Source organism: Gossypium raimondii, chromosome 10 (assembly GCF_025698545.1).
Source record: "Gossypium raimondii isolate GPD5lz chromosome 10, ASM2569854v1, whole genome shotgun sequence".
NCBI classification, from domain to species: Eukaryota; Viridiplantae; Streptophyta; class Magnoliopsida; order Malvales; family Malvaceae; genus Gossypium; species Gossypium raimondii.
In genome coordinates, this window is record NC_068574.1 from 25,249,038 (window position 1) to 25,321,126 (window position 72,089).

Here is a 72,089-nt window from a genome sequence, read left to right on the forward strand (position 1 = left end):
AACAGACGCTATCGTGATAAGACAGCTAATTTAACAACTAATTCTGGTAAGCTTTTTATCTTTATTTTGTCTTTAATAAGCTTTTTTTAATTGAGAAACCGTTTTTTTTCTTTTTAAATGTAAAACTTTTTTAGTAAGCAGCAACATAACTAAATCACCATATGCTGATAATGAGAAGATTTATTGTTCCTATTCCCTTGGCTCCAATTTTTTTGGTTCAAAACTTGATGTCTAAGTGTATGCTTGAGTATTTGGCAATCAATCCTGTGAAATAGTTTCTAGTTAAGGTGGCATAGAAGCAGATAGTCCAGGCATAATCTGTTCTTACAATTTTTGCGAAATTGTTGTCTTTTGAAATATCTTTAAGATTAAGGAACTATACTAAATGCGGTCACAAAACTTATGGAGGACAGTTATAAGGGTTGGGGTTTAAGGGTTATGGGTTAGGGGTTAAGGGTTAAGGGTTTACGATTTACGGTTTACGGTTTATGTTTTACAATTTAGGATTTAGGGGATAGGGGTTAGGGGTTTAAGGTTTAAGGTTTACATTAATTAGTGTTTTTTTAATTTATATATTAAATAATTTCTTATATAATTGTAAAGAGATAATATTAATTTTAATATATTAAAATTATGATTATAGTTTAAATTATTTAAGAGCTTAATAGATAAACTTTATGTATATTAACTGGTTTAGGATTTAAGGTTTACTTGAGATTGTTAAATGATGAAAATTTATACAATCAATTAATGCTTTTATATTTAAAAATATTTAATCTAAACCATTTGATATATTTAAATATTAGATTTAACAAAAAATTGATAAATAAATAAAAAAAGTAAATGATTAATATGGATAGGTAACTATCTATTTTAGATATGACCAAATTATAACAAATAAAATGAAATATAAAAACTAAAATCATTCAACATCGAACATCTAGCATAATAGTTATATTTTAGTTAAGAAGAAATGTCTCTAATAATATGGAGATTAAATCGGAAAAGAATAATATAAAATCGTGATTAACATTTCAATCTTTAATAGAAATCGTGATTAACATTGGATAATTCTAACTTAATAATTAATTGCGTCATTTAATCATTTGTTTTCTTATTAAAATATATGATATTTATTTTGAAAGTACTTGGTTTTTTTTTATAAAAATCCAATTTATAAAAAATAGTAATAATAAAAGTTTTATAAAATCACTTAACTAAAAATTGTTAGCAGACAAAATAAAAGATTTTTAGCAGAGCAAAACAGCGTCATTTTGTTTAAGTGAAATGATTTTTTGTGGCGTTTTTATAAAAAAAACGCTGCAAAAGGTAAGCAATAGAATCATTTTATTTTAAAAATACTCAGTTTTATCCTCAAATTTTCCCAACCTCTAATTTTCCCCCCTAAAATTACAAACTTAAATTTACCGCTTCATTTTAAAGGGTTCCCATCGAACAGAAGAAACAAGAGAGCAAGAGAGAAGTAAAGGAAAAGAGGAGATTCCATCATCGCCGTCCGAAGAGGAGGCACGACCATGAGCAAGGTCAGAGTCAGAATAAGGAGACCTCGTAGGCGATTTTTGCGCTAACTGACGATCTTCAAACTAGTTTATCAAGCAAGTAAGACCACAAGTTTCTGTCTCTTGCTTTGAAATCAAAACCCTAGATTGTTGCTTTCTGCCTATTTTGTTATTTATTTTTTTCATTGTTTTTATGTTCTTTTATTTTTTTTTATCTTTAATTCTTTATTTTTATGTTCACGTTCCTGTAGCTGGAATATTATTGTAGCGATGAAAACATGAGTAAGTATATCACGTGTCCGATTAAGAAGAACAAAAAAGGTTTTAGGGTAAGTAATCACAGTTCTCACTTGATTTGAGGTTTTCTTTTGTTTATTTATTTGTTAGCATTAAGAATGTAACCGTGCTTATACCATCCTCTAACGCCTATAGGCTTGTAGCCTTGATTGGTTTTGCTGCGTGGAAATGATTAGTGACCTCTCCAATCACCAAAAAGATGGAACTATTACGCTAATTCTTAGTCTTGGATGGGGCTTAATGGGTAAATCCCCTTATGGTTGGATAAAAGGCTTGTAAGATTGAGGAGGTTAGCATGTTATGCTTGCATTATTCTTTGTTTCCAATTTGCTTTAGGCTTGTAAGATTGAGTTTTCCCTTTTTATTCTTTATTTTATGTTACTAATTATGCAGTTGGGACAAATTTAACAATGGTGCGTACCACGTTTGATGCCTTAGTTTACTTTGGAAGACTTATCTTTGATTTTGAAACATGCATTTTTTATTTCAGATATGTATCTGCTGAAAGATATTCTGAGGCCTTGGATCTGCTTGAGTTGGGTGCATGTCTCCATTTGAAGCATTGCCAGGTTTTCTTTTTCCTCCTTCAATTACATTGGCATGTCGACTTAAGTTATTATGCTATTATACCAAGTATTGGCATGTCGATTTAAGTTATTCTGGAACAGCCTCTCCAGTTATACTTCTTATTTGATAGATGAATGACAGCCTCTCAACATTTGCAATATGTGTGGGGGCTTAAGATTATACTGCTTACAGCCTCCGTTATCATTTGATTTTAATTCAGTATAATTTGGTTTCTTTAATTTTATAATATTGACGTGAATTTTTTTTTAAAAATGGTAGATATGTGAATTTATTATTCGTTGGGATTGATTGGAATTTTAGGTGTTCATTTGTAAAAGTTTCATAACTTGTTTGTTCTGTTGTCAGAAACTGAATATCACCCATGGTTTTGCTTGGAACTTTTACATTTTAAAATATCCATATGCTTTTAGCTACAGTTTTTGAATAAGCCTATACGGGTTCTAGCATTGGAGATGGAGTAGGAGACTCTGGGTCCAAAGAAAGCTGTATGATTGATGTTGCTGATCCTGTGTTTCTGGAACTTCTTAAGGATGAAAATGATGGCCTTGTTGTATGGTCTTCTATTGATAAAACTCCATTTACAATTAGATGAAAGCAATTACAAACATAGTATTACTAGAGGAAAGTATAGTTGTCTAACCATTACAGGCTTTTTTAATTAAGAATTTGTTTCTCAGTGCTCTTGTAGAGTGCTTTGCTTTTTAATTTTTAGATTGTTCATTTTCTCTATATCAAGTTTTCTGAATTTCTATTAATGCAAGTAAAAGCAGCACTTTGCATTTCTAAATTAAAGCTAGCTTACTTTAATATTGTACGCTCTTCCAATAGTACAATATCATATTTTTTGAGCTATGAATTGTGCATATAACTAGGCTAACCTGGTTTTTGTTTGTTTTGTAACTAACATCCCTTTTTTTCTGTAGTTTGAAATAAGTCGACACTTGACAGAAGATTGACAACATGTTTGGTTTGGTGTAATGGATTAGCCATTACACCCCTATTTCGTGGGCCCCACTTAATCCCCACTTAATCCCGTGTTTGGTTTGATGTATTGCCTATTATAGGCCTATTACGTTACGGATGTATTCCTCATTTTCTCTACTTCAACAACGATTTCTAATCCGTTCCAAAAGTAAGGATTAGCTAATCATCTCTGTTTTACCCTCCCCAGCCAAAATCCATCTCCACCCCACCCTCTCCCTCCCAACATCAATAGTAGTTTTCTTCGAACCAAATCTCCACCGTCTCAGATATCCTGTGAGTAATCTCAACAGCAGTTGCCAGTGAAAACTGCCCTTTCTTCAAAAACCCAGCCCTAAACCCTTCTTCTCTTTTAATACTCCATTCGAACAGGTTGCGGCGTCTCCCTCCTCTGAGGTATCGCTCTGTTTCTTTAACTTTAGCATTGAGCGACTCTTTTCAAGTCCAAAATAGTCTACTCAGCTTTGAATTTAGGCCTATTTTTGCACAGTTACGGTCTTTTTGGGGGTTCTTTGTTTTTTTTTGTTGGTTTGGTTAAATCATGTTCTGTTATTTGAATTTAAACAAAAAAAATAGAAAGACGAAGGTTTTTGTTAAGCCAATTGTGAAAAAGCAGTAGCAACAGCAACCGAATGCAGACCATATCACTGGGAATAAAATCTGGAAGAGTTCTATGTTTTCGAAGGGGAAGCTTTCTGCTCCTCTTAGGCAACTTCAAATGGTTTTGAGAAAATTGATGCTTCCTTATACTGCTCTCAAACTCAAGCCAATTGATGTTAATCTGAAACTCTTTTTCGGTCGACTCAATCCCTACAAGAAATTTCCTTCGTTATCTCTTCTGAAGGGTTCCTCTCTCTCTCTCTCTCTCTCTCTCTCTATTTATCTCAACAAATTTGATCTGAAAGAAAGAAAAAAGAAAACTATTTCCTTTCCATGAAATACATACAGATCTTCTCTCTACCAAACATTTTTTCTTTGCTAAGGGTTCTTGCTTTTCAAACCATTTTTTCGCCATTTTTCTTGTAATTGTTTTTCTTGCTAGAGTTCAGATTTTAGATTTTTTGGTTGTTGAGTCTTGGAGGCAGTTGTATTCAGTAATGGCTGGCTTGCTTTGATGCATTACTTCTGTATATCTTTGTAGAAAACGAATCTGTATCTATTATTAACACAAATTTGATTAGTTCATGCCAATGGATTTTTAAAGTTAAATTAGTTATTGGCGTTAGAAATTTACTCTTATGCCTGGAAGGAGATCTGGCTTACAGATCAACTACTGGAGTTAATTGTGGAAATTTGTTTGATTTGGTTTCTTATAAAATTGTTACCCTATTCTATTTATGTTGGAGTAGTTGAAATCTGAGGTTGCATTTGTCATTAACAAATAGAAATCCAAAAAGAGAGGAAATTGATATCATCCCCTCCACTTTTTCGTTGGAATTGCGTGCTTCAAATGTTCACTAATATGGTTAAAAATTCATGTTTTAAAAATTCTGTCTTCTTCTGAAAGTTTGTAGCAGTTTGTTGAATCATGCTTCTTGTTGATTTAACTTTGTAAATTCCGTGAACAAGTCTAAACCTTTACTGTTGATTTCAATGACATAGCTGCAGTTGTAACTCACGCTGGTTCTTGTGATCCAGGCATGCATGCTCTGTTAGCGGCTTGACTTGCAGTCTCGAAGGTGTAATTCACTGCTGATTCTTGTGATCCACTGCTTCATTTTTCTCTCGGTCTCAGCGTTTGGTTTGAGGTATGAATCTTGAACTTTTCATTTCTTTGTCTGTCTTTGCCTTGGATTGTGGCATGTTCATGTTGATATTTCTGAAGATCAAGTTTTTGGGCTATAGCATGATTAGAGAGGGTTATAAATCATCATTTTCATTGCATGGGAAGAATCGGTGTGCCCTTTACTTTTGATCTTGAAATATGAGAAAAGGATTATATGAGAGGGGCTAACACAGAAGTAAAGAGAAATTACATGGAAAAAAAATAGTAGGAACTTAAGGAGCAGTCCCTGTTCATGCATTTTATGTCAAAAGTGTGCTTTTCAACATCACGACATAGTTTTAGGATTTATATTTGATGTACTGACAGTCGAAAACTCCTTGACATATCGCAGAACAGCAGAGGCCATTGTGTGTAGTCTTCATCCGGATTCACCAACTGTATTATGTTTGATATGTGGTTTGAAACACTGAAAAATTGTACAGCTGGACAGTGAGATTTTGTTTGAAATTTTGACTGTTATACTTTGTTGTTTCATCTTGTTTTTTGACATTGAGTATAATAATTTTTCTGTTATACTTTGTTATTTCGGAAAATCCATAGCCGTTGTGATGTGTTGTTAGAAATAAATTGTTTGGAATCATTGCATCATGTTAAGGGGACTCTAATGATACAACAACTGAATTCGTATGTCATTCATGCCATTGGAGACTTGTTGCATTGTTATTGAGATATTGGTATTACACATATGCATTGAGAATGCGATAGGATGGCTAATTGCTTAACAAATGCTACAAAAGGAGTCCATCATTAGCTTTTACTCTTGTCCCGACCTCTTGATTTTGCTTTGAATGCATGCATGAGGATGTTATTGATTTATGTTTTCCTATATTGATTGCTATGTAATAGCTTTTACTCTCCTTAATAAAAAAAATAAAAATACATGGACTATATCTTGTGTTTTTCCTCAATAGCAATGTTTAGACCTTATTCAATTTGATTGGTGTTGGATTTAGATTTAAGATAAACATTAAAAACAATAAAAAAGTTGAATTCAAGTATTGATAGACACCAATAGATTATATTTTGATTTAATAAGTCCAACTGACTAATTCCAACAAATATAATAATAAGAAATTTGATATATTTAAGTAAGATTTTGGATTCGATTTAATATTACAAAAGCTTTATCAAGTAATAAAAGAATTAATTTTCTTTAAATAAGATTTTAAATTCTAATTAGTAGTTATATAGCATGGCATGTGTGTGAAAAATGGCGCATTTAGAAGATATGTATGTTTTTTAAAACAATAGGCTTAAATCACAATTATTTGTACATGTAAATACAATACTACATTACAATCTTTTCCAATCATAATTGCAAATACAATACTACTTTTTAATAATTATTTGTACATGTAAATGAGATAAAAGTTATATATATTTTACAAAATGAAATTTAAATTTAAAATGTTATAAAAGTTTTAAAACTTCAATTTCATTAGTAAACCAAATCCTCATTCTTTATTTTATTTGTTTTAAAATTAGGTCACCTTAATTAAACTAATCATCAATAAATAAACTAATCAATGTTCAAACTTTGAACATGCTTTATAATTTTAAATTATAATGAGTTTAGTTATAATCTAACAAATACCAACAATTAATTTTAGGTCAATTATACATATACCTTTAAATATCTTTTCTTTCATTATTGTTTGGGTGATTGATAAAGAAATGAAATTAAAGTTGCAACGATGTCATTTAATAGATACTTTTTTGCTTCGTGTGTTCTAAATTTGTGCTTTTTATTTTTATTTGATAATGTATAATTGCAACTTCAATTCTTTGATAGTGTGTTCTAATGTTAATATGTTACAGTAATGGCTCGTCTGCCTTTAATTGCACAAAGTGTGAGGCGTAAAAGAATTGGTATTGCATTGACAATATGGTTGGAAATATGTAGAATTACGATTTGGTTCTTATTTAGAATGGGTGCCAGCCTTAGCCTACATACTTATAGACCAAGGATTAGGTCCTATACCTTAGATTTTTATGCAAAAAGGGATTATGTGAAAAGGCTTGTATATGCTAGTGACGAGACCTGTATTGAACAAGTTAGGATGAATAGAACTGCCTTTTTAAAACTATGTGAGATGTTAGAATCGATAGGGGGATTGAAGCCATCAAGGTTCATGCTTGTTGATGAGCAAGTAGCAATGTTTTTACATATCATCTCCCATCACCTGAAAAATCGAGTTATCAAGCATCACTTTAGAAGGTCCGGGGAAACTGTTAGCAAAGCATTTCATAGTGTTTTAAATGCTGTCATACGCTTACAAGATGTGTTATTTAAAAAGCCGGAGCCAATTACAGCCGATTCTTCTGACACAAGGTGGAAATGGTTTAAGGTATTGGACTGAGTTTTATATATAACTTGTACAACATTTAGTTGCTTTAGATTTAAAATAGTATTCTAACTCAAGGTTTTATATCATGTGATATAGAATTGCTTAGGTGCTCTCGATGGAACCCACATCAAGATTAGGGTTCCAACAGTTGATAAACCTAGATATCGAACGCGAAAAGGTGACATAGCAACAAATATGCTAGGTGTTTGTACACCTGAGATGCAATTTGTTTATGTTCTTCCTGGTTGGGAAGGTTCAGTTGCCGATGGACGGGTTCTTCGAGATGCCATTAGTAGAAGACATGGACTAAAAGTTCCTCATGGTAAAGTGGATAGTTAGAGGACTTTGATATTGTTCATTCAGATCAAGCTTTTTGTGCTGAATTAATCATTTTAAAAAATAATAATTTTATAGGCTGTTATTATCTAGTTGATGCTAGATACACAAATTGTGAGGGATTTCTTGCACCTTTTAGAGGAAAACGATATCACTTGAACGAGTGGTGTCAGGGTTATCAGCCAAGTTCTCCGCAAGAGTTTTTTAATATGAAACATGCCTCAGCACGTAATGTTATTGAAAGATGCTTTGGGTTATTAAAACTTAGATGGGGAATACTTAGGAGTCCATCGTTCTATCCTGTAAGGGTGCACAATAGAATTATTATTGCATGTTGTTTGCTCCATAATTTTATTCGAACCCATATGAGTATTGATCCCATTGAAGCGGAGGTGGGAGAAGGATTACCTAGTAATGTGGTGGATGACGATGAACCGAATATCACAAATATTCATCCATCGGATGCTTGGGCTACTTGGAGGATGGAACTAGCCAACCAAATGTTCGATGAATGGCAAGCATCTAGAAATTAGTTAGGTTTAGGGACAAATTGAGTTTGACTTAATTTGTTGATGTTATTTTATGTATCTAGTTTATGAAACTTTGGTGGTGTTTGAATAAAATTATGTATTGTAGTAAACTTGTTGAATTATAATTTAATTTCTTTTCATTCAGCATGTGTTATAATTTTAAATTTAGTATTGAGCTTTTGATTCATGATATTGAACTAACGATATAATTTTATAAACTATTCACCTTTTCATTCATGATATTAAAAATAGTAAATAATGTTAATTTGTTTTTTTTCTTAAGATAATTATGCCAGGTGTTCCACAATCACATGCTTCTTCTCAAGCTTCTCAAGGAACCAAAAGAAAATGGGTTCCAGAAGAAGATGCATCCTTGGTTTCTTGCATGGTGGACTTGCACAATGTTGGAACATTTAATGCTGGTACCGGGCTCAAAGCCGGTTATTTGAACGAGTTGGAAAAAATGCTAGAAAAGGCTTTACCAAATGCAATGTTGAAGGCGAAACCAAATATTGAATCGAGGATTAGGTTACTAAAAAAGGAATGGTCAATCATCTACGACATGCTTAATGGCCAAAACAATAGCGATTTTGGTTGGGACGAGCATAGGCAGCTCGTTGTTGCTAAAGATGCAGTTTGGGACTCCTATTTAAAGGTAAAATGTATTTCAAGTCTTTATTTGTTTTTTTTTACCAAACTTATAACTAATATGATTTCCTCATTTTTTTTAGAGTCACAAAGAAGCCGCTCAATTCAGACATCGTACTTTCCCTTACTACAACCTGCTTACTGCCATATACGCAAGAGATCGAGCGACTGGGAAAGATGCTCAAACAGCTGCTGATGTTCTTGAAGAAATAAATGCTGAGGATGTACCTACTACAGATATGAATGAAGAGAGAAACACATTCTATGACTGCGAAGCTGACGTCTCTTTGGACGACATGGATGTTTTTGGTACGGAGCCGCGAGGAGATAGAGACCAAGGGGGTTCCTAATCTTCAAACAAGAGAAAGAAGAAATCTGCTGCCCGTGATAATTTGTATTCTTCATTTGATGAGGCTGCCACTTTATTGGCCGAAAACATCAAGGCCGTTGGCGATCAAATCAGTAGGAGTATTGCCTCCGAGGTGGTAGTTCAGCAAAAGTCAGAAGAATATCAAAAGATGGAAGAGAAAGCTTCAAATTTATATTCAACCTTATGGGAAATTGAAGGTTTAACCGACGATCAGCGGTATGAAGCTTTGAGTAAAATTCCAGATCATCCAACTCAAATGATCGTTTTCTTTAGTTTACCTTCTGCTTGCGATTGGAATAGGTCAAGATTTCTTTCTCACCATTAAAATCAATGTTCAAACTTTTGATGTTGTAAAACTATATAACATATGGATTATGATGTAGAATTTCATTTTCATCTAACCTTTTCTTAATATAAGTTAATTATGTTTATGCGAATATAATTCTCAAGTTATATTTTGATTTTAGTAAATTCATATAAGAACATTTTATTATTAAGAATTTTATGAAATTATATATCATTATTAAATTATATTTAATATTAATTATTTTAAATTGTATAAATTCATATAAGAAAATTTATTATCAAAATTTTATGAAATTATATATTATTATTAAATTATATGTAATAATAATTATTTTAAATTATACAAATTCATATAAGATAATTTATTAGTTATAATTATTTTAAATTTTATTAAGTCATATATTTTAATTAAAATATATTTAATATTAATTATTTCAAATTATCTTTTATAGTATCATATATTATGATTTGAGTAAATTCATATAAGAATATTAATAATTATTAAGAATTTTATTAAGTCATATATTTTAATTAAAATATATTTAATATTAATTATTTCAAATTATCTTTTATAGTATCATATATTATGATTTGAGTAAATTCATATAAGAATATTAATTATTAAGAATTTTATTAAATTATATATTTTAATTATAATATATTTATTAATAATTATGTTAATTTATATTTTATAGTATCATATATTATGATTTGAGTAAATTCATATAAGAATATTGATTATTAAGAATTTTATTAAATTATATATTTTAATTATAATATATTTAATAATAATTATGTTAATTTATATTTTATAGTATCATATATTATGATTTGAGTAAATTCATATAAGAATATTGATTATTAAGAATTTTATTAAATTATATATTTTAATTATAATATATTTAATAATAATTATGTTAATTTATATTTTATAGTATCATATATTATGATTTGAGTAAATTCATATAAGAATATTGATTATTAAGAATTTTATTAAATTATATATTTTAATTATAATATATTTAATAATAATTATGTTTAAATATGATTAAATTATTTATTATTGATATTAATAATCTTATTAAAATTTAAATAACAATAACAATAATCATTTACCAAAACAGATTTATGCTAAGGGTATTCTAGTCATTTTAGTTTTTTCCATTATGCTATTACACCTCTATTCCATTCAACCAAACACAAGAATACTATTACGCCTCTATTCCATTACATTCAACCAAACAATTGATTTGCTATTACACCTCTATTCCATTACACCTCTATTCCATTACGCCTCTATTCCAATACAGCGAACCAAACGTGCTGTGATTGTTTCAAGAACGCCATTGGACTTCTCCTGGGGTTGCTGCAGTACTACAGGCTGCAACAAATAGCCCTCAGTCTGATAGATTAAAGTAGATACTCAATATCACACCTCGGCTTCTTCATATGTATTTTACTGTTGCTTTGCGCGATGCAAATAACTGTATGTTCTATGTTTTCTTTTAATCCATTTGACATCATTTTAGTGCTTTTACAACTCTATCTGCAGGATGTAGCTTTAGTTTAAGTATCGATACTGATTGCTTGCATCTTAATTTGTGTTCTTGCCTCTCTTTTGTAGCATTAATTTGTGCATTAATTCCCATTCTGATGGCTAGAAATTCTACATTATTTCCTGACAAGAACTATATGTATGAGGTTTGTATACATTTTGGAAATATTAGTTCTGTTATTGTATTTCTTGTGGGGCTACTACCTTGCGGTTATGTACTACCCTCTAGATACATTCATTATCAGCCAGATTTATGATTGTTTTCTACTGACTCATTTATGATTGTTTTCTACTGACTCATTTATGATTGTTTTCTATTTTTATTGATTTATGTAATCAATCTCAATTATGCTTTTTGCAAATTAATACTATTGTTCCTTGTTAAAAAATTGACTAGTTTAGACAATCATTAGAAACAATGCCTATTTGTGACACATGGAAGAGCTATGATTGAGATTGTTTGTTAGTATGGTTCAACCTGCTACTAAAGCTGCACATAATTGTTTGTTATATATTTTTTTGAGCCTTAATGGCTATATATAATTTTTATTTTTAACATCTCTGTTGTTTACCAAGTTTGTTGGTTTATCTGATCATTTGGCTTTGCATCCTTTAGATATTGAAGGTGTTGTAGAGGATTCAATCTCTTCAAGCTGGAAAAGCCAAGGCTTAGCACTTCTTCAAGTGAAGTGTTATTTAATTTTCCATTCCATGGTCGTTTATCTTAGTCGGAACTTGAATTTGGTGTTATTGAAATAGGGTTTTGTAGCTACCTTGTGTACTAGCTTCTTTAACCATGATTGTTAATTATTACGTGTTTTGTAGCTTCTTTTATATTTGGCCGAGTTAATATAGATCAGATGAGCTGTGAGGTAGATTACTCATTTATTTAAACATAATATTTTAATTCTAAATTTAAATTCATTAATTTTTATATTTAGCTTTAAAGTTAAAATTTTAATAAATATTTTAATTTAATTAATTTTTTATCCTTAAAAGTATATAGTTTAAAGTTTAAATTTAAAAAAACATAATCTAATATTATTTATCATAGAAATAAATATTATTTAATTAAAATATATATTTTAAAAGTCATGTTTTTAGCGGCGTTTGTGAAAAAGCGCCGCTAAAAGTCATTCTTTATAGTGGTAGAAGTGTCGCTAAAAGTCATGATTTTAGCGACGTTTGTGGTAGAAGCGTCGCTAAAGGTCATGGTCTTTAGCAACGTTTGTGGTAGACTATTAATTTTAAATATAGAATTATAATTTTAAATATAAATTATTTGTAAACTTTAATTTCAATATAAAATCATATTTTTATGTCAAATTAACATACAAACATAAATTTTAGAAAATAAAAAAAATATAAGTAATAGAATAATTAACTCAAATGCAAAATATTATTCTCTCTTGTTGTTGCTGCTGCTGTTACCACAATGTTATATTGATATATTTTTGTATTAGCAAATGTTAAATTAAGGTTATAATAAAATATTAAAAATTTTATGGTAACCCATTACTAATATTATGATAAATAAAATATAAATTTTAAATACTTTTAAAAAATTAATAAGAATTGTTTGTAAATTTTAATTTGAATATGAAAAGTATATTTGTAATTTATAATTCATATAAACAATAGACAATTTTATACTTAAACTGGGTTTTGAAAAATAAAAATTTTAAATTTTTGGATTGGTTAAAAGTTTACTCTTTGATATTTCTTATAGCTAATCAAAAAGTTAATTTATTTGAGGAGAAATGCCAAATAAGCCCTTATTCAAACATGCATTATTTGTGATTATATCTATACTTATGATTGTCCTTATAAACTCTTTTGTTAATAGTAGGTTTCTGAAGAAGTCTGTGATGTGTTGTTTGTCAAGAGTCGACAAATCCCCTCAACAAGTTTGGTATTATTTCAAGTGGGATTTTTGCTTCTCAACTCTATTAAGAGCCCCAAGTGTCCAAACAAGGGGAGGGTTCATTGAGTGGGAGTGTTTCCTATGGTGCCTAAGAAGATGAACCGTGCACAATTGCACATGCTCAAACTCAAACCCCTAACTTATAGCTTATAGGACATTATTGGGGAGTATGATACCACTTGGGCTAGGCAACATACAAGACACACCTACTCTGTGAACCATTACCAATTTAAGCTCTTCGGCTTTAGGCAGAGTTGGGAGACAAAACCCCCATCGAGAACAACACTAGACTTGTTGAGAGGGGTTTGTCAATTCCATTGAGAGAAGTTTGTGAAATATTGTCTATCGTCGACAAACCCTTCAACAAGTCTAGTATTGTCTCTAATGGGATTTTGTCTCCCCGATTTGTCGAGAGTCCAAGTGCCTAAATAGGTGGCTAATTCATGGGGAACTAACTCAAGTGGTAGCATCCTCACTCGTTAATTGCCTATATGCTATAGGATATGAGTTTTTGTTAAACACTGCTCAATTGCACATGGTTCATCTTCTCAGGTATTCAACAAGGTGCTCACTTTGTGAATCTGCCGCTTGTTTAGGTACTTGAGCTCTTTATAAAGTTGGAAGATAAAACTCCAATTGTAGATAATATTAAATTTATTAAGAGATTTATCAACTCCTGACAAATGATATTTCCTAAATTTCTCATAACGAAATCTGTCATCTAATTATCCCTCAACATCTTTAAATAAAATATTTTATTTTATTCAAATTTGTCTCCACCATGAATAGTTATATAATTTCGAGGTGTTAAATTTGGTTGTGGTTGATAATTAAAGAACAAATTGAGTTGGATGAAGGATATTAATATTATTGCTTTGATAATAAGTCAAAGAAAAGAGATTTTATTATCACCTGAGATGTGGGAATTTATGTTAATTCTTAGACGTTATTATGAACCAACCAATGAGAAAAATGCGAAAGCAAATTATGGGACTAAATCTAGCAGGATTTCTGACTGTGACTAAACATTGCCAATGGAAACCTAATAATTTTCTATGCTTCTTCCACAAAAGATAGAGAATTTAATACAAGATTGTTTGATAAAAAAGAATTGTGAACTTTGAAGTTATTATTGGAAATTGAAAGTTTTATTATAGAGGAATTATAACATGTAATTATATATTTTCTAATTATAATGATAACGTGTTTAATTGATAAAGAGTAATAATTATATTTTAAAAATTAAAATTAAAAGGAAAGTTTGAAAGTAATTATCACTAATTATTTGGTATAATTCCTTTGATTCTCACCTACTGTTAAAAACTTGGGAGAGAATGTAATTGGGGTAGTCTAATAATACTGAATTTAGTAAAACCCATTTAATTATAATGGTTATCTAAGCATACCACAATATGTAATTACAAGTAATTATATCCAATTCGAATACCAAATGATTTTAGCCTAGTGGTAACATTCTCACCCCTAAGTGCCTTATAATGTTACAGAGCATGGCTCAAGTAGTTTGACTTCTCATGAACTAGATGAAACACTCACTTTGTAAATTTGTCGCTAGTCAAGAGATAAAACCTTTGCTAAAGACAATAATATATGTGTTCAGGGTTCGACCCATGGTCCAATCCTTAACAGAAAGCTTTTCAAATCCAAAATAAAGTTCTTCAGCAACGGATATGATGTGAATTACGCTTATCGTTATATTGGGATACTTTAAAATAACTGTAGAAATCTATAATTATTAGAATAATAACTATACCGCTTTCAAATTACAACTCTAATTTCATAAAAAAATTTGCTACACAAAATGTAATTACATCTTAAAAAAATAAAGAGAAAATATAAATATCTTTTTAAAATTATCATGACTAATTACACGCACAAAACTAAATTCAATAAAACTCATTAATTATAGTAGTTATCCAACACTACATATTTTATTATAAATAATTACACTTAAATTTAATAACAAAAAAAATTATGTTTGAAAATAGACTTCGTAAAAGAAAGTGTGACAAAGGGAGTATTTCATTTACTTATTTTATTAAAGACTATAATTATACAATTACATCTTCCTATTTAAAAATTAAACGAGAGTTATAGATAATTTTAAGCATAATATAAAAACTATATAAATTGTTCAAGAATTTAATTACTTAAATTTATAACAATAATGGCTGTAAAAACCATAACATTTAATTTAAATATAATCTCCATCTAACTATAGTTAGGTAAAATTAGTTGCACCATCAAATTGATAGATACTTTTGGTTTGGTTATTCACTTCCGCTTATTACAAAATAATGAATTTACATCTCGATATTAACTTCCACATTAAAATAAAATATCTACATTATTGAAAAGCTTTTTTTCAAATCAAAGGAAAATGTTATCCAGATTGATTTTTGGAGTTAGAGTTAAATGAAATAAATTCCTTTCAAAAATATGAAAATGTAAAAGCATGTTCAATAGTTTTATTGGAAAAAGAAATTCAATATTTATTTACAATATTATCCTTTTATGTCAATGTTCGATGTTTTCATATACTGAAAAAATTATAAATCCATATAACATTTATGTAAAATGCATTAAGTATCTAATTTGATTATTTTAAGAAAAATCAAGAATCTTTGTATCATATGGCTCGTGGTGTTTGATGACCACTCCAGCCATGGGATCTCAAAGCGTGAGAAATGGTCCAGAGGATTGGATAGAGTTATGTCTAAGGGAAGACAAAATCACAAGCTTCTTGTTTTATGGTCTCCTATAGACAAAAGTTTAAGATATGAAAATGATATGAATAAGCACAAAATAGCACATTTTATATATGTACATTATTTGTTTAGGATTTAGGATTTTGATGATATGACAATTAATACAAAAAAACAAACATAGAGAGTGCAATACAGACACATGAATTACCAGATTGTCTGATTTAGTTGGGGGGCATAGACAACCCCGTGTTTGATCCGCTTGAGGGATTGGATTTCCCCCTATCCTATTGACAACAAAACCAAACAAATAAATGATCTACAAGGCTTCAAAAAGAACATATTATTTAGGCCTTCACGTCCATTGTCTGTACACAACTTTGAGGGTCCACCATATCCATTATCACCACAACACACCCTTAAAGAAAACACCGCAAATTCGAATACCAGTTGAACAAGCCTTCTTTCCCTGTCTCTCCTTCAATGCTATTATCCTGGAATGTGGAAACCATATGGATAGGAAAAATATGTGCCATGATGCATATTTATGTGTTTGAATGTGAACACGTCACTCGCATTCGTGTTTCATTTCATTGCCAAGAGATAAGAAAAGAATACAAGTCATTCATTCAACTCTTATGTATGAAAGAATCTGGATTTGATTACAAAGAACAATAAGGGAACCAAGATAATGGTCCCACTACCTAGATGGGCAACAACTGGTAATAACCAGATGAACAGAAAAACTGCTAGAGTTTTGGAGCTATACGAGAGAAACTGTTAGTATACATACATGATTCTGCAGTTAAACGTGATCTAAATATTGCAACGATCATATCCGGAGAACCATGACGAGTTTTCTTCAAGCTTTGATAACTCATGATCTTCACCATTATAGAATGGTTCAAATACTTGTTGCCATTGCTGATCAGTATCATTGGCATCATTGAACTTACCTGCATCATGGTCGGCAATGTCAACATTATCAAAAGTATGTTGTATTACTTCTTTAGGTAGACATGATTCTGTAAATAAAACGTGAGAGAAACTATTACTAATAATACATACATGATTCTGCAGTTAAATGTGATCTAAATATTGCAACGATCGTATCCGGAGAACCATGACGAGTTTTCTTCAAGCTTTGATAACTCACCATCTTCACCATTGTAGAAGGGGTCAAATACTTGCCGCCATTGCTGATCAGAATCGGCATCATGGAACTCACCCGCATCATGCTTGGCAAGGTCAACATTATCAAAAGTATGTTGTGTTCCTTCTTTACGTAGACGTGATTCTGTAAGTAGCTCATTAAGAGAGCTGATCTCATGTTCGTGTTTTCGCTTTAATTTTTCAATCTGTCTGTGAGCCTTTTCAGTTTCTTGTTCTGATTCCATTGCCCGCTTCTGCAATTATTTTATAACAGAAGGATATAAGAACAATGCTAAAATTTTCAACAAGTCTGAAGCTCATGAAACCAAGGGAACAATTTAATCAAAATCCCAAATGAAGTAATATGTTCATCCAACAGCCTTACAATTTGAAGCAAACAATATCAAGCACAGATTCTTTTTACTGCAAAAAGACAGCAGAACTACGTTCTAGACTTTTGGCCATCTAAAGTCTTAAATCCCAGCCCTTCAGCAAAAAGAAAGAAATAGAATTTTATGACTCAGGAAGAGACATGTTCTAAACTTGAGGTAAAAAGATCTGATTCAATAGTTGTAGCAAGAAGTTAACTGAAATCACATTAATTTGGTGGGGGAGGGGGGGGTATAGTGTCCATCCACTCATCTTGTAACTTTTGTGATAATGAATCAATAATTGACTGAATGTTTCCTACTTAGGTACCAGACTGGACAGACACTTTAACTATCAGCTTTCATTTAGAGATGAAAACTTAATGTGTAACAACAATCTTAATATCGAATTTGATAAATGCTGTGCTCGTGAAGTATGTCTTTGTTTATGCCTATAGATCTGCCTGTTGTTTAGAAGAAACTTGAAACAAGTGTTCGAGAAAAAACAATTGCTGAATTACAGTGTATCAAGCAGAAAAGTTAAGAAGTGCATGAAAACAAATAATAACTTCACTTACTTGGGCAGCAGCCACAGCTTCTTCTGCTTCTTTAAGTCGTACAAGCAATTCACCTGCAGCCTGAACTGCTTCAGCAGTATCCCTTAATTGAGCCTGGAGTCCTCTATTCTCATCCCTAAGGTATCGCCTCTCCTTTTCCCTTTCCACTTTCAATGCAGAAATTTCAGCAGCAAGGGCATTTATGAACTTGGATTCAGCACCCTTGACCCCTGCCCTAGCAGCTGCCTTTTTAACATCATCTATTCCCTCTTGAATATTCCTATGCCTTGCAAGCAATTGCATGTGTTTTTCCTCAAGATCAGCATACTGTTCAAGCATTCTTGCATGTCCCGCCATAGCCATCTGCATTGCTTCCTTCAATTCTTCTGCACATTTCTTCTCCATATCTAGTTCCAGCTTCCTTTTGTCTGCCAGCAACTTACTAGCATCAAGTTCAGTCCTTAATTCCTCCGCAAGAGAAATCCATTTGCCTTCGGCCTCAGTCCACCGGATTCTCTCTTGTTCAAATTTCTCTTCAGCACTCTCCTCATTTGTCTCTGGTATTGCTCTAAGAGGTAGAGGGACATTGGACTCACATGAATATGTTAACTTCAGTAAAGAATTTCTTCTTCGAGCTGATGTAGAAGAAGGGTCGATATAATACTGTAACTGATTTCTTAAATCCTGAATTTCTTCTAACAACACTTCCCTCTCACCCAAATCATGAAAATTTCGAAAACGCTCCAGCTCATCCTGAGCTCTTTTCAGCTCAATCTTTGTTCTTAAAACCTCAGGATGATTCTCATATTTCTCCTTCAGAAGCTGTAGGCAATAGGTAAGAAATGGATATACATAAAAATGTTCAACTGAAAAAGAAAAATAAAAGAACAAAAATACACCTTGTGCTCATGGGTTAGGGAAACAAGCTCTTCTTCCATGAATTCCTCAGTAGGTAAAACACCATCCATAAGGCTCTCAAGGCGAAGAATTTTATCCTCCCTTGTCTGCCCTATAATAGCATTGCACTCTCGCTCATGTTTGTACTGTTGTACCTGTAAATAGTAGCCCATAATAAATTTAACATCAACAATTCACAACAATGATGATGGCTGCTGGTAAAATTACCAAGAAACCTACCAAACGGTTTAATTGCATTATTTCAGAAGCTTGCTTGGCACAGAACTCTTCAAGAGCCATTTCTCTCCTGATAGATCCAGCCAAAACCTTCTCCACTGCCTGTGCAATACAAAGGTAAAATAATGTCAGTGATGCAGAAGATATAAATCTCAAAAGCTAGGACTTGAGACTTCTTGCCTTCGGGACTTGCTTCTTGGTTTTTTCACCAGAATCGGACTCATCAACAGGAACTAATTGCAGGTTAGAGTTTTCAGTGTCCTCTTTGCCATCTAGGTTTGTTCTCTGTGTACAATTGCTACATAGAAATACTACTGGGTCTTCTTCTTGTGGAAAAGTTTGAACTCCAACATCAACTTTTCTAGCTGCAAGGATTGGCTTAGAATCAGCAGGTTTTAATGAAAAACGAAATGATGACCTCCTCAATGCCAAACTCTGTCGGTGACTATCAATAATCTCAAGACCACGGTGGAGGCTAGCTGCTAAATGTTCGGTTGGTGTGACCCGCATAGTCTCTGGTTTATCATCCCTAAGATCTTTCTGTGAAGCAGAGTACATTGATGATGTCCTCAGACTCTTCCTACTCTGATTCACTCTAGGTGAGACACTTGGTGTTGGAGACTTAAGAATTGCAGGAGAATCCCCATCGGTTGTTTCAACAGTTAGCTGGCATGGATCCTGTTTGACACTTTCATGAGCACTAAAAATGTTTGGCGTGTTTGTAGCAGTTTCAACACACTCAACAATCATAATTTCAGAGGTTTTAGGCTCTTCAGAGATTTCTTCCTCCATGTTCACATCAGTATCCTCAGCATCTTGCACTTTAAAAGTTTCAGATGAGTTAGGCACTAGATTACCAGCGCATCCATTTTCAGAGGTGGTATTTCCCGAAATTGATTCAATTATCTCTTGTTTGGTTAATTCATTTGAATGGAGATATATATCTGCTGGTTGCAGACCTATTTGGGCACATAAATCCTCAACAGCTTCCTCATCAATTTCCATCTCCTCATCACCATCTTCATCAACATGAGGTAATGTCCTTGGATGATGGAGGCTAAATTTTAACAAATTCAAGCTCCTACGGGCATTCCATCCAGTTGAGTAACTCCCATTTGGATCAGTTTGGTTGTTTCCATCAGATTTCATACGATGGAGTTCATCCTGCATGATTCCCTCCACATTTTATATATTTTCATATTTGATCACGTAACTGATAAGGGAAAAAGATTGATTATGAGAACATACTTTCAATTGTCGAATCACTTCTCGCAGAAAATTTACATCGTCCTGCATTACTTCATTAACAACTGCCTTGTTCTTGATTGCCTTTGCACGCTGAGCAAATCGTAGTGTGCTGAATGTTTCACTCTTACAGCTGCATTATGACTCATGTAAACTTCCCTTGCAGAAGAGAGGGGGGGGGGGAGTCTTAAATAAAATAAGAGCAGCTATCACATTACCTCTGTGCTGGAGAAATTGCACAGACCATGGCTAATTTTGCATTGCCACCAAGAGATTCCTGCAATAAAAATGTCAACTTGGAGTCTCTGTAGGGGATATGCCTTTGCTTTCCAGTTTGGGAAACTTCAGCGAGGATGTTTATCAAGTTCCTGAACTCCAAAATTAAATAAAATTATCAAAAATCTAGGAGTCTGGGCCTCTTGATCCATGAAAACATGCTTATGCAACAAAGAAGCAAGAAAACATGGCATAATTAGATCTGAATTGAGCAATTGTCCCCATACATCATATCACATAGACCTTTTATATATCAAAAACTGTAATCCACAAACTCAATTTTTTTCTACAGACTATCCTTTCAGTCAAATATATGCTAAAAATAGTTTTCTTTAAAATTTTGGACATACATTTTCTTACTATAACTTATTTTTATTCCATTTTTACATTTTGTGTAACAATGCCCTGTACTTTATTTGGCAACTATTTGAAATTAAAAGATTCAGAAAATGCCGATGCCTACTATTACACTGTAGTCAAAAGTTGAAAGATCCACCTTTTTGAACAATAAGGTAAGAGCTAGAAGTTGAATCTAGAGTTTCAATAAAAGATGATCTGAAAGAAGACATGCACATGAAAGAAATGATAGAAAAAGCATACCCAAGCTGTGAGAGGGAACGGTTAATATTTCCTGCCTCCTTTAAGCGTTCCCCTGCAGCACCAGTTAGTTTTTGTCTCTCTGAGCCTGCTAGATCAACAAGATTTATTCGGCTTGTTTTAAAGCTGCTTACACCATCGGCCACACTCTGCAACAAAAGAGAGTTCTTCAGAATCCTCAAGTATAATTGAGAGAGAAAACCCCATGAAAAATAGGAGATATTCTCCAATTGCTCTGCAGATGATTAGATCCTTGTAATTTTATTATTTACAAAATTAACAAATGCACAAATTAGAGATTGATGCCATGATTTGGTTCGACAAACTTGTAATCTAACAAGTATATTTGCTCAAACATAACAATAAAAAAAAATCGACAAATCATGTGAAATTCAACGCATTATTACCTTACATCGAGACTCAACAACACAAGTAAAGACACTATGTGAACGGGAACTTTCAGCATTGATACTAGTCGCACCTGTCCTTCTATTTGATAATCCCTGCATTGTTTTTGTAGTGAAGCTTGTGAATATAATTATTTGATTGAAATTTAACAGTCAAGTTTCAATTTGCTTTTACCAAATTGGAATAAACTGATCAAGATAATAAGTACATACAAGTGTTCCTTTCTATAAGAAAAAGCTTAATGCTATTATTCTAAACATAAAGAGAAGTTCTACAAAGCAAAAAACCAAATAGCAGCCAAAGCATTGGAAAGTATAAAAAAACACACAAAAAACAACCTTTATCAACAGCTGGGTCACGTCCTTCATCGAACTTACATACTCCTCTGTCAAATTCTCAACATAAACACCAGATTTTACATCTTCCCTTATCTGGATGAAAATCATAAACAGTCTAAGAAAACAAAAAAAAAAAATCATCCTAGGAAAGAGTATTTGAAAAGTTATTTATGATGATCCATCCTACCTGCAAGTTTCTTTGATTTGGATCCAATAAATCCGTGATTTGCTCATTATAGATCTGCAAAAGAAAAGTGAAAAAATAAGTGGTAAGGACTTAGAACAATGAAAAGCTAAACAGTTCGATTATTATCAAAATTCAGTATCACAAGTAAATTAACTCTACCTCAAGGAAAGAACAGCGACATTGGTACTTGAGTTGTTTATCAGCATGCTTAATTTGCTCCTATAACATAGAAGGTCAAAAAACAAACTATTGAAAATAGTCCATTCAAAACATAAATATTGATGAAAATAGTAGAAACTTTTATGGTTTTACCTCATTTATACGAGCAAAAAGCCGCTCAAACACACGGGGAGTTAAGCCTTGTTGATCACTTGATAAATTTTCTTCCAACAAGGCGTTGGCTGGACCCCAAATGGTATAAGTCTTTCCACTTCCAGTCTAGTGACAATCAATTAATTCACACACACAAATCAAAAAAGTTATAAATCCATTCAAGAGTAATTCGAAGATTATAAATGAAAGAAAATGAAGAAGCAAGTACCTGGCCGTAAGCAAACACCGAACTGTTAAACCCGGCAAGACAATTTTCGACCAGAGGTGCTCCTACAAGCTGGAAGATATCTAGCTGCATTTTTAAGAGGAAACAAAATTTAGGGTATTTCACAAATAATCAAACAAAGGGAAACTAAAGAAACAAAAGATGAGGGCGTCAGTACCTGAGTTGCATCCGAGCTGGCAACTGAGTCAAATGTGAAGGTTTGCCCATTGATACTCAAAGAATCACTAGTAACTTTCTGAACAATCGTGTCCCCTTCTTCCTCTTCTTTAATTGGTGGCCGCATCCGTACAACCACCTAAAACAAACAATAATAAAGAAAAAGGAAGTTAAAAATTTGAAATCTAAGAAATTAAATTAAATTGATTCAGAAGAGAAAAACCTTGACACCGGAATCGGAAATTCCAGAGAGGGAGGCATTGTCGGGGAGGGTTTCGGTATAAAGTTTGCGCTTGAGAGGGTTGGAGGAGGGCGGGCGAGGAGGCAACTGAGACTTGAACTTGGCGGTTGAGGCGGGGGAAGGTTGGGAGTTGGGATCGGGCGGCGGAGCGTTTTCTTTGGAGGGTTTAGGGTGTTTACGTTTGGATTTAGAAGGGGTAGGGTTTGGGGAAGAAGGGGTGTTCTCCATCGGCTCTCTCAAGATCGTGTTTCTTGGTAACATGAAATGCTTCATATTTCTTTCCTTTGGACAGAAAGGAAAAAGGGAGAGAAAGGGGGGGAAGATTTAGGGCAAGGAAGCGAGAGAGATGGAGAGAAAGCAAAAAACAATAACAAGTCACAGAATGTAGCCGTTAGAGAGGAAACAAAACACAGTTCGAATTTTTTTTTTTTTATCTATTTTTTTTTTAAATGAAAACTGTGGATTTGAATTTGTGATGTTGGATCTGGAGCGTTTTTTTAATGGAATAAACCCAACGTGTCATGGGCCCACTTTCCAATACGACATCGTTCTTTCTTGGACGGCCCAGATTTCGTTTTTCAGTCAATTAGCCAATTTACAAGTTTTTTTAGCAGCTAATTTAACATAATCATTAGAGTTGAGCTCATAATTATTCGATTTTGTAATTATTTAGTTTTAAAAAGTTTTGAGGTAATTATTTAGTCTAAAAAATTTTGAGACTCAGAAAACCCGTTATATGATCCATGCTCGAACTAAATTTAATTTAAACCTCAAAAAAATCTAAATTTAGGTAAAAGTTGCATGAAAGCTCTTCTATTAAGAGTCAGATTGCATTTTACTCCCTCTATTTGAAAATTGGATAATTTAGTCTTACACATTGGATCCAAGAGTAAACTAGTCCTTCTGTTAAAAATTTCATCCATTTTTGTTGTTAAGAATTGATTCATTTATGTCAATTTTAACAAGATAAATGAATGGAATTTTTAAAAGAAATTATCAATTGCTATTTAATTTAATGTAAAAGATTAGTTTATCTATTTTTGAGTGAAAAAGTAAAATATAATCTTTTTTAGTACAAAAATCTCTAAATTTATAATTTAAGGAAGGTTAATGTAGCATATAGTTAAAATATATATTAATGCAAGTAAAAAGGAAATTTTAAATTCTAATATAGTTAGTAATTCAATTAAACTTAAAAATAATATATTTTAATTATCAGATATATTTCAATTAAACGTATAAATAGTATTTGTTTGACAAGCAATCTGCAGATTCAAGTTAATTGGTACAACTGAATCAAAGTTACATCGTTGTTTTCAGTCTCGGAATATTTCTTACCTTACCCTCTCAAAGAACAACATATAAAAATTGGTAAATATTCAACTCATACAAACCAAAAATCATAACAAAAACCCCTCCTGCTCCCAAAACACACACTTGTGCTGCTTCCCTTCAACCTCGCCCTTCTCATCTCCACTTGTCGCTGCCAGCGTCAAGTTCAACCTAAAAAGATGGAATTTTAATTTTCTCTTTCATTTTGTTATCTCAAGGCAAGAGGAATTAATGCCTTTTTTATGGTTTAATTAGACAAATATATCGATTTTAAAACGAATTTTATAGAAATAAATTATTTTTGGACAAAAACTCATCCTGAAAAAAGTGTTTTTTTTTTAAAATACCATTTCTTTAACTCCATGATCAAATGATAATAATTTTATTATTAAGTCTCAAGTTTGATTTATATTCTAACCACATTTGTATTTTTTATTTCATATCGATTCAAGTTTTTTAATTCATCTTTTAATTAATAACTCTTTTATTTATAAAATAAAATAATAAATATGTAATTATATAATTAAAATATATATTTTATATATATCATTATGTTAAATATATTTTTAATTAAATATTTGTCTAATAAAATATATTTTAGATTGAAAATAAATATTTCACATATAAAATTTATCTATAAAGAAAAATATATCAAAAATTAGTTAATGTTTTTAAAAATAAAATCTATTTAAAATAATGATGAATATAAAATATATGTTTTTTATTATATATTTACATATTTATCATTTTATTTATATAAATAAAAGAGTTATTATTTAAAAGATGAATTAAATAATAATAATAATAATAATAATAATAATAAGCTTGAAACAACATGAAATAACAAATATAAATGTGATTAATGTGAAAAGAAAATGCATTTTTAAAAACGTTAAAGCGTTTTTCTCAATACGCATTTTCGATTTCTCTCTTCAAAATTATATATTTCTCTAAATTTTAAGAAAAACGATTTAAAACCTTTATTTCATTTTAAAATCAACATTTTACCTAATTAAATCATCTTTTAGTAATTTGTTTCTTTTTTACCAAATGAGTTGTATTGCCTTTTACTATTCTATTTCTATTTTTTTAATTAATTTATACTTGTGTTTTATTCCAAAGAAACTTTTCACATATTTATATTGATTTATTAAATTTTTACTTATTTTAATATTTAAATCATTTGAATTTATGATTAAACTTAATGATTAATTAAATCAAGAATAAATGATTTAATCGGTTTAATAATATTAAATAAAATTTTTCACTTGTCATCACATCAACCAACCAAACAAGTTGTTATTATTATTAAATTGAGATTCAAAAGGATGATTTTAAATGTTTATCTAGATTATATTAAATTGATATTGAATCAACTTAAATTATCGAGCTCGATGTATTTTCTTTTCTCAATTAAAAATTCTAAAAGCTATAAAACTATTTCCTCTCTAATTTAATTTTAAATGGTTTTAAAGGGTTGAATCAAAATGAAAAGTAAAATTAAGAGTAAATTTAATTTTATTAAGTTCGAAACGTATTAAAATGTATTTATCCTTTTATTTAAAAATTGAGGAAAAGTTATGAATAATTTTAATTTATTTATAAAAATAACTAACTACATAAATTAAATATCTGATTATATGCTATTTTTGCTTACATCCTCCCTCCCAATGCTGCCTGCTGTCTAGTCTTCTTCGCTCGACAGCCATCTTAGTTCTATATTCTCACTATGAAATGTATCTTAGTTCTATCTCTATATAAATAAAGCGTTCAATGAAGTTTGATTTTCATGTATTTATCTTAATTTTTTAAGATAAATAAATAATTTCGAACATGATCTTGAAGCTAATTTATTAAACTAATCAAATATAAAAAAAAAAAGTTCGTTCAAATCATTTATGTTCATGAATAAATTCATTCATGTTATTTAAAGCCATTTAATAAATACAATTGATTTTATATCTAAAAATAAGATATATTTTTATTTATTGTTTGTTTGTTTATTTATTATTTATGAATATTGTTGTGAACATGTTCAATCATGTTCGCAAACAAGTACACTTACTGTTTGAATATAGCTTTTGGCTTGAGTTTTTTTGACTAGTAATATTGAAAAAGTGCTACAAGAAGATAGTATTATAGTGCTGATCAAAACATAATTGTTGATATGGAGAAATAAAGTACGTGTGCTTATAGTTATAAAATTTATTCATTAACCTAACTTTGATTTTTATGAAGAAGATATGCCTCACCTTCACCGAGAGCACAAAAAGTTCACGGAGGAACCCGAATGTAGAAGATATGTCTTAATTGTAGCGACCTAAAATTTGGCGCTGGGCGCTAATCGAATTGATTGTTGAAAATTTGAAAATGGAATTTCGATTTTATTTAACAAAGGAGTCGCCACCGATCTTTTTTCTAGGTGTGATCGGACACCATCAAAATTCTCTTTTTAGAAGAAAAATTTATTTTTAAACTTTTCTAAAAAAAGAGGTAATTTTAGGTCTACGTTAAAATCCAGAGAAAATTAGAGTTCCGGAGTTGGTTACGCGCAAAGAAGGTATTAGCACCCTCGCAACGCCCAAAATTGGTATCTCGTTAAACGCATGTTATCTTAATTTTTAAAAATACGAGTTCAATTTAATATTTAGTCGTGATCCGATTAAAACACGAGAATTTTGAAGCACAATTTTTTTTTAAAACGAATGTTTTTTTTAAACACGAGAATTTTAGAGACACGAAAATTCTTAAAAAACACGAAAATTTTTTAAAACATAGATGTCGAAACCGTTTTTTTGAAAACAAAAATTTTAGTTTCGACTTAAAAATAAAAACAAAAACTGGAGTCGCCACCGATCCTTTATTAAAGTGTGATCGGCCCACCTTAAAAAAATAATTTTGGTTTGCGAAATTTGAGAAAACAGGTTCGGGAGTCAGTTACGCACGAGGAAGGATTAGCACCCTCGTAAAGCCCAAAATTGGTACCAAATTGATTTTGTTAATGTCTTGGTGTCGAAAATTTGAAAAGATTTTAAAAGGAAACTCTTCATTTCTTGAATAAAAAAAATAGTAAGACATTCATATTTCAAAGAAATAAAACACCACACCCAGTGAGTTAGGGCACAATGTTTTTAAATCTTCAAAATACCCAAATATTGCCTATTGCTTTTGAAAATTCTTATTTCGAGAAGAAAATGTCATGACCAGTAAGTTAGGGCACAATGTTTTTAAATCTTCAAAATACCCAACATTTTGAATTCACGAGAATAAGCTTTTATTTAAAATTTGCGAATTTATTGCAAACAAATACTTGGCTTTCTAAATTCATCGAAAAATAATCGCAATCCAGTAAGTTAGGACACGATCGTTCTCGAGAATCATGAATGCCAAATATGTTGAAAATTTATAAAATACGATGATTTTAATGTTTTGTCAAAACCAAAATATACTTCTCAAAAGGTATGTTAAAAGTTAATGTATAATATGAAACAAAAACTTTAATTTAAAATATATATGAATAAATATTTACAAATATATATATATACAAGTACAATATACAAGTAAATTTGCAAATATGTACGCATACATTTGACACACCTATATAAGAGTACAGAAAGATGGGATGGAATATATATATCAATCAGAAAATAATAAAAATGCATGTATGTATTTGAAAATCGTGAAAATAAATAAAATAAAATAAAATGTATATGTGTATATATTTACAAAAGCTTAAAAATATGTACATATAGTATACAAAATGTGGAGAATATATTTACAATAATTTAAAATAGTGTATGATATATATATATATATATATATATATATATATATATATGTATACGTTTGAAAAATATGAAGGATAATATACATGTAAAATATGTATATATATATATATATGTATATACACATTTACAAAGGTAAAAAGGGTTTTTGAAGGAAAAAAATAAACAGTATATATATATAGAAGTCAGGAAATAAAATTGAAATAAAACATATGGAAAAAACACGTATATTACAAAATATGCACATGTGTACATTATAGAAAAACTATGCGTATGTACAAATATAAAAATAATAAAAAATAATGATGATAATAAATAATATAACAATAATAATAAATAATGGGAGAAAATAAATTAAAAAACAACAAATCGCAAAAAGGACCAAATAGTTAAAAAAATAAAATAACTAGAAATCAATGAGATTTAGGCGAATAATGGGTCAAATCGTGACACGCGAGTTACATGGAGGGTCAAATCGAAATAATTCGCCTCTCCAAAACGGTGTGCGATGATATGAAATTTGAATTGAACAACGGTAAACATGCGGGCCAAATTAAAAAAAAACTTGTTTTGAAAACGATTTTAAAAAATTTGAGGGACCGAATGCACAAATGGACCATTTAAAGGAAAACGCGCGGATCCTGGAACCGGGTCGGGTCGACGCGCGGATCCTCCCCCCTAAAACGGTGTCGTTTCAAATTTGTTATAAAATTAAAAATTTCCTTAAAAAAATCACTTTCGCTTTTTTTTAAAAACAAACTAACCCTAACTAGGGTTTTTTTGTTTTCTCTGCCGCCTCGGCCAAGGCAGTCCCTTGGCCTCCGCCACGCCCGACCTCGATTGCGACGGAGGTGGCGTCGACTCAGCGACTCCGATGACTAAGGTAAGTCCTTCCCTTTTCTTTATATGTTAAATGAAGTAAAATGAAAATAAAAAGAAATAAAAAAACATATATATGTAAATAGAAAGAATGGGTACTGCAAAGTATAACAAAAAAGAGAAAAACCTTTGTAAAAACAGATTTTATATTCCTATTTCTTCTGTATTCCCTGTGTTTTTCCTCTATTCTCGTACGTTAAAACTCAAAAATCCCCCCCCTTTTTACAGAATTTTCAAGGCTTTAAATAGCCGAAAAAAAATCAAAAATCTAAACAAAATAAAAAAATCCCATTTGTTTTCCGTTATTTGCTACGCTTGTGTGTTTCTATTTTTGCAGGTTTGGTGGCGCATGTGCGTGGAGAGGAGGCCCGAGACATGCGGCGCTGAACCTCATTGGAGGCATGTCTTGTGACGACAAAGTGGGTGGACGCATGCAGTGTGGTCTTTGAGAGAGGCAATGGAGCAGAGAAGCTAGGGTTTCTTTTTTTGGGTTTTAGGCTGCTATGGGTTTAGAGGTTTTGGGCCATGTAGGCCCGTTTGTTGTATTTGGTTTTCTGATGCGGGCCCGGGCAATTGGGCTTATTACAATAGAAAGTTTTAAAACACGAGAATTTTTTTGAAAACATGAAAATTTTTGAAACACAAATTTTTTTTTGAAAACACGAAAATTTTTAAAACACCGAAATTTTTAAAAACGCGAGGATTTTTGAAACACGAAATTTTCTTTGAAAACAGGAATTTTTTTTTATCACCAGAAATTTTGAAAACACGAAAATTTTTGAAATACAGAAATTTTTGAAAACACGAGGAGTTTTGAAACACAAAATTTTTGAAAACATGAAAATTTTTTATCACCAGAACTTTTGAAAGCACGAAAATTTTTGAAATACGAGAATTTTTTTTTGAAAACACGGAAAATATTTTTGAAACACGATTTTTTTAAGAAGTATCATATTTAACACGAATCAATGATATTCATCCCTACATGGCGATGAAATCATCGAATTAGTACCAAATCGATTCAACTTAATATTTAATCGTGATTCTATTAAAACACGAGAATTTTTAAAAAAACACGAAATTTTTGAATATTTTCGATTTTTAAAAGGGCGTATCGAGTTTAACGCAAACCGGTGATATTCACCCAACATAGCGATGAAATCAACGATTTTATGTTAAATCGATTCGTTGCCTTATTTATTAAAATTATTTAAAATAAATTAAAATTAAAATTGAATTAAATTAAAAATATAAATACAAAAATATAAAAATACATAAAATACTAATAATATTAAAACAAAAATATATAAAAATACGAGCATTAAATTAAAAGAGAAATAAACGAAATTACCGAAAAGATCTCAAAACACGAGCTTCGTCGAACGGGTTACACAAATTAAACCTTTTTTTTCTTTTTTCCTTTTTTATTTCTTCTTTTTCTTTTCTTTTTTTCTCTCTGCTGGGCCGGCCAGTTGGGCCTGCTTCTGCTGGGCTGGTGCGTGTGGGCCTAGCCTGCTGGTGCTGGCCTGCTGGGCTACACTGGGCCTGGGCTGGTGCGCAAATGGGCCGGCTGTTGGCCTGCTACCTTTTTTTTTGCTTTCTTCTTCTTCTTTTTTCCTTTTGGGCTGCTCTTCGGGCCTGTTGAGCTGGGCTGCTGCTGGGTCGGGTTGGGTCACCTGATCGGGTCGGGTTGGACCTGGATCGGGTCGGGTCGGCCTGATTTTTTTAAAAAAAATTCTTTTTCTTTTTCTTTTTCTTTTTCTTTTTCTTTTTCTTTTTTCTTCTTTTTTCTTTCCCTATTTTTTTTCTTGTTCCTTCTTCCTTCTTCTTCTTTTTTCTTCTCCTTCGACAGTAGCCCCTTGTGTTGCCGATGCCGCCTTGCTGCCCGGCGGTGTAAGGCAACGGTGGTGCTCCTCCTTCTCCCCTTTCTTCTCTTTTTTCCTCAGTTTTTTTTCTCTTGCTGTTTTTTATTCTTTTCTTTGTTGCTTGGCTTGTTTGGGTTGTAGGTAATGGTGGTAGAGGTGTCACGGTGGCAGTGCGGCGGCGATGGTTGCGGGAGGAGGTTTTGGGTTGCTATTTTTTGAATATTTTACTGCTATTTTTTTTTGCTGCCAAAACTGAACCCCCCTCTCTTCCTCTCATCTTCTTCTTTTAAATCCTTCAATTTTGTCTTCTTTCCTTTGTTTTCAGGCGGTAGGGGAGCATCATTGGCCTAGGGAGGCTGCTGGAGTAGCTAGAGGTGGGTGGAGCACGCTTGGCTGCCGACTGGCAGATTTGACATGTCCAGGAGGACCAAATTGTAAAGGTGTAAAGTTTTCGGGGTAAAAATGTAATTTTAGAAAAATATGGGGCTAAAATGTAATTTTTAGAAATTTTAGGGGTCTGAATGTAATTTATATTTTTTGTATTTTTTTCTGATTTATTATTTTTTTATTAATATTTTTAAAACATAAAAAACAAAATAAAACAATGGGCCAAAGCCCAAACAAGTCCAAAATTAAATTATTTAAAACCCAATTATCCAACCCTACCTGCCCACCCATTGGGCCCAATCATTAGGCCCACATTAGGCAAGCCCAAAAAAATCATAATTTTTTTAACATATATAAAATAAAATAAGATAAAATAAATAAAATAAAATAAAAACACGAAGAACGTACCAGACAAAATTCAGTGATTACAGCTGCCCCCTTTTGCTCGTCGCTGTGAAACAGGGATAGAGCAAAGACTAAAAAGCACTGAATTTTGTTAGACCATCCAAAATTTTTCTTTTTATTCGAAAAACAGAAATCGAGAATAGCTCGGCGTGCGACTCAAAGCTCAACTCACCTCTCGAAATATGAGTTGATTTTTGAAAAACAGAAATTTAAAAGAAATACCTCAGCATGTGTCCGAGGCTCAACTCACTTCTCGCAATATGAGTTGATTTTTTGAAAACAATTTAAAATACCTCAGCGTGACCCGAGGCTCAACTCACCTCTCGCAATATGAGTTGATTTTTGAAAAAAACAGAAATTTAAAAAAATACCTCAGCGTGCGACCCGAGGCTCAACTCACCTCCCGCAATATGAGTTGATTTTCGAATAACAGAAATTGAAAAATACCTCGACGTGACTCTAGGCTCAACTCACCTCTCGCAATATGAGTTGATTTTTGAAAACAGAAATTTAAAAGAAATACCTCAGCATGCGACCCGAGGCTCAACTCACTTCTCGCAATATGAGTTGATTTTTTGAAAAACAGAAATTTAAAATACCTCAGCGTGCGACCCGAGGCTCAACTCACCTCTCGCAATATGAGTTGATTTTTGAAAACAGAAATTTAAAAGAAATACCTCAGCGTGCGAACCGAGGCTCAACTCACCTCTCGCAATATGAGTTGATTTTTTGAAAAATAGAAATTTAAAAATACCTCAGCGTGCAACCCGAGGCTCAACTCACCTCTTGCAATATGAGTTGATTTTTGAAAAAAACAGAAATTTAAAATACCTCAGCTTGCGACCCGATGCTCAACTCACCTCTCGTAATATGAGTTGATTTTTGAAAAAACAAAAATTTGAAATACCTCAACGTGCGACCCGAGGCTCAACTCACCTCTCGCAATATGAGTTGATTTTTTGAAAAACAGAAATTTAAAAATACCTCAGCGTGCGACCTGAGGCTCAACTCACCTCTCGTATTATGAGTTGATTTTAAAAAAAGACATAAATTAAAAATACCTCAGTGTGACCCGAGGCTCAACTCACCTCTGTATTATGAGTTGATTTTTTTTTAAAAAAAAGACATAAATTAAAAATACCTCAGCGTGACCCGAGGCTCAACTCATCTCTATATTATGAGTTGATTTTTTTTTAAAAAAAGACATAAATTAAAAATACCTCAGCGTGACCTGAGGCTCAACTCATCTCTGTATTATGAGTTGATTTAAAAAAAAACAGAAAGTGAAAAATATTTCTTGAAAGAAATAGGGTTTCAAAAAACATCTGGTAAAACTAAAAGCCTTCTTCTTCATTGATTCTGTGCAGCTTTCTCTTAGTATTCCTTGCTCTACTGGTATACCTGTATATGTCATGCATGATGTTATTATGATATGCACATGTTTGTCCTAAATGCTTTTGTGTCTACATGATCATGCAATGCACCGTGGGCTGTTTGTCACGTGCCCCACTTTTGATTTTTGTGAGGGTCCGCATTCATTTCCTCAATTCTTGACTTTTCTCTCTAGTTTTGTACTCATCCTCAAGTTCTGTGAGTAATCCACATTTTCGTATACCACCTTCCTGCCCCCTTGTTGAACTTTGTTCTTGCTTTAGGGTCATTGTATTTATCAAATTCTCATTCAGGTAATGTTCAACATTCCTTTTGTTTAGAGTATGTCATCTTACTATTTATCATTTAAATGAATCAAACACGAGATGCATGAAAAATGGCAAAGTAGGCATGAAAGAAAGACCTCACATTCATTTTTTCACAAGCAACAAACAAAGAAAATTGACAAGGAAAATTTCAAATAAAAAAAAAACATCATAAAGAAAGGAAAGCGAATTCAATGGCCACAAATGTTCTAGATATCTAATGCATGAACTTTCCACGTTTCTTCATCCTGGATCTTTTCGAGCACGGCTTCTTGTGTAGAAGATTTTGAGCTTCTGAGAATGCTTCAAATATTGTGACTTTGTCATTCAACACTCCGTTCAAATCGTCTTGCTCCTTAAGTTCGAGCCCATTTCATTAGGATGCCCTTTCGGGTTTTCATCCTAATCCTTCTTCTTCTTTTTTTTATCAAGACGCCCTTTTCGGGTTTTCATCTTAATTCTCTTTTTTTATATTTTTTTTGTTTTTTGTTTTTTTTTGTTTTTGTTTTTGTGTTTTTTTTAAGGCATAATACTTCTCCACAGCTTCTGAGTTTACTGGATTAGGTAATTCTTTCCCCTCTATCTCAGTGAGAATCAGAGCCCGTCTCGAGAATACCTTTTTTACAACATATGACCCTTCCCAATTTGGTGACCATTTTCCTCGAAAGTCTTTTTGTATCGGGAGGATCTTTCTTAGTACAAGTTCCCCTTCGCGAAATTCTCTTGGTCGCACCTTTTTATCATGGGCCGTGATCATTCTCTTCTGGTACATCTATCCATGACAAATTACCTTCAAGCGTTTTCCCTCAATAAGATTTAGCTGATCATACCGAGCTCGAACCCACTCTGATTCTTCTAACTTTGTCTCCATCAAAATGCGCAGGGATGGGATCTCTACTTCGATAGGCAGAACGGCCTCCATCCCATAGACTAAAGAAAAATGAGTTGCCCCCGTAAACGTTCGTACAGAGGTGCGGTATGCGTACAAAGCAAATGGTAGCTTCTCGTGCCAGTCTTTATATGTCACAGTCATCTTCCCGATAATCCTCTTAATGTTCTTATTAGCCGCTTCTACTGCTCCGTTCATCTTCGGGCGTTAGGGTGAAGAATTATGATGCTTTATCTGAAATTGCTCACATACTTCTTTCATCATATTGTTGTTCAAATTTAAAGCGTTCTCTGAAACGATTCTTTCAGGCAGACCATATCGACATATAATCTCTTTTTTTAAGAACCTACAGACTGCAGCCTTTGTCACGTTAGCAAACGAAGTGGCTTCTACCCATTTTGTGAAGTAGTCTATAACCACAAAGATGAATCGATGTCCATTGGAAGCTTTCGGGGAAATGGGCCCTATAACATCCATGCCCCACATAGAAAAAGGCCACGGAGAAGTCATGACATGAAGGGGTGACGGAGCTGCATGAATTTTATCACCATAAATTTGACATTTGTGGCACTTTCATGCGTAGCCAATGCAATCCCTTTCTATCGTTAGCCAATAATAATCAAGTCTCATAATCTGTCTGGCCATGGTGAAACCACTAGCATGCTTTCCACAAATTCCTTCATGAACCTCCTCAAGTATCTTTTCAGCTTCAACAGCGTCTACGCACCTCAGAAGCACTTGATCTTTTCCCCTTTTGTATATAATATCCCTGTCAAGAACAAATCCAATCGCTATTCTCCTGATTGTTCTTTTATCATTCTCGTTTGCTTGCTCGGGGTACCTTTGATTCTTGATATACTCCAAGATATCATGGAACCATGGTCGTCGATCTGACTCCTCCTCAATACTAAAACCATTCTCCTGATTGTTCTTTTATCATTCTCGTTTGCTTGCTCGGGGTACCTTTGATTCTTGATATACTCCAAGATATCATGGAACCATGGTCGTCGATCTGACTCCTCCTCAATACTAAAACCAGTGTGCAGGGGTCTCATATATACTCATTTGGATGGGCATTATCTCAGTTTCTCTGTTTACCTTGAACATCGAAGCCAATGTGGCTAGGGCATCAGCCAGTTGGTTCTCTTCTCGCGGGAAGTAGTTAAAAGTCACTTCTTTGAATTCTTTGACCAATTTCGCAACGAGATCGTGGTATTTGACTAGTTTTGGATCTCTCACTTCCCAATCTCCACGAATTTGATAAATGACTAATGCTGAATCCCCGTGTACTTCTAAAATTTTGATTTTCCTCTTGATAGCTGCACGAAGTCCCATGATACAAGCTTCGTACTCCGCTATATTATTGGTACAGAAGAAATTCAATCTGGCAGTGAGTGGGTAATGGTCCCCTTCAGGTAATACTAAGATTGCTCCTATCCCATGCCCCAATGCATTTGACGCACCATCAAAACTCATCTTCCATGGTTTTTCTTTTGATGACTCGCCCTCTTTTTCTGAAATGCACATTAAATCCTCATCTGGGAAGTCAAATCTCAAAGGCTCGTATTCCTCCGTTGTTTGACTTGCCAAGAAGTCAGCTATTGCGCTTCCTTTTATCGACTTTTGGGTCACATATACAATGTCATATTCAGTCAATAGGATCTGCCATCGGGCCATTCTCCCTGAGAGTGCAGGTGACTCCATCATGTACTTTATTGGGTCCAGTTTCGAAATTAATTATGTCGTATGATACAACATGTATTGTCTGAGCCTTCGAACAGTCCAAATTAACGCACAACAAAATTTTTCAATTGAAGGGTACTTTGCCTCATACTCTGTGAACTTCTTGCTGAGATAGTAAATTGCCTTTTCTCTTTTCCCTGACTCATCATGTTGTCTCAGTACGTAACCCATTGAGTTCTCAAACATGGTCAGGTATAATATTAAGGGTTTTCCAGAGGTTGGCGGTACTAGCACAGGAGGATTAGACAAATACCGTTTTAACCTATCGAAGGCCACTTGGCACTCCTCGTTCTATTCTCCCGGGTTATGCTTTCGAAGGAGTCAAAAAATTGGATCACACTTATTGGTAAGTTGAGCAATAAATCGGGCAATGTAATTCAACCTTCCTAAAAATCCTCTGACTTCTTTTTGTGTGCGCGGAGGAGGCAATTCTTGTATAGCTTTTATCTTATCTGGATCAACCTCGATACCTCTTTCACTAACAATGAAACCTAGCAGTTTTCCTGAGGTAGCCCCAAACGTACATTTGGCCGGGTTAAGCTTCAACTGGAACTTTCTTAATCTTTCAAACAGCTTCCTAAGACTCCCAACATGCTCTCTTTCTTCCCGAGATTTGGCAATCATATCATCGACATAAACTTCTATTTCTCTGTGCATCATATCATGGAACAACGTCACCATGGCTCTCTGATACGTTGCCCCAGCATTCTTTAGTCCGAATGGCATTACCTTATAGCAGAAGGTTCCCCACATTGTTATAAATGTAGTTTTCTCCATGTCCTCTGGAGCCATCTTTATCTGATTATCACCTGAGAAGCCATCCATGAAAGAAAACAGAGAATGCTTTACCGTATTATCCACCAAAGTGTCGATGTGTGGGAGAGGAAAATTATCCTTGGGGCTTGCTTGATTTAGATCACGATAATCCACGCACATTCGCACCTTTCCATCTTTCTTTGGTACCGGGACAATGTTAGCTACCCACTCTGGATACTTGGAGACTTGTAGGAAGCCAGCGTCAAATTGTTTTTTGACTTCTTCTTTTATCTTTAACATCATTTCGGGTCTCATCCTTCTTAGCTTCTGTTGAACAGGTTTACATTCTGGTTTCAGTGGGAGCTTGTGGACTACAATATCCGTGTTCAATCCTGGCATATCCTGATAAGACCAGGCAAACACATCCTTGTACTCATGGAGCAAAGCGATCAAATCTTGCTTGGTATTTTCTGCAATGGAAGTCCCAATCTTCACTTCTTGTTTCTTTTCTTCACTCCCCAAGTTCACTACTTCGACAGATTCTTGATGGGGTAGGATCTGTTTCTCTTCTTGTTCTACCATTTTCAGTAAGTCAGGAGACGAGACACAATCTTCAACATTTTCGTCAGCTTCAAATTCTCCTAAACAAACAGTCTTCTCGAAATCGATTTCAGGACTCGTAACTGGATTGTTTATGCCATGGATATCTGAGCACTTAAAAGGTGAATGGAAAAGAAAACTATAGAGGAGCATCATGGAATGATATGAGATACATGGAGAGAAAGGATTTGAAACGATGGGGTAATTATGAAACTGATGGAAATGAAAAGATCATGACAAAATGCATCTTTATTAATGTTCATTGAAATGATAAAGAGTAAACATAAGCTCTTACAAAAGGAATCCCACTATTTAGGGGCACACAAAATAAATAGAGAAGTAACATTGGGCATTACTCTGGAGAGGACTTAAAAACTACAAGAAGGTCCACAACAGTCCAATTGTTCAAAACAAATCTTAGGGGACAAGAGCGTATCATTGAAACATCCTCAATTGTATCACTCTCATTGAGTTCAGCATCCATAGCTATAGTTCTTAGACGTGTCCTGTAAGGACGACGTGATTCCAGACTTGTGTCGTAACTGTGGATTATATTGCTTTAGCCTCAGTGAATGGTAAGTGTGATATGTACATGCAATGCATGAATGAATGAATAAATGAATGAATGAATGACAAGTGAATGTTAGTCATGAATAAATGTACAAAAATTTTGTGTTGATTTCAAGATAGCCCTATACTTAGGCGTTTCATTAATCAAAAGAGTCCATTACAAAATATTTTGCCAATGAAAATGCCCCTAGTGTCTAAGTCCCATTGTTTCCCGATCCTAGTCAAGTCTTCAAGATCGTTCTGACGAGCATTCGAGGTCACACGCTCAGGAAGATCAGAGATGTAACCTTCCTTTAAACTGTCCCCTTTCGCTTTCTGAATCCTCAAAGACCAATCTCGGACTACAGTAATTTTCTCGGTTACTTGTGTAATCGACTCTTTCATTAGAAACCCATTTTTGGCAACCAATCTCTAATCAACACCTTCCTAATGAGATGTCTACGATGCATGATGAAAAATAAAATGAAGAACAAATAACCTTGGTTAGAGATCACAGCAGATATAAACAGAAGGAAAAAGAAAAATGAAGACTATGGAAAATTTAACAAATTAAGCTATTCAATCATGCAATTTGGCGGAACAGACCCATATTTTTTTTTGCCCCAACATGCTTTACAAAAACCTACCCCACATACCATCAAACAATCTATCCGACCCAAATTATTAAACAGACTCAATTCATTTGCAAATAAGTGTAAATGTAAAAGAAATAAAAGGTAAGAGGCGTTTCTCCCGTGTAATTATTTTGGTGACTATTCATCGAACAGAGGTTCGGCATGGCTCTAATTGGGTGGCTCGTACGGTTCACTATATGTGGCTTCGGTTCTAGAAAGGTACTCGAATTGTCCATACTGTTACCTACTAAGGTAAGTACGAAGCCTCGGTTATCGCCCATCATGGGCTTGCGAGTTCAATTCGAGGGATTACATTTACTTATGCCTATGCGGAGGGACAAGTTAACTCACGAAAGCATAAGTCATATGTAACCCGGAAGTAATTACTAGCCTGTGCGGAGGGACGAGTTAACTCACGAAGGCGTAGATTTTACTTCCACTTAAACGGACGGAGCCCGGGTAGAGAGCTCATGTTATGCAAAAAATGCAAGTGCACGGTGTGTGGGGAGAAACTCACAAACCTTTTAAATTTTATTTTTACTAAAACAACTAAAAAAACGTAAAACTTAAAGCTGAAAAAAAACAGAAAGACAAAACAAGTTAGAAAAATATTAATTAAAAAAACCGAATGCAAATGCATGACTTTTCAAAAAATAAAATTCAAGGATCACGATTAAAAATTAATTTGAACAAAGGATTTTAAAAATTTGACAACACGCGTTTAACATCAAACTCGACTCTCAAAAACATTTTGTCCCCAGTGGAGTCGCCAGCTGTAGCGACCTAAAATTTAGCGCTGGGCGCTAATCGAATTGATTGTTGAAAATTTGAAAATGGAGTTTCGATTTTATTTAACAAAGGAGTCGCCACCGATCTTTTTTCTAGGTGTGATCGGACACCTTCAAAATTCTCTTTTTAGAAGAAAAATTTATTTTTAAACTTTTCTAAAAAAAGAGGTAATTTTAGGTCTACGCTAAAATCACGAGAAAATTAGAGTTCGGGAGTCGGTTACGCGCAAGGAAGGTATTAGCACCATCGCGACGCCCAAAATTGGTATCTCGTTAAACGCATGTTGTCTTAATTTTCAAAAATACGAGTTCAATTTGATATTTAGTCGTGATCCGATTAAAACACGAGAATTTTGAAGCACAAATTTTTTTTTTAAAACGAATGTTTTTTTAAACACGAGAATTTTAGAGACACGAAAATTCTTAAAAAACACGAAAATTTTTAAAAACATAGAAATTTTTAAAACACGAGAATTTTTTTTGAAAACATGAAAATTTTTGAAACACAATTTTTTTTTTGAAAACACGAAAATTTTTAAAACACCGAAATTTTTAAAAACGTGAAGATTTTTGAAACACGAAATTTTCTTTGAAAACAGGAATTTTTTTTATCACCAGAAATTTTGAAAACACGAAAATTTTTGAAATTCCGGAATTTTTGAAAACTCGAGGGTTTTTGAAACACAAAATTTTTGAAAACACGAAATTTTTTTATCACCAGAAATTCTGAAAGCACGAAAATTTTTGAAATACGAGAATTTTTTTTTGAAAACACGGAAAATTTTTTTGAAACACGATTTTTTTAAGAAGTACCATATTTAACACGAATCAATGATATTCATCCCTACATGGCGATGAAATCATCGACTTAGTACCAAATCGATTCAACTTAATATTTAATCGTGGTTCTAATGAAACACGAGAATTTAAAAAAACACGAATTTTTTGAATATTTTCAATTTTTAAAAGGGCGTATCGAGTTTAACGCAAACCGGTGATATTCACCCAACATAGCGATGAAATCAACGATTTTATGTTAAATCGATTTGTTGCCTTATTTATTAAAATTATTTAAAAAAATTAAAATTAAAATTGAATTAAATTAAAAATATAAATACAAAAATATAGAAATACATAAAATACTAATAATATTAAAACAAAAATATATAAAAATACGAGCATTAAATTAAAAGAGGAATAAACGAAACTACCGAAAATATCTCAAAACACGAGCTTCGTCGAACGTGTTACACAAATTAAACCTTTTTTTTTCTTTTTTCCTTTTTTTCTTTCTTTTTTTTTCTTCTTTTTCTTTTCTTTTTTTCTCTCTGCTGGGCCGGCCAGTTGGGCCTGCTTCTGCTGGGCTGGTGCGTGTGGGCCTAGCCTGCTGGTGCTGGCCTGCTGGGCTACACTGGGCCTGGGCTGGTGCACAAATGGGCCTGCTGTTGGCCTGCTACCTTTTTTTTTGCTTTCTTCTTCTTTTTTTTTCCCTTTTGGGCTGCTCTTTGGGCCTGCTGAGCTGGGCTGCTGCTGGGTCGGGTTGGGTAACCGGATCGGGTCGGGTTGGAACCGGATCGGGTCGGGTCGGCCCGATTTTTTTAACAAAATTCTTTTTCTTTTTCTTTTTTCTTCTTTTTTCTTTCCCCCTTTTTTTTTTCTTGTTCCTTCTTCCTTCTTCTTCTTTTTTCTTCTCCTTCGACAGCAGCCCCTTGTGTTGCCGACGCCGCCTTGCTGCCCGGCGGTGTGACGGCCACGGTGGTGCTCCTCTTTCTCCCCTTTCTTCTATTTTTTCCTTGGTTTTTTTTTCTCTTGCTGTTTTTTTCTTTTCTTTGTTGCTTGGCTTGTTTGGGTTGTAGGTAATGGTGGTGGAGGTGTCACGGTGGCGGTGCGGCGGTGATGGTTGGAAGAGGAGGTTTTGGGTTGCTATTTTTTGAATATTTTGCTGCTGTTTTTTTTTGCTGCCAAAACCGAACCCCCCCTCTTTTCCTCTCATCTTCTTCTTTTAAATCCTTCAATTTTGTCTTCTTTCCTTTGTTTTCAGGCGGTAGGGGAGTATCATTGGCCTAGGGAGGCTGCTGGAGTAGCTGGAGGTGGGTGGAGCACGCTTGGCTGCCGACTGGCAGATTTGACATGTCCAGGAGGACCAAATTGTAAAGGTGTAAAGTTTTCGGGGTAAAAATGTAATTTTAGAAAAGTATGGGGCTAAAATGTAATTTTTAGAAATTTTAGGGGTCCGAATGTAATTTATATTTTTTGTATTTTTTTCTGATTTATTATTGTTTTATTAATATTTTTAAAACATAAAAAACAAAAAAACAAAACAAAACAATGGGCCAAAGCCCAAACAAGTCCAAAATTAAATTATTTAAAACCCAATTATCCAACCCTACATGCCCACCCATTGGGCCCAATCATTAGGCCCACATTAGGCAAGCCCAAAAAAATCATAATTTTTTAATATATATAAAATAAAATAAGATAAAATAAATAAAATAAAATAAAAACACGAAGAACGTACCGGACAAAATTCAGTGATTACATTAATTTCGTTGAAAGCTCAAAGGGTTCGTGGAGGGGCCCAAATGTCTTACTCCCACACGCATGGGAAAAGGTTTACAGATGGTGGTAAAGTGGCATTGCTCTCAGACACCTGAGGAGAGGCTTACAGAAGGTGATAAAGTGGCCCTGTTCCTAGACACATAAGAGAGGCTTAAAGAAGGTAGTAGAGTGACCTACTCCCACACGCATGGGAAAAGGTTTACAGAATGTGGTAAAGTGGTCTTGTTCCAAGACGCATAGGAGAGGCTCATAGAAGGTGGTAGAGTGACCTACTCCCACACGCATGGGGAAAGGCTTACGGAAGGTGGTAAAGTGACCCTGCTCCTTGATGCATGGTGGAGGTTTACAGAAAAAATCATTGGTCGATCGCACTACCATCGGCTCTTGCTACCTGAAATTATGTGGAGAGTGAATCATTGGTATAACATCTAAAATTATAAATATGACATAAGTGTATATGATGGACTTAATTATTCATGGAAGTCCTTCGCAGATTCCCTTTTTCTAACAATATACACTGTATAAATATACATATATACAAGGGTATAACCTCTCTTGAATATCCCTTTCGGGTTCCCTGTATCGAATATTGCAATTTAAAAAGTGGCATCAGATGGTAATCGTCCGTGGGGTGTATTATTGCAATTTGAACTGTATGAAACAGAAAGCTACAACAATAATTTTGGATGATTACAACAAAGGTTAGTCGACTAGGTGGAGCTGCAGAACACGACTCATTATTCTTTGGGTTAAATGTGAAAATACTCCCCCCATATGGCTGAGATCAGTACGTGAGGATCCACATCAAAGATATCAGCAACCATTAGTACCAAATGATCCGATAACATTATGCTAAACCTCTCAATTTATAACACCTCTAGCCAAATTCATATCAATGTAACAAGAACATGCAGATACTTTCGACCTTGTAATATGCGCCAGAACCTAACTTATAACCCCGTAGAAGAGAATCGAGTTGAGTTTAAAATAATAATAATTAAATAAGCTTACAAGTAAGATAAAGATCAAATGAAAAATCAAGAATAATAGTTCATCAGCTTCTAATATGATGCATCACAAAACACAAATGTACAGACAAGTTAATGCAATATAAGCCTCTCTATAAAAAGTGATATGACAATGATAACTTTAGCATGATAAGGTAACCATTTTGAGGTTTGCAAGCAAAACCTAATTTATACTCCTAAGTAGAGACCAAAATTATTGTAAAAAATAATATCAAGCCTATAAGGGAAACAATGATCAAATGAAGAATTAACCATGGGAACATCCTATAGCCAAAAAAAATTTCACATTATCATCTCCATTTAAAAAATAAGCAGACAAGGCAACATAAATTATGCTACTTATCGGGATTCAATTAAGTCTAAATTGAGGACAGAGATAGAGGTATTCACAAATCAAATTAGTGTTATAAGAATAAATTTTGAAATTCTACACCAATTAAATTTTATATGGAATGAGATAAAAGTAGAGATATTTTTCAATTAAACTTCTCGATCATATTCCTCAAATAAGAAAAAGTAATCATACTAAATCATTTCGAGTTTCCTTAATGAAACATCTTATTAAATTATACCTTAATATTTGCTGCACAAAATGCTTTCAATAATGGCACAAAAATGAACATTTGAAACCAGTCAAAAGATACCAACAAAGTAAATAAGTCTAAGCATGGCAGTTGCTAAAGTCAATTGCATTAGACTGTTACAACTCATATACCAACACATTATAATGCCTAAATACGATTTATGTTTTATATTTGATAAAGAATCAAATACTAATTCATATATTTTAAAATTGTCAAGAGATTTAACTCTTAATCTGTCCCTTAAAATTGATTCTCCACAATCATCCCCTCAAAAGATATACAAAACTGGAAGTATATCAATTATAAGAAAATTAAATATTCTAATATTTTAAAAATATAATTTCTATAAATACAATTATTTAGTTAATGAAATTAGATATTGTATTACATGCCAGTAAACCCCTTTCACTACACCAGAATAGGCTTTTAGCGGCACTTTTTGCGGCGTTTGGAACAAAAGCGCCACAAAAAATCGAGCATTAGCGGCGATTTATCCAAAGCGCCGCTAAAGGTAGAGCTTCAGCGGTGATTATCCGGAAGCGCCGCTAAAAATAGGAATTAGCGGCGTTTTACATAAAGCGCCACAAAAAACCTAAGACCAACGGCGTCGTTTTTGCGATTTTTTAAACCTTTAGCGGCATTTTTGTGTAAGCGCCGCTAATGCTCGAGTCTTTAGCGGCGTTTTTGTCTAGGCGCCGCTAATGCTCGAGTCTTTAGCGGCGTTTTCGTGTAGGCGCCGCTAATGCTCGGATCTTTAGCGGCGTTTTTGTCTAGGTGCCGCTAATGCTTGGATCTTTAGCGGCGTTTTTATACAAGCGCCACTAATACTCGAATCTTTAGCGGCGTTTTTAACTGAGCCCCACTAATTCTCTTGTCTTCAGCGGCGTTTGTATCTAAGCGCCGCTAATGCATTGACCTTTAGCGGCGTTTTTACCGAAGCGCCGCTAATAGTAACAAAAATCTTATAAGTTGAAATAATTAATATTTTGTTCTATTTATTATATAGTGGAACAATTTACATTTAAATTATAATTAACAAATAATATTGATTAATATAAAAGTTTTTATTAAAGAGAAGTCGATATATATAACAATGAACTATTTATAACAGTTGATTTAAATTACTACTTTACGAGAGAAAATATATTAAATTATGAATAAAATAAAATATAATAAAACTTAAATTGTTGTATTAATGTAAAGAATAAATTAAGAATAGAATTAACTTTTATAAGAGTAATAAATTTTGGTAGTATATATTGTTCGACTAATTTATACAAAATATATATATTTTAACAATTAATTATTGACTATATTTTATGATTAATATATATATTAATAAACATTTAGGAATTTTTTTATGGACGGTATTTTAAGGAGTACGGGTATAGATTTAAGGTAATTGGGATTTAAGGTTAATTTAGGGTTAGAGGTTTAAGGGTTTGAGATTTAGGGTTAATTTTAACGGTCATGCATGTTAATTAGGGTTTAATTAATTAGATTTGTTTATTATTTTTATGGTGAATATATACATTCTTATATGTAAAATAGATATTGCGAATAAATTTCAAAAATATTAAATATTATAATAGGTAGATCATGATCACTTTATGCATGTCGATTGATAATTTATAATTTGAGACTTGTTAAATGATAATTATCTTGTATATTTAAAACATTAATTAACCGCCCTAATAACCATTTGATTTTTTGATATATATATATGCATGGCTATATATATATGGTTAATTAGTAGCAATATACCGATGCAAAAATATCGATACTTAAGTTCAAAATGATAAAACTTATATTTAGATCCATACGGAAATTTTTGTCATAAAGATAATATTAATGCTAGCATATTTCAACTAATTTGTACACAACATTGTAAACTACTATATATATATATATATATATATATAATTAACTTGCATGTTTAATAGATTTTCACTATATTTTGTGATTATTAATATAAATTTAGGGAATTTTTGGGTTTGGTCGGGGTCATGATAAGGTTTCTTAAGAGGTTAATATTAGATTGATTAATTTTTACGGTAAATATATATATTTGTAAAATAAATCCAGATGATCAATAAATTTAATTAATATATATGTTAATGAAGTTTAGTATAGTTTATATTATAATTATTAATAGATATAATAGGTGCGTGGTAGTTAGATGATCATTTTATGGATGCATGTTAATTTATAATTTGAAGATTGTTAAATGATACAATTAACTAATAATATATAGTAACGTTGTATATTTAAAACATTTAACCGAAATATTTAACGGCCATTTGATATTTTTGATATATATATGGATATATATATATATATAGTTATTAACTATTTATTTTGTATATATAGGACCAAAATAATCTTGGTATAAATAAATAAACAAATAAATAAGTAGGTAATTATGTATTTTTTAAATAAATAGGTAATTAATTATTTAAATGTAAGATCCACAAAAAAAAGAGAAATTTAGTGGCGTTTCTATAGAAAAACGCCGCAAAAGGTAGCCTTTACCGGCGTTGTAGTAAAAAACGCCACAAATATTGCAATATACGACGTCGTTACGTGTTAGGGAATCAGTTTCTATTGTGACGTTTTATAGGTAAACGCCGCTAATATTCTTGATACTCTATCAGAACGGCGTCATTTCAGTTGAATGATGTACTCTATTACTGGCGTTTTTTGGGAAAACGCCGCAAATATGCAAGCCAAGATTTGTGAAAACGTCACCGTTTGTTTGTGTAATTGAAAATTTGATGTTTAGGGGTTAGGGGGATTTAGGGTTTAAGGGTTATGCTTTAGGGGTTAGGGGGTTATGGATTTGGGGTTTAGGGTTTCAACAGTTATGTTAGAGTTTAAGTTATTAGATTAATTAGTTTTATTAATTTTTATATCAAATATGTTCTTATATATTTCTAAAATATATAATAATAAATATAATATATTGAAATTATGAGTATATAGTTTAAATTTATTTATTTATCAATAAAATTAAATATTATAAATTTCAAACTTTATGCAAAAAATAAATATTATAAATGTAATATTACAAATTAAAAGTTTTACTATTAATTATTGTTTAATCAATTATAACTATTTTATGATTATTAAAGATTTAGGGATTATTTTGGATGGCGTGCTATTTTAAGGATTAGGGGGTATATATGAATTTAAGGTTTGGGATATAAGGGTTAGGGGTTTAGGGGTTACGAGTTACAGGCTAAGGGACAGTGGTTTAGAATTTAAGGTTTAGGATTTTAGGGGTCGGATAAAGGTTTTAGGTTAGTTTAGATTAATTTCTTTAAATAATGTTTTAAAAAATCAATTTAAAGTACCAATTGATATCAATTATATTAATGTTTTGTCATTTAAATATTATTTTAAATAGAATTAAGTTTAATAAGTTAAAAATAGTTTGAAATATGCATTAAAGCTTTATTAAACGGTAGCCGTTTTAGATTCTAAATTCAATTTTTAGTGGCGTTTTTGGAAACGCCATAAATATCTAAGAAATAGTGGCGTTTCCTAACAAAGCGCGGAATGGTGTCTTAAAATTTTGGCAAAACGACGTCGTTTCTTTCATCGTGTTTTAACTTATCATTTTCTCTATAAGGCATAACACAATAAACACAGAAACAAACAGCCTTCAGACAAAACGGAAGCGATAGAAACGAAAGAGAAAAAACATAGGAAAAAGGGGAGAGGAGAACTCATAAATCGGGTGAAACGAAGCAACAGCTGAGCCAATCTTGACAGGATACTATCAAAGTTGCGGAATTTCTGAGGAAAAGGTAAGCTTTTTTTCTTTTAAAACGTTGTATCTTGATTTAGGGTTTGGGTTAAGTGTAATTTGGTAAATTGGGGTTTAAATAATAAATTCAATCACCAAGCTCTGGCCTGTTTGTTGGGGAATTCGGGGAATTTGGGAATTTTTTCGTGTCTAGGGTTTGGGAAGAAGTACCGATCCTGTGTTTGCTTTCTAGTTTGTTCTTCTCATTGTTGAAGAGTTAACATTAACAGTTAACATTCAGGAGGGACATAGGCTTCTAATTTTGTAAGATGCCATAATAAATTGTGGTCGGGGTATTCTTTTGCAAATAATTTGTTATATTTTGTTAACATGTTGCTAAATCGATTATGTGTATTGAAGAAGCAAATCTGTCTTAAAAAATGTGCTCCTTATGTATGTATATATTTACGAATGATGGTGACTTGCTCTAATTTCTTTGAAATCGAAATTCATTTTGAATTGCGCTTTCTTGATGCACCAGTAAACTTCGCTGTCAACCGATAATTGCTTGGCATTCTAAGGTTAATCTTTGGGCAAATAATTTGGTTAATTGGCATTTTAACGCTGACAAGTTAAACTTTAGGTTTGGTTTATGAGAGACTGGGTTTAGGGATTAGGCCTCTTTTGGCGAAAATAAAATTACATAACTCACATGTTAAAGTTGTAGCTATTGTTCTTATGCATCGTTGGAACAGATATTGAGATTATCTGGTTGCAATATTTTGCAATGACTACCTGTTCCAGCTTCTGCTTATTGGAGATTCTGGTGTTGGAAAATCTTGTCTTCTTTTGAGATTTGCTATAAGTTTCTTGACTTACGTTTCCATTTGAAAGCAACTGTCTACATTGTAGACATCTATTTTCGTTATCATACATTCTTAGTTTCTTATATGATTGCCCTGAATGTTTATATCCATGTATGATGCTAGATTGTAATAATATTTCATTAAAAAATTGCATTGCATATAACATGTGTCTTGAGAGAGTGAAATGTGCACTTCACGAGTTTGGACATAGGCAGTTGGGGCCTCTAAATCTTGTCACTATATTTAGTTGTATATGAAGATATCAAACATGTGGAATTTTGGATATTTCCAGATGGTTATGCAGGACAAAAAGTTTGGCCTACACTTCTATGAATTTGAAGAATTTGTCTATTTATAGTGTTTCAAAACATTCATTTTCTTGGATAGCAAGATTATCATTCATGTACTGCAAAGAACAATTTTTAAAGGTTATTTTTGATTGGAGTATTATTTTTTACTCATGTTTTTAGTATATGGGTTAACAATAAACTAATTCAGTTGGTAATATTTAGCCACTTTTATGATTTATTTTTAGCAAAAGAGGAGAGTTTTTCGCTTATTTTGAACAAGCCTCATTTTTACAAGAGTTTGTTTTATTTTATGTCTAACCATTGTAATACATATATAATAAATAAGTTTTTCCTCATATTATTACTCTAGTAGCCAAACGAGGCATTATTGTGTAATGATAGCAAAAAAAGTACCAAACTTGAAAATGTTAATAATGACGACCAAAATTTTAGAAGTTTTAATAACAATAATAATATAAAGGAGAACACATATTCTTGAAAGTTTTAACAACAATAAAAAAAAAGTAATAAATTTATAAGATCTTGACATTGATTTATTTTATTTAGTTATAGAATATTTAAAAGCATAATAAAAGTTTTATTAAAATTTAAAAGCAATGGGTTTTGTTTTAGGTTTTAAATGGGTTTATATATTAAAACAATTAAGTTTTTTTTAATTTTTCAATCTGCGATTACCTTATCACCGATAATTTGCATGGTATTTATTGCTCTACATGATGTTGTTGTCAATCTCTACATGCATATGGGCACCAATTGAGCAGTAATACCCATCCCTAATTACATAACTTAGTTAATTAATATTATACATAATCGACAACTTACATAACTTACAACTTACAACTTACATTTTTTAATTATTCATAAATTACATAACATACATTAATATTATACATAAATTACATAACTTAGTTAATTAATATTATACATAAATTACATAACTTAATTTTATGTTCTTATACATAACTTACATTAATATTATACATAAATTACATAACTTAATTAATTAATATACATAAGTTACATAACTTACATTAATATGATACATAAATTACATAACTTAGTTAATTAATATTATACATAACTTACAACTTACATAACTTACATAACTTACATTTTTTTAATTATTCATAAATTACATAACTTAATTAGTTAATATACATAAATTAGATAACTTATTAATTAATTAATATTATACATAAATTACATAACTTAGTTAATTAATATTATACATAACTTACAACTTACATAACTATTACGACATACATAACTTACATAGCATAATTTGACTAATACACAACCTACATAATTCAACATAATAAATAACTTACATAATACATAACTTACGTAGCTTAGTTATACTTATTCCTAAATCCTAAACTCGTGCAATTTATTCTCAAGATTAGGCTTCAAGAAATCAGAAATGGACCGGTCTTGGATGAATTTGTCAAGGGTAGTAGCAGTTATCGAAATGGAGTACAAACTTTTCTAGATTTTGCATTTCAATATGCAAGCCAAGAGAACATGATTCTTTGCCCGTGTAAGAAGTGTGTCAACATAAACTGGCATTATCGTGAAGTTGTATACGAGCATCTAATTGTTGATGGGTTTGTTTGTGGTTATAAACAATGGTTTTTTCATGGAGAATGCCTGCCTAGTACTTCCTCTTCAAGGATGGATGTATCTTATGATAGTACTGCCTACCATCAGTCTGTTAGAGGGGATGACATGGAAGGGATGTTGCGTGAAGCATTTAATATTCAGAGTCATGGTTTACAGTCGTTCCCACCTAACTTTCTGCCATCTGATGATTGTAATCTCGGTGGAAATGCTGGTGCCCAACCCGGAAGAAGTGTACATCATGAAGAGCCGAATGGAGAAGCGGCAAAGTTCTACGCGCTACTTAATGAGATGAACGAAGAACTATATGAGGGATCGAAATTTTCAAAAATGTCATTCTGCATTCGTCTTTTCCAGTTAAAATGTTTGGGAGGGTGGACGGAACTCATTGACAATCTTTGTTAGAGTTTTTGAGAGAAATGTTTCCGTTGCAAAAATCCTCAGTCTTGCAAAGATATGAAGAAAATTATAAAAGACTTAGGTCTTGGGTACAACAAAATCCATAGTTGCCCGAATGATTGCATGTTGTATTGGGGCGATCGGAGAAACCAACAGTGCTGTCATGTATGCGGTGAATCCCGTTGGATAAATAGAAACACAGAAGATGGGAACGACGATGAAAATGATGCACAGCCAAGAAAGAAGCCGGTTAAGATTTTGCGGTATTTTCCGCTGATACCAAGGCTTCAAAGGCTTTTTATGTCGTCGAAGACAGCGAAGTCAATGACGTGGCACCATGAAGGACGAACCGATGATGGATTATTAAGGCATCCGTCAGATTCTTTGGCTTGGAAATCATTTGACAATAAATTTCCAAACTTTGCAAGCGATCCAAGGAGTGTGAGGCTTGGCCTAGCATCTGATGGATTTAATCCTTACAAGATCATGAGTACTGCATACAGTACTTGGCCAGTAGTGCTTGTTCCTTACAATCTGCCTCCGTGGATTTGCATGAAGCAATCTTCCCTTATCTTATCTATGATTATCCTTGGAGAGAAAGGGCCTGGGAATGATATCGACATTTATTTACAGCCACTTATTGAAGAGTTAAAACAATTATGGGCTGGTGTCGAGACATACGATGTGCTGAGAAAGGAGAACTTTAATTTACGTGCAGCTTTGATGTGGACCATTAATGACTTCCCTGCTTATGCCAATTTATCCGGTTGGAGTACCAAGGGTCGTTATGCGTGCCCTTGTTGTGCTGCACAAACATGTTCGCAATGGTTATACAATGGGAAGAAGTTCTCTTACATGGGGCATCGTCGGTGGTTACCGGAAAATCATAGATTTAGATTTCAGAGTTCGGCATTTGATGGTACTGAAGAGTTCAGAGAAGCTCCTTCGCAGACAAGTGGATCTGAAATCTTGTTAATGTTGGAAGGTATGAATTTCAGTTATGGGAAGATGAATCAACCGGTAAACACGCAAAGAAATAGAAGATCAAATGATGAAGCTGATGATAACTCCGATGAAGAGGATGATCCTAATGAGGCGGACTTGTGGAAGAAAAGAAGTTTTTTTTTTTGAGTTGCCTTATTGGGAGCACCACCTTTTACGACACAATCTTGATGTTATGCATATTGAGAAAAATGTCTACGAGAACATTGTCTGTACAATTTTGAATGTAGACGGAAAATCAAAAGACAATCTTCAAAGTCGACTTGATTTAGTTCGGATGGAATTGACCGATCTTCATCCGAATCCACTTAGAATGGTAAATATCGGTTGTCGCTTTCTATTTTCTCAATGTCGAAGACAGAGAAAGAAGTGTTCTGCATTGTGTTGAAGGATATAAAGGTTCCAGATGCGTATGCATCTAATATATCTCGATGTGTTAGTGTTAAAGATCGAAGACTATATTCGCTAAAATCACATGACTATTACATCTTGATGCAAGATGTACCGCCGATTGTTTCTACGATGTTGTATTTCAAGAAGGTGACGTCTTGTATAATTGAACTATCCAATATAATGAAAGCCATTTGTGGCAAAGTTTTGGATGTTCAAGAACTTCAGAAGGTACAGGATCGAGCCGCTTTAACTTTATGCAACATGGAGAAAATCTTCCCACCTTCCTTCTTCACTATTATGGTTCACTTGATAATCCATCTCCCGCATGAAACAATTCTTGGCTGACCTGTTTTCTATCGATGAATGTATCCCATAGAAAGGTGTTAATTACAATTTTTAAAATTTTCCTTCATTCACCTATGTATTTTTGGTTACAACTTTTGATAATGTTGTATACTGTGTTTAGGTTCCTATCCAAATTAAAGTCTTATTGCCGCAACAAGCGTTATCCAGAAGGATCGATTGCCGAAGGCTACTTGGCAAAGGAATGTATGACCTTCTGTTCAAGATATTTGGAAGATGTTGAAACAAGGTTGAACAGACCAAATAGAAATGCTGGACTCACGGATCATAACTTTGCCGATAATTATTTGTTCCAAAGTTTTGGAGAACCAATCGGTAAAGTTGAAATTGCAGAATTAGATGATTTATAGTGGGTTCAAGCACATCGATATGTTCTGTTTCACCACGAATCAATGGAACCTTTACGCAAGTAAGTTCTAGAAATTTGATAAATATTCATCGTTTAAAAATTGTTTATAGTCTAACAAACTGAACATATTTTTAACATAGTGAGTACAAACAAATATTGAGATCTCGTTCGCGCTCTCGAAGAACACAACATCGAGATATCAATAAGTTGTTTACAGAATCTTTTCATGAATGGTTAAGCCAAACGGTATGTAATTGGAGCTTTCACCGACAAATAATAATATTTACTCAAAACATTTTTAATTACTCAGTTTACTTTCCATTCAATAGGTTTGGAGTGGGAAGAACGCCACTGACGAAGTTAAATGGCTTTCCCAAGGTCCAAATCGGGTGGTTAAAAGATATAGTGCGTTCCTCATAAACGGATTCAAATTTCATACAAAATATCGCGAGAGATTGAGGAGAACGCAAAATTGTGGAATAGTGGTTAATTCCTCAATTACAAGTTATGCTAGTGCTAGGGACAATAATCGTGGAGGAAATGTGGAATATTTTGGACTTCTTCGACATAATTGAGTTGGATTACTACGGCAAATGGAAAGTTGTCTTATTTCGAGGTGATTGGGCCGATGTTAATACTGCACGTGGAATCAAGCAAGATCAATTTGGTTTCACAATGGTAAACTTCGAACGATTGATTCACACAGGACAACAATTGATTGATGAGCCATATGTATTTTCTTCTCAAGTCAAACAAGTTTTTTACTCAAAAGACCCAACTGATGAGGGTTGGTACGTTGTACTCCGTAACATCCCTAGAGACTTGTTTGACATGGGCAGTGGAAGTAGAGATGACATTGACGACAGAACACAAACTTTGCCATTTCCAGAACAGAACTTAAACGAAAACATCCCTAGTACTAGTACACAATTTCAATGGGTCCGCCAGGATACAGATGAAGAGACTTACGAATTATAATGTAGTAAGCTTTTACGATTATCTAATTACATCTACGACTGATGATATTTCAACTATTTATATGAGATAATATTGTTGTAATTGTATACTAAGTTTTCAACTAATTTATTTGTATTGCAGATAAAATGCCTAGAAGAAAAGTGCGATCGCACCGCATTGTTCAAGGTACTCCAAACTCGGCGGAAACAAACAGCACTGAACAACAGACTACTATTGGATCTTCGAATGTTCCGGCTACACTTGAGGAACCTATAGAAGTTCAAAGTAATTTAACATTTAATTTACATGTGTGTTGACTTCTTGTTTGTTTTTTTTTAAATTTCGTATATTACAATACTTTTATTTTTCAGATGAAACTGGTGGGACGCGGAGAGGTCGCGGACGTACGGTATTGAGCGATTTATACGACCTAGATCCAGTCGAGCGTGTCCAAGTATCCAGTAATAGCTTTGGTCAGCCTGTTGGATCAGAAGCTCGCCTTTTAGCAGGATACATGGGCATTCTAGCACGGAATGCAAATATGTTGCCAATTAACTTCGAGTCATGGCATAAAGTGCCCGAGAGTAACAAGAACCAAGCTCTCGATAACATTAAGGTAACAAAACGTGTATGTCATTTATAATACTTGAGTTTAAGTTTCGTTTACATTTACTTTCTTAAGTTGTGTTTCTTGTAGGCGAGATTTGCTCTAGAGGTCTCCGATGCTTATGTAAAGAAGGCATTGGGAAAAAGATGGAGAGACCATAAGAGCACTTTAAAGAAAGACTATTTTAAAACAAAAACAACACTGGACGAGAGATTACAAAATGTCCCGCCGGGAATGCTGAGGTACCAGTGGGAAGAGGTCGTTAGATTTTGGGCTTCAAAGAAAGGAGAGGTATGTGTAACTTATAAAATTTTGAAATTATTTTGGTGTATAGTATTTCCTAATTAATGTACTAATAATTTCATAATGTAGGATCGTGAAGAAGTTGGAAAAAAAGTAGGCGACAACAAAATTCACTCACACAAATTGGGTCGAAAAGTTTTGCGTGTGTAGCTCATGCAAAGGTATTTTCAATTTTATATATTGGAGGATGATAACTACTTACTTACATTAATATTTTTACTATTGTATTGTAGGAAGCGTCATCCGGTCAAAAGTTGGACGCCTTCAACTTTTGACATTACATAGGAAGAAAGATGGAAACCCTATGACTCTCAAGTGCAGAAATTATGGTACGTTTGCTTAATTAATACAATTTCACTTGTTTTAATTATTTATAGTGTTTATTTTCTAATGATTTATTTCATTTATTGTAATGCAAATATTGTTAAGTTATGTTGCATTGGGTTTTTAATATATATTGCGTTCCTAACTATTTGATTTATTTTAGGAAAAATTAAAGGATAAAAGGCGAGTCTGAAGTGATTGCTTCGATGATAGTTCTGTTCATATTGACGACATTGATAACCGGATTATCACTGAAGTTTTGGGTCTGAAAGGTATGGTCGGGTTCGATTTCAAAGATCTTTTGTTAACCCATCCCAATTTTTGGATCTAGCTCGCAACAATATATGCCTTGGAGTCGAGCCAAGTCAAGTTCGAGGTTAAGAGACCAGATGGGCTCGTATGCAAGCGACAACAATCGAGCAAATTACACAACTTAAAGCGGAGGCAACATCGAGAGAAGTCGAGGTTCAAAAGATATGAAGAACTCCACTACAATCGAAAGCAGATGCTGATGAGAGAAGCGAGGTTCAACGAAGTATGAAGAACTCCAGCAGACTTAAAGCGATCTGGACAGAGAAGAAGAGAGGCGGTGAGAGAAGTACAAGTGCAATGAGGGAAGCAGAGGCTAAAGCGAGGAAGCAGAGGCTACAATGAGGAAGCGAGTAGCGTCAAAAGTTCGATGAACTCAACAAGCAGACTTCAGAGTATGATGAAGATGTTTCAGAAGTCGCAACAACCGCCGTCTTAGACTATTGTGTAAATATACTTCGATTTTGACTTTTAATTATCATTTTAACTTTTAACATTTTGTAAGAATAATACGATTTTATCTTATTTATTGATATTTATTATATTATTTGTTTAATATATTGATTTATTACTTTTAATTTGGTTTAGATATGATTTCTTTTGATTTGTTTTTACAGGAGGGCTGAAAATATAAAAACTTTTATTTTACAAATCTGCCAAATTTAGTGGCGTTTTTTAAAAAAATGTCACTAAAGGTGTTGGCCTTTAGTGGCGTTTTTGGTCAAAGCGCCGCTAAAGATAAGGGTCTTTAGCGGCGTTTGTGGAAAAAGCGCCACTAAAGATCATAGTCTTTAGTGGCGTTTGTGGTCAAAGCGCCGCTATAGATCAGGGTCTATTGCGGCGTTTGAGGGGTAAGCGCCGCTAAAGACCCTGATCTTTAGTGGCGTTTTTAGGAGAAGCGCCGCTAAAGATAAGGGTCTTTAACGGCGTTTGAGAGAGAAGCGCCACTAAAGATCAGGGTCTTTAGCGGTGCTTCCACTAAAGCGCCGCTAAAGGTCTTAGTCTTCAGCGGCGTTTGTGCAAGATGCGCCGCTAAAGATCAGGGTCTTTAGCGGCATTTTTTCTAAAACGCCGCTAAAGTTAGCGGCGCATTCATTAGCGGCGTCTGTTGCGGCGCTTTTAAAAGCGCCGCTAAAAGTATCTGCGGCGTTAAAAAGTGCCGCTAAAAGCCTGTTTTGGTGTAGTGTTTCATTGTAAAATCTTTTTCTTAAAAAACCCGTCACCAATCTGGGATTGTAAAATATTTGTTTTGAGATTTGTTTACCAAACTTGTCCATACGAGGAGACCTATAAATCTTTACCTGCACCACTAAAGCAAGTAGTAGGAAGATCAGGAGAAAATCATGAACAAGTCAATTACTATCCCCATGCTTTGTGTTGCATTTTGGCTAGCTCTGGTCTCACCTTCACATTCTCAAGGTACTCTCTTCCAATCTCAATAAATACTTCCCTTATTCTTTTTTGGTTTTAACATATTGTTAATGTTTGTAGAGGAGATTAAATTTTGCCCGACTGAACTAAAGATAGCAGGGCAATGCGGCATCAAAGGAGGTTGGGATTGTTTCTTAGCCATAAATGCCAAGGTTGGAGCTTCAGGAATGGCAATGAATTGTAGTTGTCAACCTTTGCCAAATAATGAGCGCAACTGTAAATGTATGGTTGTTTGTCGAGATTAGATTTACAATACTCTCACCTTTGTTTCTTTGGTTAGGAATAATAATAATGATTGATTATGCCTCTTTATTATTTTTCATAATTAAAGAATACTATAGAACAAAACTCAAATTAAGGAAGATCGATGCTGTATGTATGGAAGTGTTATTGTGAGAATTGTAGAACAAGTTCCAACTCCTGCATTCACTCTCATCCTTTATGTACATCATACATTTCTTATGCAAATCCTACTTCTAGGCCAGCTAAGCTTCCATCTTCCTTCTTTCTTTTTTTTTTAACCTTTATAAATTAAACCATGTACGTATATATGAACGTAGAATTCTAAAATAGAACTAACGGGATAATAAAATAGGGTCATATTATCCTCACAGACCTTAGGTTCCATTGGGACTTATAGTCAAATCAAACCATTGATTTTATTTACTTTAAGATTTTAAATTAGAGCTAATGTTTAAATTAAGGTAAACTATCAAAATAATCACTTTTGTTTGCCTCAGATTACATTTTAGTCACTTATGTTATCGAGTTGTAACATTTTAATTATTGAGCCGTTAATTGCCGTCAACGGTGTAACGATAAGCTGATGTGACACGTTATATCATCATATCAAACGAAAATTTTAGGTTAAATTCTACAATTGGTCCTTATATTTTTTTCACTGTGAGCAATTTAATTTTTTCTTTCATGGTCTTTTAACTTTCTTTCTTTTTTCCATTTTCTTCTGCTTCTCTCTCTATTTTTCTCCCTTCTTCATTTATTTTAACATAGTTTTTCTATGTTTTTCATTTGTTAAAGCTAGTCCATAAGCTTGCCTTACTCAAAAAAATTAAATTGTTCAAAAAAATAAAAGTATGGGGACTAGTTTTAACAAATAGAAAACATAGAAAAAATTACGTTAAAAGAAATAGAGAAGGGGAAAAAAAGAGGGAGACGCAGAAGAGAACGAAAAAAAAAAGAAGTTAAAAAATATAAAAGAAAAAAATATGGGGACCGGTTGTATAAATTAACTTAAAATTTTTGGTTTTTTTTGTGTAAATTAAAATTTTTGTTTGAAGTGATGATTTAATATGTCATATCAGCTTACCGTTACGTCGTTAACAACAATTAATGACTTAGTGACTAAAATGTTACAACATGATAATGTAAATACTAAAACATAATATTTTAAATATAAATAACTAAAATATAATTTGAGATAAACAAAAGTGATTATTTTAATAATTTATCTTTAAATTAATATATATGATTTAAGGTTTAGTATTTAATATTTAGAGTTAAAGTGTATTATTTATTTATAATTTATATTATTAATTACTAATATAATTAAAAATTATTTTTTATTTTTTATTTAGAAATAAACACTAAACTTTTAAATTATAAACATTAAACACTAAATAATAAATTAATTTATAAACCATAAATACTAAATCTTAAAACATTAAACCTATAACCTTTAAAAAAAAGGATTAAGTTACAAAAGCTTTGTGGCGGTCGGTAAGTTAGAAGAGGACTTTCGGATTGTCGCACAATGGTTTTCCGATAAAAGCTATATATTGTTTAAACCGTTCTTTTTTGACACCTGTCCAAAAAACAAAGTTTTTAAAAAAAAAATTAAAACAATGGTACAATTTCAATTTAGTCTTTAGATTACGTTCAAAATTTAAATATGAAGAAGGCTTTAGGACTTTCCAACAGGAGACATCTCCTGCTTTTTACATTATAAAATAATTGAATTGCAATTAAGATTTCTTTAATTTATATAATAAGGGTTAAATTTCAATTTCACTCTCTATATTATACTTAAATTCAATATTTAATTTTTAATTTAATTTTAACATAATTTGGTATCTCAAGAGGCACATGTTCTGCTATTCTCTCTCTCCATTATAAGATGATGGTCCAATTTCAATTTTAATTATTTTATTATTATTATTATTAAACAATGATCAAATTTTATTTTTAGTCTTTATATTAAGCTCAAAATTTAAAATTTTATCTCTATATTTAATTTTGACATAATTTAATATTTATATAATTTACATAATAATTGTATTCAGATAAATATATTTTATTAGTTTATTTTTGAAAGGCATTATTGGACAATCTTTATCAAATGAGTTTAAGTCTGAATAAATATAAGTGAAGTTAGTTTTAATTTGATTTGGGGATGTCTTTATCTGGAATCTGTTTACCGCCTGTCGGAGTTGGCCGGGAGGATGATCTGCTAGACCCGTGTGAGGTTAAGGAGGATGTTGTTCCTGTGCAGAAAGCTTCTTTTTGAGGATATGTTATGTGGTGGTAATAAGAATAATGCTGGAAGCTCTAAGGAGGAGGATATTGTTTTACAAGAGGGTGATTTTGTTACCTTCCATAAATCTTTTGAGAGGGTACAGGAGATTGACTGTTGCTATTAAGCTTTTAGGGAGACGTATTGGTTTCAGTGCTTTATTAAGTCATACACTCCTATTCAACTCATGGATCTTGAGAATGTCTATTACTTTGTTAAGTGTAAGGATGAACAGGATTATACAAAAGCGTTGATGGAAGGACCTTAGGTGGTTTTCAGATAGTATTTGACCGTTCAACCATGATCACCTCTCTTTTCAACAGCTCAAGATCATCCATACGTAATGGTATGGATTCAATTGCCCGGACTTTCTGGTGCTTCTTGTAAAAGAAGCATCCTTAAAACAATTGGTAATATTATTGGTCGCGATGTGAAGGTGGACTAACAAGCATAATGGTTCGAAAGGTTGTTTTGCTCGCATGGCTATCTGTGTTGGTTTTGCTCTCCTTTCGCGTCGAAAATACGAATCAATGGTGTTCTTCAAAGAAGGTCTTCCCACTGTTTGTTTTGGGTGTGGTCGATATGGGCATAACCAGGATATTTGTGGGTTTCAATCGGATACTGATGGCCATCATAATACGAAACCCCAACAGAAGTCACCGGAGGGGGAATGGCTCGCCGGCTAGAGGACAGTATGGGGCTTGGATGATTGTTGATAGAAGGAAACCCCGTAAGCAAGGAAGGAGGGACGGAATGGGAATGTAGGGAATAGATATAGATTTTGGGTATTTAATAATGCTGAATTTCGGGACGTGGTAGTTAATGAGGGAGGAAATCCGGATGAAGCTAATATTACTAATGGAAAGGATTTGGGAGGTTGTTTGCAATCACCCGCAGTTTCTTCATGTCCAGTTCAGGGATTGTCTTTGCACTTTCGTTTATGCAAGTCGGCAACCAACCAGGGCGTAGAAGGCAGTTGTGGGAATGTTTGCATTTTATTGCTAATAGAGTGAAGGATTCAGAATCCTTGCTGTAATCTTTTTCAGCATTTTCTTTTCACTCATAGCCTGAGAGGGTTTACTTGGACTCGGGGAACCTTGTTTAAAAGACTTGATAAATAATGTTTTGCCTCTAATTTTAAAATTCATCACTTAAATAATTAATTAATATTTTAATATTTTAATAAGAATATAAAAAATAATTTATTATATATGGTTAATATTTTAATATATGAAGTATAAATTTTAAATAATTTTTAAACAATTAAAATAAATTTTATTTATAAATTTTATTTTGAATATATAAACTAAATTTTAAATATTAAAATATAACCAATAAAAATTTAAATATATAATATTTATATTTAAAATAAATTTCAATAGGAAAGTTATTACATACTTAATATAAATATTATATAACTTACTTTATAAGAGTTAAACTTGTCATTTGATCCCGAGTCACATGGGATTACCTACCGAGCTTGAAGATATACCTCTTCTATTAGACCAATGACTGAAAGGGGATGTATGTATTTATTTAATTTTGAACTATATACAAATAACGTAGTTGATTTCCTATTTAGTATTTAGTAGTATATAAATAATTAATTTTTTTATCACATTCATATAGTTTGAATGGACACCATATAAGGACTCAACAATTCGGACAGTAATTCCAGAGGAATTCTTTGTGAATCCCAACGCCTGTCACGTTAAGGTCCCATTGATAGTATATGCTACCATCGAGATGTACGAGGCGGATAGAGTGTTATAGTAGTTTGGATTCCGACAATCGATTATTGTGGCACATTAGAAGCTTGATGATATGCATTGTATCGACTTACAACAACATGATACGAATTGGTCGGTATTTCACTCGCAATACATTAACATGTGAAATAATCGGTATGATTTTTTATCTACTCGCGATGCAATTCTCATTCCGGAGTTAGAATGTGATCTAGATTACATGTCATGATTTAAATCTATGGCAAGCCATATTTGTTAGGGGAAGAGGTGAGGCGTCAGCGTTCCCATATGAGTAGATCACGACGAGTCCCTTTAAATCCAAAGGGTGGCGAGGTGGGCTCATCATCAGCGTCCATGCAAGAACTAGCTCCGACGGCCTCAACACCGCTGCCCTCACCACACACCCTTCAGTATGCACTGCCTTATTCTAGTTCATATCCTAACCCTTTTATTTTCACACAAGCACAAAATGTTGCACCACATTTTTTTGCTCCTAGTCCTATGTCAGGTTGGACTGTTGGTCATCCATCCTCGGTGTAGTACACATGCAGGCCATCTCATTTCTCGATGACGGTGACGCCTATGACGGTGTATAGACCATCTATGCATGAGGCACCAACGGTGAGTGTAGTCGTTATCCCATTGGCTTATGGAACTCAAAATAGTTACGCTCATTCGCCATGGGTGACGCAAACACCTCCAAGATCTTTGTTCTATCAAGGTAGGTCATCTTCCCAACCTCCTATTTATAGACCAAAGAATGCACAAATGCAAGGATCTACATCGATCGAAGGCGAACCTCGACTTGTGTGGTCCACTAGACCTGTGTGAGGTTAAAGAGGATGATCCGCATTTTCTTTTCGCTCATAGTCTGAGTTTACTTAGAATCGAGGAACCTTGTTTAAAAGGCTTGATAAATAATGAAAAATGGGTCCCTTTTACGTCCAATTTTAAAATTTGTCACTTAAATAATTAATTAATATTATGATATTTTAGTAAGAATATAAAAATAATTTATTATAATATTTTTAAAAATAAATATTAATTATTTATAAAATTTAATTTAAATATATAAACTAAATTTTAAATATAAAATATAACCAATAAAAATTTAAATATTTAAAATAAATTTCAATATGAAAGAAATTACATACCTAATATAAATATTATATAAATTACTTTATAAGGGTTAAAATTATCCTTTGGTCCTGAAAATATTTTTGCCAAAAACAAAAACTAAATTTTTTGCTTTTGAGTTAAAAAGAACTTTTAACTCCTAAAATTATCTATTTAGTATTGCTTATGACTCTAAAGATGTTTTTTACCCAAAAACATTTTTATCAGTTTTTGGACCAGTAGTGTTTTTATCCAAAATTATGATGAATAAACTTTAAACACTCTTATAGAAAATGGATAAAATAAAGAGGCCTGTAGTGAACCACTACGAACTTGGTGAAAATAATGGAGACGGCCACATAATTTGTTTATTTAATTTTTATAAATTGGACATAAATTAAAGTTAAGTAATTTGATATACCTTTAACGTATCTCTAAACTATAACTGTTTATGTTATATTATTTTGATCAAGTTGTATGCAACTTATATGTAGGTTCTCGTTTAATAAATATTTTCTTTTGTACTTTCATTACCTTTTGACTTTGAAAGCCAAATCATGCCTTTTTTACGTTAATATTATAAACAAAAAAATTTAATACCAAAATAGTATGTCAGTATAATTATATATTAAAATGATATGTTTAGGGTGATGTCTTTTCATAGGCGGTATTACGATTTTTTAATAAATTTTATTTTTTATTTTTTTAAAAATATTATTTTATTAGTGGTGCCATTTACATAGGCGGCACTACTTGTAGAAAATATTCGGATCTAGTACACAGCCCGTGTACAAATACAAAAATGGTATGTAATACCCAATTTGCCCAGCCCAATTTTATAAAGTAAATAAAATCAATAGAAAGCAAAAAAAAAAAAAACAAACCAAAGTCCAAGTGTTCATTACATTGACCCAATTTAAAAACTCAAAATTACATACCCAAAACCAACTAAACAAAGGCCCAGTGCACCTAGCCCACTAACCTAAACCTAATGGCCCAACGGCCCAACACCAAAATGGAACCCAAAAACCCTAGCCGCATACTGCTCCAGCGCCGGAACCCAACCTCTGCCCTCGTACGTGCGCCACCGCCACGTGCCACGCCTCCATGCCCACTACTCCGTACGGCCGTACCTGCACACAAGCAAACAAGCAAAAACGAACAGGAAACAACAGCAAATAAAAAAAGAGCGAAATATGTTTTGTTGTAATTTTTTATCTTCGGCTATAAAGCCATTTTCCAGAATTTGTAAGGGGACACAGAATATCAATAGAAAGATACAAAGAATTTCAAAAAAACACAACAAATAGAGCATACTTTTGAGGTGATTTCCGGTTCCGATTTTCCTTTTTCTCTTATTTATATTTTTTCTTTTTTTCTTTTGATTCGTTTTCATGAACTGAGTAAAAGATAAAAAAGGGGAAACCTCCTTTGCTCCGTCCAAGTCGGAGTCTGATGAGGTTTTGGGTTTGAAGGCAGCGGAGGAGGGAGAGAAGACTTAGTTTTTTTTCTTCTTTTTCTTTTTCTGATGGTTTAAAAGAGGGGATAAATATTAGGGATTTTAGGGTTTTGATTTAGTTTATACTGGGTATAAGAAACGGCACCGTTTAGGGCCTGTTTCAATAGCTCAAAAACGATGCCATATTAGCACTGACCCGATGACCCGCCCTGAGCACGGCTAGATCCGCGCGCTTCGGTCTCGAAGGGAATATTTGCGCCATTAACCCTCCTGATTTGTTTCATATTTTAATCCGGTTTTCCCTTATTTTCTAAATTTGCCCCGCATTTTTGATGTTGTTTCATTTTGGCCCAGACTGCTGTGATGCGTTTTGAGGGATAGGGAATATTTCCCATTTAGTCCCCTACGTAATGCGTGTGCTTCATTTGGCCCTTCAACTTTATTCTATTTTCATTTTTTTCCTTTCTGATTTCGTTTTAAATTCAATTTAATCCCTATTTACCCAATCAAATTGTTTAAGCTTTGTTTATTAATTTATTTAGCTATTTGACATCCTGTAATTTTTATTGAATTCCAAATTTTAAATACTGTTTTTTTTCATATATATTTTTCATATATTATTTAGTTTAAGCCATTTATTTTATATGTTATTTTAAAATTAGTTTATTTCTGATTTATTTTATTTAAAATTTCCTGTATGTATATATATGTATATATAATGTTAAATTTGTATATTATTATTTTAAATTGCTTCATAGATTATTGTTTTAAGTTACTTTATATATTATTTTATTTTAAGTTATTTTACATATTGCTTAATTTAAAATTAACCTATACTATTTGCTTGAAATTGATTTATATTCACTATTTAAAATATGTTTACGTATACTGTTTACTTAGTTTTATCATCTATTTTATTTATTCTGCATACCTATTTTTAAACTTTATTTTATTATACACATAATTTATTTCAACTTGTATATATATATATATATTATTTATATTAAGTTTTTCATCCCATATGTACTACTTATTTAAATTAATATATGTATATTATTGATTTTAATTCATTAGCTTTTAAATGTTTACATGTACTCATTGCTCTTATGTATACGGTATTGTTTGTTTGTATCAATTGATTGTTTGTATTCATTAGTGTACTTTTTGGCTTACGAATTATCATTTCACGTCGTACATCATCATTCTATCGCATTTTATTTGCTTAAAAGGTTATGTTTCATATTATTTAAACATCAAAATCATTTTATACAAAAGTCTTTCAAAATAACGCAATACTCGAAATTTGGAATTCTCGAGAGAATTGGGCCCTAACGTATTGGGTTCCAATTTTCCTCGTTGAATCTGAATAATCGAAAATTTTCTTTAATCAAGGCACATAAATAAAAGCTCATTCTCGAAATGAAGATTTTTTTTTAAAAAAAAAATAAGGGTTATATTCAATGCTAGGAATTTTGAGAAATTGCGCCCTAACGTATTGGGTTTCAATTTTTCATCTGACTTAAAGCAATTGAATATCCTTTTTAAACTTCACTGTAAGAGTTTTGAAAATCAAAAGACAGGCTTATTCTCGGGGACTAAAAATGTCGTGTCCTAATGTTTTGGGTGTGACATTTTATTACTCTGAGACAAGAAGGTCTTTAGCATTCGCCTCGATTTATTCAAGTATCTTTTATAAAATTATTATTAAAAAAGGAGGATCGTATTTTTAAAATTCTTCACGAATTTTTGATATTCGGAATTAAGACCTTAATTAATCAATTCGGTACCAATTTTGGGCATTACGAGGGTGCTAACCCTTCCTCGTGCGTAACCGACTCCCGAACCTGTTTTCTCAAAATTTCGCAGACCAAAATTGTCTTTAAGGTGAACCGATCACACTTCAATAAAGGATCGGTGGCGACTCCAATTTTCGTTTTGTTTTTAAGTCGACAATAACATTTTTGTTTTAAAAAATTGTTTCGACAAGTATGTCAGTATAATTCTATACTAAAATGATATGTTTAGGGGTGATGTCTTTTTCATAGGCGGTATTACGATTTTTTTTAATAAATTTTATTTTTTATTTTTTTAAAAAATATTATTTTATTAGTGGTGCCATTTACATAGGCGACACTACTTGTAGAAAATATTCGGATCTAGTACACGGCCCGTGTACAAATACAAAAATGGTATAAAAGGGGGTGGTGCCTATCTGATAGGCGGCACTAGTGACCCTTATCTGATAGGTGGCACCAATGGTCCAATTTTAGGACCCTATTTAATAGTCCCGGTGAAGATGAGAATGAGGGTTTTTTCTTAAATAGCAGAAGGGAAGGAAGAAGACAGGGAGAAGAAAGAAAGAAAGGAGAAGAAAAAAGAAGGATAATGTATTTTTGTTTTTTTTTTTATATAGAATAGATTATGATGAAGATAAATTATTTTGGTAGAATTGTGTAGTTTGCTTATTGTTATTTTTATGTTATTTTTAATTTATTTTGTTAGTTAGTATTATAAATTATTTGTTTAGTTTAATGTTTATTTTGATTTGTTAGGTTATGAATATAATTTTTATTAATTTTTTAGTAAGTCTTGTGATTAGGTTAATTGTTTGTTTAGGGTTTATTGTGATTTGTTAGGCTATAAATGTAATCTTTAATATTTTTTAATTTATTTGAAAGTTATTTTGTTAGTAACTATTATAAATTAATTATTAGCTAGTGATGACATTAGAGGAAAATAGATAAAACTGAAAATCTAGAAAAAATATTTTTGTCATAGATATTGGTAGAAATGACAATAAATCTGAAATTGTCTGATGAGATAACAACTTCAGTACAAAGGGAGAAAGTTGATAAGATGATGAGAGAATTGCAAGATTACAGAATGAAACCAGAAGAAAACATTGTTCAACGCCTTATTACCGTAAATCAAAAGATGCAAGAATTATTATGGAAAGGTCATGAACTGGTTAGAAAGAATAAAGCACAATACTTGACCCTTATAGGGACATTAATAGAACGGGAACATCAATTCATTTTAGACAAAATTTGGAAGACATTGGTACCACGAACCTATTGGAATATAGTTATATACTTCGTAAAGTTTATAATCTCTTATGGAGCAAGGAAAATAGTGAGACAAAGTGTAGGTTCGCGAAAGGTGACTGGGAAGGAAAATGTCTTTGGCATGCCATGGATGAGGATAAATTAGTTGTTAGGAAATTACCAAGAGAATTTATAAATTCAATACCCATTATAAAGATTGAAGAGGAAGAAGATCTTGAGGAATTTCCAAATTAGATTGTAGAAGATGAATTTGTAGAGAATTCAGAATTTAATATAGAGAATTTCCCAAATGAAGATATAGAATCGAGATAGAAGAAAACGTGGAAATGAGTTTAAGTGGCTAAATGTAAGGATAAATGTTAAAGAGTAGAGAATGTGAAAAAAATGAATAAATATAGTTGTACATGTACGAAATGAGAACTGAAAAAGTCTAAGCTTATGAATGAAAAGTTTTGCATATTTTTATAATTTTGATCTATTTTATTCATTAAATTTTTATGTAAGTATTTTTTTATTTTTTGTTCGAAATTGTTTTGAGAATTTTTATTTGTTTTTTAATGATTTAATAATGAATATGGATAATCAGATTTTCGTATGCGTTTATTTTGATGGAGTAATTTTGACGACAACCGTGGGATGTATATTTGAATGTCACTAACAAATAGGAATGAGATTTAATAGAAATGTCTCGCTTGATGATATGAAGGAAAGGATTAGTGCAAAAATTGTTAGATATTGTGGGAGAAGGATCTCGAAACTTTTCTACAAGTTTCCAGTTTCGACAGATCCCATAAAATTCACTGAAATGGAACTTGTAGACGATGTGGAGACAATGATCGCTCTTTATTATGGGAATTAGAGCGACCAAAATGCACTGATTTAGTTATTTGCTAAGTTAGCTAATGTGGAGCCAGCTGAAGATCCCACTTCATTAGGTGAAGAACATGGAGCTCAAGAGCCGTCTATAGTGGTTCTGATATCGTACGTTGATAGTCAATCGACTGTACGCGGGATCGACATCGATCTTAATGCTGCACTCGAGACTGATGTGGTTGGTGATGATATATACAATAGTAGTGATCCTTTTGATTATAAGGTCGATAGTGGTAGTGATCCCGATGCAGACGAGGTCCCGAATGATATTGATGATGAAAGTGTGAATGATGATGAAAACGTTAACGCGTATTTAGTCGGGAACCATATTTGACATATTGTGATACACAATAATCATAGGGCACACATGTCACTCATAGACCCCGATGTGGCGCACACAGTCGAGTTCGCAGAGTACCTTGAAATACTACCTACTCACCGGCTGGCCATAGATTCTGATCCTAAGGAGTTGTTCATGGGCCAGAGATTCGAAAGTAAAGAAGAATACGTATTTTCTATTAAGCAGTATAGCATGAATATATAGTGGACTACAAAGTCACCGTGTCTAAATTGACATTATATATTGGGGAGTGTTGGGGGTCGGCGAAAGGCTACAATTGGCGGGTACGAGCTGTATTTATCCAGAAGTCACAGATGTGGGAGATACAAAAATTTGTTGGGCCTCACACATGCACTTCAACGCGTATGACAGAAGATCATCAAAAACTTGATTCTAAAACTATCTGTACGTGCATCATTCCAATGGTAAATGACATGCCGACCATTAAAGTTTCGGTACTGATTTCCAAAATGCAGGCATGATTCTAGTAACGAGTATCATTTTGGAAGGCATGAATAGCTAAACAAATGACAATAGAATAATTGTACGGAGATTTTGATGTGTCATACAATGAGCAACAGGGATGGATAGTCACTATGCGAGAATACATGCCGAGAACTGTCATTAAGTTGCAGACACGACCTTATTACGACTTGGATGACCAACTACAACCGAGAAAAAGAATTTTCTAACAAATATTCTGGACGTTTGATTCATATGTGCGTGCATTTCCCAGCTGCAAGTCGTTTCTGCAAATAGATGGAACCTAACTATACAATAAATATACACAGATCCTACCTCTTGCGATTGCTCAATATGGGAACAAGAACATGCTCCTGATTGCATTTGCCATCGTAGATAAGGAGAACATGGAATCATAGGAATTCTTCCTTACGAACCTACGGAGGTATGTTATTAGTAATGATAATGTTTGCATCATCTCCGATAGAGAGAAATGATTACTTACCACCATTAGGCATTCCAATGTGCCATGGAGATCCGTTTACTACATCTGGCACATCACGGCTAACTTCCATCGAGATTATAAGAAGGAAAATTGGTGGAGACAAGTTGTGAGAATGGGTAAAGGATAACCTTATCTTTTCAATATATATCCTAATGTTGTAGGACGAGACTGTAAGTTAAATTTTCTTAATACATGCACAGCGTACGAGCTAAATGCACATATTTTTCGGTAAAAGATGACTCGACTTGAGAGTGATATGGAGGGTCAAACAAACACACATTTCCGACAATAGTTGGGTACCATGGAGCCGCGGTAATGGGCTCAAAGCTTCGACGAGGGCTTTCGTTATGGTCATATGATCACTAACTTGGTGGAGGAGGTCAACTCCGTGTTGAAGAAAACACAACATCTTTCGATTTCATCTCATCTGTCTTCTCGGCTACGTTCTATAGGTGGGCTACCTTAATACCAAGAATGGGCCAGCAACATTCAACCAGATGGAGGTGAGGCACGTGTTTGTTGAAGATGTTAGGGATGCAATGGTTGCAAACCGTCGGATGGTAAGGTCGATGAATGTAGAAGTATATTCACGATGTAATGAAACGTTTCAAGTTACAAAGACCATTGGTTGTCAACCCGGTATACCACCTAGGTCCTATAGAGTTGATCTCTAAAACAGACGGTGCAATTATAGGAGGTTCCACACACTTTATTATCCCTGTGCACATATCGTGGTAGCTTGTGCTAAAGTCTCGCTCAATGTTAAACAATTTATCGATGAGGTGTACACCCTTGCACGCACGTTGCATGTTTGGGAGAATGAGTTCCCTGTCCTACTTGACCTGACTACATGGGAAATGCCTCCGACAACTTTCGAGCTTGTCCCAGACAAAGGGTTGTGTAGGAACCCGAAAGGTCGTCCGCAATCATCTAGAATCCATAATAAAATAGACATTAGGGAGAAATCCGACAAGAACCTGTGTAGTGTATGCAGATTAGTTGGTCATAACCGGAGTAAATGCCTACACTGAAACTATCATATTGAACAATCATCGCGATCGATTAGGAAGTGAGATGTTCATCAACCCCTATTAATCGGAGTAAATGCTCGCATTAATTACATTTACTACATGTAGAGAGGATTGGATCTAAAATTTTTCTAAACTTTGTTGCAATTAATCTAATTTGAATTACAAAGTTAGTCTAAAGATTGTTGCAATTATATTTTTGTAGAATTAAATAAGACATTTTTTACATAAATAATACAAAAAATAAAATTAATAACTGAAATGGCATGCCCACAAGATTAATAACTGAAATGGCATGCCCATTAGATTAATAACTGAAATTTTCCATTTTGAGTTTAAACAAACCTTAAATGTGGCTAATTGCTTTATAAGCCCTCTTTAAATGTGACTAATTGCCTTGTAAGCCCTCCTTATTTATTATTTTCTTTTTATTCCCCTTCAACTCACTATATTGTGTTTAAACAAGCCTTTACCTATTTTTGTAGTTAAATAAGCCCTTAACTTATGATTTTTACTCATAAAATCCTTTTATTTTAATATTAAAGTAAATATATTTTACCCAAAGTAAAGTTATTTAAAAATATATAAAAACTAATTCGCATTTTATGTTGATGTGAATTTGATGAGAATAATTCATTAAATAAAAAAATAAAATTTTAAAATTTATTGAGAATAGTTTATGTAAATTTGTATTATTTGGGCAAAAAAATCATTAAATAAATACAAAATTGACTATTTAAATTGCACAAAACCCCTAAAATTGATGATTTGATGGTGTGGTCCTAGGGGTATATTTTTGTGGAGGTCGACGTTCACGTTGCGGGTGATTGCGGCAATCAACGTTCTCTTCACCTGCATATGGGGGTGTGCGAAACATAAATGAAAAATCATATGCCTCAAATACCATTGATGAACTTGAGCTGGGAAGAGTGGAGTACTGCGATGGTAGTGGGCTGAAGATATCAAACTCTAAATAATATCTGTGGCCTGACGAGCCCGGGAAATAGCCATTGGCCCCTAAGTCTGGATGATAAGAACTATCCTCCAGAATGTAGCTCCGGCTCTGGCTCAAGTGCAGAAGGCAGATGTGGAAGGGGATGGAAGGGTTGCCCAAGTCGTGTCATGTTTGGGGGGACTACCATCGACCGCCCAACGAACAAAAATAATTTCCCAATCTCAAAGTACCATTGTATGTACACTAACGAGAGCTATAGATCCAAAGCACGATCCATCTGAGGTATCTGCCCTAACCAGTTGTTCCACATTGCAATATATTCTTCATGCACTTCTACCCAATTATTGCCATATTTCCCCTTTCTGTTAATCCCATGGATGTCCCCCAATTGTTCTGACAGTATCGGGATATACTGTATGCAATCGAACTGCTGGAGTACTCGATCACCATGATACCACTCCACTGTCTGGAAATTGATAATGGGTGCGTTAATGTACCATAGGTTTGAATGGATATGGACAAATAAGGGAATAACCGCCATAATTTCTAAGACAGAATACGACATCCAAATGAACTGCACAGTTAATAACATGATTATATTAACGCGGGTCGAGTGTGATAAAATAATAAAATATGAATATTGGAAAAACTTACCCTCTCTCCAGCATAATTCTCAATCATCAGACGGTATATTGGAACCGTGTATGACCTTTCGATATCCAGATTAGTGCTCCATCTACGAAACAAATTGTTAGAATAATATCATTCGAAAAAAATAACTAATTGTTATAATGAGTAAAAATTCATCACCTATTCACGAGTGGAAATACATATGATTGGTGACTAATCGATGCCAAGAATGGCATCCGGTAAAGCGCCCAAGACTGTAGCAATATGAGACATCCGCCTATGTCCACCGCAGAGGAATTTTTCGTCCAACAAAGTTCGCGATACAACATAACTAACACTACTGAACCCCAACTGTACGAATGGATGTTGTGCAAATTAGATAATATGGGCAAGTAGATCAAGTGGACCTTGTTGCCGTTTGCATTCGGCATGAGTAAACCCCCTATAATGTGCATAATGTAAGCTCGAACGACATGCATTAGCTCCCATTCACTGGCAATACTCGGTAAATGCTCGAAATTGGTCTTTAGCCATGAAAACCTCAAACCCGTAAATTTTCTCTCATTGGGCGAGCATCCCAGTAAGTTATAGCAAATGACGGCCAACCTAAAGATTGAACTTATGCTCGTGGCCACAATCCCGTCGATGGGGAGCCTGAGCTGCAGTGCAACATCCTATAGAGTGATGGTGCACTCCCCACACGGCAAATGAAATGTATGGCTCTCCGTACACCATCGCTCAACCAAAGCGAATATTAAGTCGTACCGTAGATCAAAGGTCCGAACCAA

The 72,089-nt window shown here is 33.0% G+C and overlaps 2 protein-coding genes and 2 long non-coding RNA genes across 7 annotated transcripts; 3 read left to right on the plus strand and 1 right to left on the minus strand.

Moving 5' to 3' along the window:
* Positions 1-7,286: 7,286 nt before the first annotated feature.
* LOC128033916 (uncharacterized) lies at positions 7,287-7,859 on the plus strand. The gene is made up of 2 exons (XM_052622416.1): positions 7,287-7,520; positions 7,617-7,859. The coding sequence occupies exons 1-2, from the start codon at positions 7,305-7,307 to the stop codon at positions 7,857-7,859; spliced, it is 459 nt and encodes a 152-aa protein (XP_052478376.1). The 5' UTR covers positions 7,287-7,304.
* An 8,657-nt stretch (positions 7,860-16,516) lies between these two features.
* LOC105777477 (kinesin-like protein KIN-12B) lies at positions 16,517-23,561 on the minus strand. 3 transcript variants are annotated; one of them, XM_012600775.2, is made up of 17 exons: positions 23,113-23,561; positions 22,891-23,028; positions 22,716-22,799; positions 22,487-22,612; positions 22,334-22,393; positions 22,175-22,228; positions 21,988-22,080; positions 21,649-21,744; positions 21,245-21,390; positions 20,587-20,736; positions 20,372-20,501; positions 19,304-20,287; positions 19,127-19,225; positions 18,889-19,041; positions 18,011-18,811; positions 17,069-17,318; positions 16,517-16,937 (listed from the first exon to the last, which is right to left on the minus strand). In XM_012600775.2, the coding sequence occupies exons 1-17, from the start codon at positions 23,401-23,403 to the stop codon at positions 16,729-16,731; spliced, it is 3,864 nt and encodes a 1,287-aa protein (XP_012456229.1). In that variant the 5' UTR covers positions 23,404-23,561; the 3' UTR covers positions 16,517-16,728. The 3 variants fall into 3 exon arrangements, with proteins under 3 accessions (XP_012456229.1, XP_012456230.1, XP_012456231.1); XM_012600776.2 differs by having other exon boundaries at positions 16,517-16,868; positions 23,113-23,560; XM_012600777.2 differs by having other exon boundaries at positions 16,723-16,868; positions 16,981-17,318; positions 23,113-23,559.
* A 6,988-nt stretch (positions 23,562-30,549) lies between these two features.
* LOC128033773 (uncharacterized) lies at positions 30,550-31,533 on the plus strand. Of its 2 annotated transcripts, none has more exons than XR_008189811.1 (2): positions 30,550-31,195; positions 31,317-31,533. It is a non-coding gene; the product is annotated as an uncharacterized LOC128033773 (long non-coding RNA). The 2 variants fall into 2 exon arrangements; XR_008189812.1 differs by having other exon boundaries at positions 30,550-31,188.
* A 9,369-nt stretch (positions 31,534-40,902) lies between these two features.
* On the plus strand, positions 40,903-41,728 carry LOC128033784 (uncharacterized). The gene is made up of 2 exons (XR_008189828.1): positions 40,903-41,352; positions 41,482-41,728. It is a non-coding gene; the product is annotated as an uncharacterized LOC128033784 (long non-coding RNA).
* The last annotated feature ends 30,361 nt before the right edge of the window (positions 41,729-72,089 follow it).

Excerpts from the sequence above, each read along its gene's own strand:
- LOC128033916 (XM_052622416.1), top strand. The coding sequence starts at position 7,305 with ATGCTTGTTGATGAGCAAGTAGCAATGTTTTTACATATCATCTCCCAT. Across the intron at positions 7,521-7,616 it reads CAAGGTGGAAATGGTTTAAG|AATTGCTTAGGTGCTCTCGA; the intron begins GTATTGGACTGA and ends CATGTGATATAG.
- LOC105777477 (XM_012600775.2), bottom strand. The coding sequence starts at position 23,403 with ATGAAGCATTTCATGTTACCAAGAAACACGATCTTGAGAGAGCCGATG. Across the intron at positions 20,502-20,586 it reads GCAATTTCTCCAGCACAGAG|CTGTAAGAGTGAAACATTCA; the intron begins GTAATGTGATAG and ends GTCATAATGCAG. Across the intron at positions 16,938-17,068 it reads CTTCTACAATGGTGAAGATG|AATCATGTCTACCTAAAGAA; the intron begins GTGAGTTATCAA and ends TTTTATTTACAG.